The 66,052-nt window shown below is 45.8% G+C and overlaps 1 protein-coding gene across 2 annotated transcripts; it reads right to left on the reverse strand.

Moving 5' to 3' along the window:
- Window positions 1–5,604: 5,604 nt before the first annotated feature.
- On the reverse strand, window positions 5,605–36,164 carry LOC147966281 (uncharacterized). Of its 2 annotated transcripts, XM_087527190.1 has the most exons (9): window positions 35,794–36,164; window positions 35,599–35,656; window positions 35,445–35,523; window positions 34,601–34,713; window positions 34,363–34,441; window positions 34,129–34,215; window positions 33,760–33,822; window positions 33,240–33,382; window positions 5,605–5,652 (listed from the first exon to the last, which is right to left on the reverse strand). In XM_087527190.1, exons 1-5 carry the CDS (start codon window positions 35,960–35,962, stop codon window positions 34,423–34,425), a joined length of 438 nt encoding a protein of 145 aa, XP_087383316.1. In that variant the 5' UTR covers window positions 35,963–36,164; the 3' UTR covers window positions 5,605–5,652; window positions 33,240–33,382; window positions 33,760–33,822; window positions 34,129–34,215; window positions 34,363–34,422. The 2 variants fall into 2 exon arrangements, with proteins under 2 accessions (XP_087383316.1, XP_087383315.1); XM_087527189.1 differs by lacking the exon at window positions 5,605–5,652 and having other exon boundaries at window positions 32,889–33,382.
- Window positions 36,165–66,052: the final 29,888 nt, after the last annotated feature.

The following is a 66,052-nucleotide window of genomic DNA, read 5'->3' on the forward strand; positions in this document are numbered from 1 at the left end:
GCCGCGGTGGCCAGGTTGAGGAGGCGGCGGCGGGGCTCGACGTCAGGCATGATGGAGAGCACCATCCAGTTGCGGGGGCGGAAGCGGCTGTCGAGGAGCCCTGCTGCGCGCGGGTCGGCGGTGAGTCCGCGCCATGGCCTGCACACGGCGCGGAAGCGGAGGTACTCGGCCACGTCGAGGGAGAGCAGCCGGCCGGAGATCTCCTCGACGAGGTCCAGAGGAAGCAGGTTGGCCCAATCCCTCCATTCCTCCGGGCCGAAGTGGACCTGACGACGTGCTTCCGTCGTCTTCCTCGCCAATGGTTCATCTGACGCGCCAAGATCGCCCAATCGCTCGCGCTCGGAAGATTCTTCCAGGAGGCAGAGCCGCCGGCTCCGCGCCCGTGTCATCATCCCGTGAGATCCGTCGACGTCGGATCCCGCAGCCACCGGGGGGACGGCGAGGCTCCGGCGCAGCGACAGTTTTCTCGCCATCGTAGCGTCTTGGTGATCGGGAGGCGGGGCGCAGGTTTGGCGGCGGCGGTGAAGACTGGAGACAGGGAGGAGGGATGCAAATATGCGGGCGGGATTCATGCGTCGTGAGTGGGTGCGGGCGGGATTCGTGCGTCCTGTGAGTGGGTGCGGGCTTCTCGCAGCAAGTATCTCCGCTGCCAGGCCCAAGGATGAGTGGCCAGATGGATAAATTTGACTAGGTATTAAAAAAATTATAGACAAAATTGATGCTTCAGTCACGAGTCTAGAAAAAAATCACGAGGGTTGAAAATGCATATGTGGTTTTTTTAAAACATATTACAGACGCAAGTGCTCATACATACGCGCATACACGCATCCCTATGAACACACACGCACACCCTATCCTTATGAGCACCTTCGAAAAACTGAGCCAGCATATTATATTGAGATTTACGAAGTCACCGTAGGCGCCTCGTCATCGAAGGGAACGTCTCCTCCTACTGAAAGTGCATCGTTGGAAATCCTTAAATAAATCCAGAAATAAGGTAAGCACCAGGACTTGAACCCTGATGGGCTAGGGATACCACTATTCCTCTAACTATCCAGCCACAGGTTGGTTCACAAATGCATGGTCTGACGGTCGTTTTTTTTCTTTAAATCAACATTTATTGGAGGTTTAAATGTTTAATTTAACAAATGATCCAATCGAGAGCTAGGCTTTCATCTCACAACTGCTGCACCCAAAATTTATACAAGAGTGTTGACGTCAGCTTTTGGCATGGATGTAAATGTAATTAAGACGGCCTCAAATGAAAGAGTTTTCAACATAAGAAGTTCCATATCATTGAAGTGAACAACTTTTTTGTTTAGGTCATTCCCATCCGACCTCATCTCAGGGGCCGAAACTAAGCTCAGAATATTGAGATTCAGAGTTCTGGAGTACTGTTCGGCGGATTACTCCTTCAAGATGACCTCAGGTTAATGAGTTCTTTGAATGAAATATCTTCATCTTGTCAAGCCGGTCGATTTTGACGTATAAATCATCTCAATCCAAGGTCATATGCGCCCTGTGGAGCCAAAACAAGATCGGACTGAAAAATCCCGTCGGACAATCCGAGGTCCTAGGCAATCCGAAGTCATATTCGATCCGAGGACCCAGTTCGAGGTTCCAATATGAGGACCTAGGTAATCCGACGACATATGCAATCTAGGTTATATGCAATCTGATGTCCCAATCCGAGGACTCAATGCAAAGATGCCGACATTGTGCTTGTGTCATCATCCATTGAGAATCGTCGCCATCGGATCATGCAGCCATAGGGGGAACGACGAGCCTCCGACGCAACGACAGTTGCCTCGTCATCGTAGCGGCTTGGTGATCGGGAGGCAGAGCGCATGCTTGGCGGCGGCGATGGACACTAGAGACAGGGAGGAGGGAGGAAGTATTCGGGCGGAAGTCGGCGAAATCACTAATTAAGGAGTACTCTTTGCAAAGATCATCCCCATTTCATCTAGTTGCGACAAGTGGCGCACTGCATGCGTGCCACTTGTCGCCACCGGGGAGTTTTCCCTTTTTCGTTTCGTTTATTCAAAATGATTTATCTCCTAAACGGTCCGTCCAAATCTCGAACCGTTTTCACCGTTGGATTCCTCGCATCGAGCTTTTTTCTAAAAAAGATTGAGCCGAATAAAAATAGATCATGATATGATCATGAGACTTCACAAATCGAGATTCATCTATTCTATATATCTAGAATATATATATTAAGCTATAATACAATGAAGAAATACAAATAAAATAATAAAATATAGTATTATCATATGATAATGATAACGGAATCAAATACGCCTTCAAAACTAGATCCCACGTTAATAGGTTTCGACAAACTTATTTTTATGAAAAAACAAAAAAAACCTGAACTGGGAGCACATTTTCCCTTTTCGAAGAGGCACGACTCTGCCCCTCACGGAATCAAATCTGTGTCTCCAAGAGAAGTAATTCCGAGCCTCTCACGGAAGGAAAAGAAAAAGAAAACATATTTTTCTTTTCCTATTCTGAGAGGCATGACTGTGCCTCTCGCAGAAACAAATTCGTGCCTCCACGAGAAGCCAATCAGTGCCTCTCACAAAAGAAAAAAACACATCTTCCCTTTTTAAAATAAAAAAGAGAGAAAATGCATATAGAGAATTTTTAAAAAAAAAATCAAAGGGAGCGCCCGGAGGGTGACGCATGGCAGCGGCTGAGAGCACGCAAAGTGGCACGCTCCCAGCCCACCCAAATTGACCCTTGTGGGGGCGCCCGAAGGAGGACCCTGGCGGTATGCTTAACACATGCAAGTCGAATGGGAAGTAGTGTTTCCAGTGGCGAACGGATGAGTAACGCGTAAGAACCTGTTACTCCTGGGAGTCGGGCGTCGGGAGTGGCTGCAGGCTTCTCGCAACAAGCATCTGCGTTGCCAAGCCCAACGATTAGTGGGCCCTTTGGTATTCTCGTGGATCTACACTGCCAAATCATAATATTGTATATTCATGTGGTCAGATAGACTATAGTATTGACTAGATTAGGATCGCGCCATGGCGCGAGGGTGCCGGTTCCAACGTTTTGATCAAGCGGGTAATACTAAGTTAGAAGTAATTCAAGTTTAGCATATGCTATTAAATTATGATCATTGAAAAGTTTGTTAAATATAAATAAATAATTTTAAGCTGGACCTATCCGTGATCAAACTTTGGTTTCTTTGAGTGCTCCTATAACAAAATCCAATCTACATGAAAATAATTTTAAACTGATTGAATATTATCTCATAAAAGCAAATGGTTAAAGTAATGAAGCTTCAAAATAGGCACTTCTCCAACACATTTTCTATATTCTAATTCTGATAAAGCCAACCGCAAACCTGAACTTACGAAAATATTATCAGTTTGAAAACATCCAGGAATGTAAGTTGACTAAAATATGTCAGTTTAACTCAAAGCTACAAATTGTAGAATTCACAAAAAAAAACTAAGCATACAAAGATATCTAATGCAGAAAATTGCTGAGCCAGATCAATTAACTTCAAATTTTATTTCTGTGACCTAGAACCTGAATATGTCAATGACCTGGACTGCAAGTTATGTCGCGAACTGATCGGAGACCTCGTCAAGCTCCACGAAGCCGGCGACCTGCAAGCCTCACGTCCAAGAGGATAGGCAACAACAACGTTTGGCCATCGGATCCACCGCTGCCACGAGCCCCTTCTCCATGTGCTCTCGCGTCAAAAAGGACAGGCAACGGCGACGGCTGGCCACCAGATCCAGCGCTGCCATGAGCAGTCAGCCTCTGCTTTAGAAGTAAAAGAGAAATCGGCACAGGAAAACTAAATAAACCAATAGGCAACTGCACCTGAAAACAACACTTGTCTACCATTATCAAAAAAGTATCCATTGTCAAAAGAAGTATGTGCCTAACCCTATATCTTAATAGTAATGCTACATCATGAAGGTTCATTAGAGTATTGACCATCATTCTTACTCCACAGTATTCAACACCAACAATGAGTCTGCACATACATCTTCAAGCAATCAAACCTTAGCCCAATGCAACAGAAGCATAGCTCCACAAGCAGATAAAACATTGAAACAATAGGTGCAGAAGAAAAGTAGAAGTAGAAATAAAGAAGGTGCCTCCTCTCCGAGCGCCGCCGTCCCGCTGCCTCTCCCAGTGCCGCCATAGCCATAGCCCCTTCCCCTAGATCCCAAGGGGGTCAGGGTGAGCACCGTCGACCCCATCACTGGTCCTCTGCCCACGCAAGCCTGATCACCTCGGCCTCCCCCTGTGTCGTCGGCGGCACAGCAGAGGTGGTCGAGCCATTGAGGCGAGCAGCAGTGGGCAGATGTATGGTATGTTCTCTAATTTTTCTCTTATTCGTCAACAACGCCTCCACGCTTTCCAGCGTCGCCTCACCAGCCACCACCAACAACAGCATAAGGATCTTGGCTAGTGAACAATGAGTGGATTGCAGAAATAGAGCAGAGGTAACTTGGAATGGAAGAAAAAAAAGTTTATTGGGTGGCAGTGACCTTGTGTGGGGTGGACAACATCGCCGTCAAGGTCCAGTTCAATGTCCTTGTCCATGGAGGGAGGGCACCTACTGCATCCAAAACGAACAAAAATAAATAAGCAAGGGTTGACAAACAAAGCAAGCAATTTTTTTTACAGAGAAATAGAATGCCCAGCTCAGAGCAGAGCAGAGTACAATCTTTTAACTGGAAATATCCACAAATTGATGCAAGTGTATAGAAACTTTGCTGTATATATAGCATCAAGCAATCCTCTAACCGTGCATAGCAGAGCAACAATAACTTGGAAAAAAATTGTTTAGATGCATATAGATTGTTTTCTTACTTAAAACCGAAAGAATTCAGTGTGAAGGCCTAGAGAGGGGCACTGAAGATGGCATTGTGTTGATGAATGCTGAACAGGGACGATCATCAATGGAGATTACGTTTGCTGAATAAAAAGCAGTGATGGAACCCCTTCCCCTGGTATGAGTTTCATACGAGTGATGGCACTTCTTCTTGCATGTTGAGGATCCTCAATGGAGAAGAGAAGGCATCAGCAGCATAAAAACCAAAAAAAACTCTGAAAACTGAAAGGACCATGGTTTCCTACTTACCTGAGGAGCCGTAGAGGTGGAATTGGCCCTTGTGCACGACGTGGTCACTGGGCCAGTTCGGCTGCACCACACTGGCACAAACGACCGCAACCACAGAGAGCGACCAAGGCACCATTCTTCCGCCCAGCTCGACCATGTGCGGGGCGTCGACGCCGCTGTGGAGGTCCCGGTGGTCGTCCTCATCCATGGAGGGTTCCTGCTGCTCTGAGTCAAAGAAACGGGTAAGGGGATCAATCAATCCATGGAGAGAAGGAAGAAGAGGAGACACACACGTACACACACTGCTGCTAGTATATAAAGAAATCAATCAAGCATGCTTTATGTGTGCTTGAGTACGTATGTGGTTGGGCTCCTGGAGTACACGCGCTAGTGTTCCAATAAACTGAAATAGAGCATGCCATAGGAGAGCCAGAGCAACCATAACTTGGAAAAAGTCTCACAACCGAGAGAGAGGGATGGACCTAGTGTGGGGAAGGGGTCGTGGTGGTAGGAGTGGACGAACTCACCCTCAAGGTCCAGGCCCATGTCCTCTTCGTCCATGGCTGCATCCAAATCGAAGAAACAAAAAAAAATCAGATCACGGACTTCTTGGCCACACTGTCTCTCAGCAAACAAATAATAAGAGTTGGACACAGTTGCACAAAAATAGAACTCTGATGATTATTGGAACAAATCACCGAAGTGTGCCGTACCATAAGAGCATCAGTAAGCCATATGTACCATAAGAGCATCTAAATCTACAGTGCGCTAAATGAGAATATGTTGTTAAGTACCATAAAAGCATCAATAAGCCATATATATAATAAATCAGCAGAGATGTAACATTTCTTTGGCTAACATCTTAATACATCTATTATACCGCGTCATCATTTATCAGCCTTAGCAAGTCGAAAAGGCAGTACAAATTATATAACAACAGCAAGTGGAAGTAGTGAAATATGTATTGAAGAGATCTAACAGTAGCATGTGTATCTTGAATATGTCATAAAGTTGGAGTGGTTGGATTATATGAAGGCACTCACTAAATGAAAACAACACATAGCTCTTTACCTTGAGCAATTGTCTCATCGTTTATATCTTTAAAGTGCTTGAAATAGTAAATATTTTGTTGATCAAACGACCGAATAGAAAGAGGCTGCATACGGGGACACTGTATTAAATTTAAAAAAATAAACTTCTTGGGTGCTTGCCTCCTTATTAGTCAAGGATGCAGTGGTACGAGCCTATAGAACATATATTGTTCAAGTAAGCTTCTTGAATAGGTGAAGAATTTACGACATAAAACAAACTGGAACGACCCCTGATTTGGTAGAAGGTGAAAGATTCTCTGGATCGGGGTAGGCTAGATCAATCCGGTAACCTAACTTCTGCCTGTCCAGACGAGCTCGATCCAGCGCCGGCCATGGTGATGTGGTGAAGGTGGCGCTGTGGACAGAGAGTGGATGGCGGCGGTGGTGGAGCTTCCCGTGAGCACCGCGCTAATCCTAGATCGGTAGGGCGTGTAGGTGGGGTTTGTGGCGGCGATGAACTTCGTCAGTCGTGCCCCGGTCCCCACCTCTGTTAATATAGCATGGGTCACAGGGGCCCACCAACCATAATGGGTTGGGCGCCCCCGATCAGGGCGAATTGACCAAGGGCCTGGCAGGCCGTTGGGCCTGCACAGAGGAGATCAACCTAACATTCTCCCTCTTGATCTCAACACTTTTAACCTTATACTTTCCAGTTTATCTGTTTCATCACATATTGGTACATAGAGCATGTTTCATCGTCACAGCTCAATTGCCGATAGAATCATACAGCTACAACATACGTTTTGTTCAGAAACAAATCATGTTCCTTTTGGGCCTACCCATGAATCATAAGGCTTTCCCTTAAACCCATGCCGGCTAAGTGTTCCTTGAACACATTGGGTGGTAAGCCTTTCGTTAGCGGATCCGCAAGCATATCCTTTGTCCTTATATGCTCGAGACTTATAGTTTGATCCCGGATTTTATCTTTCACAACATAATACATTATCTCTGTTGTTTTGGCAGCATTACTCGACTTGTTGTTGTGAGCATAGAATACTGCGGGTTGGTTGTCACAGTACATCTTTAGTGGTTTGTGAATACAATCTACCCGTGGCTTCGAAGCATGCTATAAATTCTGCATACATCGTGGATGATGCAACTATCGATTGTTTGGAGCTTTTTCACGAAATAGCTCCCTCAGCGAGAGTGAAGACGTATCCTGACGTGGATTTTCTATCATCTCTGTCCCCCGCAAAATCTGCGTCTGAATACCCTTTTATCTCTAGGGAATCACTTCTCTTAGCATGTAGTCCTTCGTGCCTTGCGCATAACGCAATGCTTTCTTTATCATCTTCCAGTGCTCTATGCCTGGATTCTCTTGATATCTACCAAGTACCCCGGTGATAAAAGCTAAGTCAGGGCGAGTGCACACTTGTGCATACTGTAAATTGCCAACTGCCGAAGCATATGGTACTGCTTTCATTTGATCGATCTTGTACTGATTCTTGGGACATTGGAATTTCCCAAAACTATCGCCCTTAACTATAGGAGCAGGTGTGGCTTTACTCGCATGCATATTATACTTTTTAAGAACCTTTTCTAAATATGCTTTCTGCGATAGTCCTAAGACTCCATTGTTCCTATCTCGATGAATTTCTATGCCCAAAACATATGATGCTTCACCAAGATCTGATATGTCAAAATTTGAGGATAAGTATTTCTTTGTTTCTTGTAGTAGACTAACATCACTACTAGCAAGCAGGATATCATCCACATACAAGATTAGGAAAATATATTTCCCATTTTAAACTTTGCATAAATGCAATTATCCTCAATATTTTCTTTAAATCCAAAACTTTTAATCGTTTGATTAAACTTTAGATACCACTGCCGAGAGGCTTGTCTTAATCTATAAATGGATTTCTTCAGGCGGCATCCCATATTTTCCTTGCCTTCCATGATAAAACCCTTAGGTTGTTTCATGTAGACATTTTCTTTTAAATCACCATTCAGAAATGCCGTCTTAACATCCATTTGATGTAACTCTAAATCAAAATGAGCAACTAATGCCATTATGATTCTGAAGGAATCCTTACATGAGACTGGAGAAAATGTCTCATTGTAATCTATCCCTTCTCTTTGTGTAAATCCTTTTGCCACGAGTTGTGCTTTATACTTTTCTATATTCCTTTTAGAGTCATACTTAATTTTGTAGACCCATTTACAGCCTACTGTTTTGGCTCCTTTAGGAATTTCCTCTAAGTCCCAAACATCTTTGGAACTCATCGATTTCATCTCGTCTTCCATTACCTTCATCCACTTCGATGAATGAGGGCTTCTCATGGCTTCTTCATATGAGGTGGGATCTTTTTCCATATGAACCATTTCTGTGTTATAAACTTTAAAGTCAGTAGAAATAGCTGACTTTCTAGGTCTTGTAGACCTTCTAAGGGCCTCGGTTTCTGACACATTCTGTGCCTCAACTTCTGGCACTTCTTCTAAAATTTGCTGTTGCACCTCCCTTTCATGCTCAACTACGGGTTCAGTCGGCTCCTGACGGACAGGTTCCGGGTCTACCCCCATAGTTGTCATGGGTGGAGTTGCAACTGGTAGTGAGAAAAATGGCTCATGAATCATCGGATTAGGTGCATGCACCCTCTTCTCCTCAAGATCAATTTTCCGAGCTACCAAGCTCCCCCTCATCATTTCATCCTCAAAGAAGACTGCATGTCTCGTTTCTACAAACTTTGTATATATGTCTGGGCAGTAGAAACGAAAACCTTTTGGTCTGTCTGGATAGCCAATGAAGTGGCAACTTACTGTTTTGGGATCTAACTTTGCAATGTTTGGATTAAACATTTTGGCCTCAGCAGGGCACCCCCACACCCCGAAGTGATGTAGGGAGGGCACTCTTCCTGTCCATAGCTCGTACAGTGTTTTGGGCATCGACTTGCTTGGTACTCTATTGAGAATGTGAATGGCGGTATTAAGCGCCTCCATCCATAATCCCAATGGCAAGTTGGAATAACTCATCATGCTGCGCACCATGTCCATAAGTGTATGGTTGCGCCTTTCAGATACTCCATTCTTCTCTCCCAACGTGGGATACATTAAAAGCACATGAGTTATCATATCTTTCTCTTGCCAGAATTTCTCCCGCCATACGGGATTTTTGACATAATATTATGTCAGCTTTACCCCGTTACGCAGGTATTTTCCTAGACTTTTCCCGCCATGCAGGTTTATCGTAATCATCTTTTCCCACCATGCAGGTAATTCCCTGTAAGGGAACATAAATGCCAGAATTGGCTCTTTTGACTGCTTATTCAATCATCAAATTTAGAAATAAATCCGAATGCTCTTTGACACACATGCTTAATCCAACGTTGGTCAAATTAAACACGCATGTTACTTGTTTCATATCAAATCATGTTAACTGAAAAATCTTTTCATAGAGAGTACATGAAAGACATTCATCAACCAAGACTCTCAATGATCTATCTCTTTTCTTTTGATGCCATTCTTTAGAGAGAACATACTCCCTCATATTATGACATCTTTCGGGTCACAAGTACCCAGCCATTTGCTTTCACGAATGAAAGCGTGGAAAAACTTTTAGTCTGAGAAAACATAGTCAATAATCAACAATAATGGGCATAAAAATAACCCTATGTTGGTCTGGTTAAAAGAAATGCACATTAAACTTTTGAAACTTTCTTGTATATTCTAAATCACTATTGTGGCAGAATTAGAATAACACATCATCCTTCTACATTAATTCCATATCACCGTTGGGCGGAAATGGAAATAATGCGTATAACTCATAAACAATGTGTGATAGTATTTCTATTAAACAACTGTGCTAAGAATTAATCATCATCATCAACTTTATTGCATCGGGAACAAAAAATATACATTTCTCTAGTTCAAGAGCATTTCTTGATCTTTATCCGTTCTCTGAAAATTGATCAATTTGATACAAAATTTATCAGAGATTTAAACTTTGAACATAAGACTCATAGAATTATAGCACTGTTATCATCAACGTTGGTCAGAAAATAACAATACCATATTTTAACTTTAAACAAATATCTTTCTTTTGTCATAGTAGAAACTATCTGCATCTTATTTCACCCATAGGGGAAGAACTTTGCTAAGAACATTTCGTCCAATTAAATTTTCCCGTTGGTTCCAATTTAATTGGATGATAAAACTTTTACTTTGCAACAGAAGCTTTACAATATTCTATTAAAAAACAATTCTCTACTCTTTTACTCTCTAAGAAATTTTAACCGCTTGGTTAAAAATGCATTAGAGAAGCAACAATTTAATCTTTTACTTTAGTTATATTAACTTTTATAAGAGCACTTTATTTTCAATAATAAAACATGATCATGTTATTAACAACGTTGGTCGTAAAAATAACATAATCATTTCATTTCAATAATTACTTTAATATGCTCTTTAAATATAATTCTATCTAAACTTTTATTTTCTTTGTAAAAGAGCACTAATTATTTACGCAGCGGAAAAACATGAATACAAAATTCATGAACTTTTTAATCTTTACAGTAACTTTTCTTTGACCAAAAAAAATCATGAACTTTATTATTTACTTTGTAAAATTCATGAGCATCACTTTTTCTGAAAATCTTCTATTTTCATTTTCAGAAAATTTTTCTATTTTCTAAACAAAAAATTTCGTTGGAAAAATTTTGTATAGAAAAGCTATTGTAAATCTACCCAAAAAACTGGACAGAAATCTATATAAATTTTTTTTTGTAGCTGGCCCGTGGCCTGCTCGCGCGCGCTCTTCTGAGCGTTAGCGCATCGTGCCTGGCCGAAAACGGCCCGGCCTAGCGCCCGCAAGCGGTTGCAGCATGAGCCCAGCCGGCTCCCCCTTTCGGCCCAAAGGCCCAGCCGGACGCTAGGGAATCTTTCTGGGTCATCCGTTGCAATCAGACGGCCGAGCGTCGATTTCGCTCGGTCAAAACGGCTCGTCAGCGAGGCCGACGGGAAAACCCTAAATCATTCCTCCCCTCGTGCGCCGCTCGCCTTCGTGTTTCTGCTCTCCCGAGCTTCGCCGGCAACGGCGTCGAGGGCCACCGCGCCGCGCCTGGCCGCCGGCGACGACGTCTAATGCCACCGCGCCACGCGCGCCTATGTTTCCTTCCCCCACTGCACCTCTCTCGCCCGCAACGCCCGGATCCGCCTCCTCAAGCCACGCCGGCGCAGCGAGCCAGGGCGGAACGGCGAGCTGGGGCGGCGCGGCGAGCTGTGGCCGGTCCCCTGCGAGCCATCCACTTCCCCCTCCCCACCTTGTTTTTGCGAGAGAGAGGAAAACAAAGAGGCTCGGCCGGGCTACCCCTTTCCTTTTCATCGAGAGTAAGAGGAGCGCGGCCAGATCGCGTCGTGGCCATCCTCCTCGCCGGTCGCGCGTTCTCCCTCAGCGGTGAACGCACCGCCGTCGAGGGACTTGGCCGCGGTGTTGGCTTTTTTTTGTCTTTAACTTTCTTTTCCAGCAAGCCGTTGAGCTAGCTCCGGTGGTTCTTCGTCCGACGCCTCGGCTTGCCGAAGCGCGCCCGGATCGAGAGGAACGGCGCGGCCATAACGGCGGCGCAACTTTTTCGGTGAGGTCCGAGGCCCTTCTCCGGTGATTTACTTTGCCCTGTCTAGGGAAGGGATTTTTCTTTCTCTGTAATTCATTGTACCGAAAAATCTTAGCCTAACATGGCTCTGATTCCATTGAAAGATTCTCTGGATCGGGGTAGGCTAGATCAATCCGGTAACCTACCTTCTACCTGTCCAGACGAGCTTGATCCAGCGCCGGCCATGGTGATGTGGTGAAGGTGGCGCTGTGGACAAAGTGTGGATGGAGGTGGTGGTGGAGCTTCCCGTGAGCACCGCGCTAACCCTAGATCGGTAGGGCGTGTAGGTGGGGTTTGTGGCGGCGATGAACTTCGTCAGTCGTGCCCCGGTCCCCACCTCTGTTAATATAGCGCCGGTCATGAAGGAAATATGCCCTGGAGGCAATAATAAAGTTATTATTTATTTCCTTATATCATGATAAATGTTTATTATTCATGCTAGAATTGTATTAACCGGAAACATAATACATGTGTGAATACATAGACAAACTTAGAGTCACTAGTATGCCTCTACTTGACTAGCTCGTTAATCAAAGATGGTTATGTTTCCTAACCATGAACAAAGAGTTGTTATTTGATTAACGAGATCACATCATTAGATGAATGATCTGATTGACATGACCCATTCCATTAGCTTAGCACCCAATCGTTTAGTATGTTGCTATTTCTTTCTTCATGACTTATACATGTTCCTATGACTATGAGATTATGCAACTCCCGTTTACCGGAGGAACACTTTGTGTGCTACCAAACGTCACAACGTAACTGGGTGATTATAAAGTAGCTCTACAGGTGTCTCCAAAGGTAGATGTTGGGTTGGCGTATTTCGAGATTAGGATTTGTCACTCCGATTGTCGGAGAGGTATCTCTGGGCCCTCTCGGTAATGCACATCACATAAAGCCTTGCAAGCATTGCAACTAATGAGTTAGTTACAGGATGATGTATTATGGAACGAGTAAAGAGACTTGCCGGTAACGATATTGAACTAGGTATTGAATACCGACGATCGAATCTCGGGCAAGTAACATACCGATGACAAAGGGAACAACGTATGTTGTTATGCGGTCTGACCAATAAAGATCTTTGTAGAATATGTACGAGCCAATATGGGCATCCAGGTCCCGCTATTGGTTATTGACCGGAGATCTGTCTCAGTCATGTCTACATTGTTCTCGAACCGTAGGGTCCGCACGCTTAACGTTACGGTGACAGTTATTATGAGTTTATGCATTTTGATGTACCGAAGTTAGTTCGGAGTCCCGGATGTGATCACGGACATGACGAGGAGTCTCGAAATGGTCGAGACATAAAGATTGATATATTGGACGGCTATATTCGGACACCGGAAGTGTTCCGGGTGATTTCGGAGAAAACCGGAGAGCCGGAGGGTTACCGGAACCCCCTCGGGAGAAGTAATGGGCCATATGGGCCTTAGTGGAGAGAGAGAGGGGCTGCCAGAGGTGGGCCGCGCGCCACCTCCTCCCTGGTCCGAATTGGACTAGGGGAGGGGGGCGGCGCCCCCCTTTCCTTCTCCCTCTCCACCTCTTTCCCCCTCCTAGTAGGAGTCCTACTCCTACTAGGAGGAGGACTCCTCCTTGGCACGCCACACCTGGCCGGCCGGCCTCCGCCCCTTGCTCCTTTATATACGGGGGCAGGGGGCACCCCTAGACACACAAGTTGATCTACGTGATCGTTCCTTAGCCGTGTGCGGTGCCCCCTGCCACCATATTCCACCTCGATCATATCGTTGTAGTGCTTAGGCGAAGCCCTGCGTCGATAGAACATCATCATCGTCGTCACGCCGTTGTGCTGACGGAACTCATCCCCGAAGCTTTGCTGGATCGGAGCCCGGGGAGCGTCATCGAGCTGTACGTGTGCTAAGAACTTGGAGGTGCCGGAGTAACGGTGCTTGGATCGGTCGGATCGGGAAGACGTACGACTACTTCCTCTACGTTGCGCTTCCGTTGCGGTCCACGAGGGTACGTAGACAATACTCTCCCCTCTCGTTGCTATGCATCACCATGTTCTTGCGTGTGCGTAGAATTTTTTTTGAAATTACTGCGTTCCCCAACAGTGGTATCAGAGCCTAGGTTTTATGGTTTGATGTTATATGCACGAGTAGAACACAAGTGAGTTGTGGGCGATATAAGTCATACTGCCTACCAGCATGTCATACTTTGGTTCGGCGGTATTGTTGGATGAAGCGGCCCGGACCGACATTACGCGTACGCTTACGCGAGACCGGTTTCCCCGACGTGCTTTGCACATAGGTGGCTTGCGAGTGACTGTTTCTCCAACTTTAGTTGAACCAAGTGTGGCTACGCCCGGTCCTTGCGAAGGTTAAAACGGAGTCAAATTGACAAACTATCATTGTGGTTTTGATGCATAGGTGAGATTGGTTCTTGCTTAAGCCCGTAGCAGCCACGTAAAACTTGCGACAACAAAGTAGAGGACGTCTAACTTGTTTTTGCAGGGCATGTTGTGATGTGATATGGTCAAGACATGATGCTGAATTTTATTGTATGAGATGATCATGTTTTGTAACCGAGTTATCGGCAACTGGCAGGAGCCATATGGTTGTCGCTTTATTGTATGCAATGCAATCGCGATGTAATGCTTTACTTTATCACTAAGCGGTAGCGATAGTCGTGGAAGCATGAGATTAGCGAGACGACAACGATGCTACGATAGAGATCAAGGTGTCGCGCCGGTGATGATGGTGATCATAACGGTGCTTCGAAGATGGAGATCACAGGCACAAGATGATGATGGCCATATCATATCACTTATATTGATTGCATGCGATATTTATCTTTTATGCATCTTATCTTGCTTTGATTGACGGTAGCATTATAAGATGATCTCTCACTAATTATCAAGAAGTGTTCTCCCTGAGTATGCACCATTGCGAAAGTTCTTCGTGCTGAGACACCACGTGATGATCGGGTGCGATAGGCTCTACGTTCAAATACAACGGGTGCAAAACAGTTGCACACGCGGAATACTCAGGTTATACTTGACGAGCCAAGCATATACAGATATGGCCTCGGAACACAGAGACCGAAAGGTCGAGCGTGAATCATATAGTAGATATGATCAACATAGCGATGTTCACCAATGAAACTACTCCATCTCACGTGATGATCGGACATGGTTTAGTTGATTTGGATCACGTGATCACTTAGAAGATTAGAGGGATGTCTTTCTAAGTGGGAGCTCTTAAGGAATATGATTAATTGAACTTTAATTTATCATGAACTTAGTCCTGGTAGTATTAGCATATCTATGTTGTAGATCAATAGCTCGCGTTGTTGCTTTCATATGTTTATTTTGATATGTTCCTAGAGAAAATTGTGTTGAAAGATGTTAGTAGCAATGATGCGGATTGGATCCGTGATCTGAGGTTTTTATCCTCATTGCTGCACAGAAGAATTATGTCCTTGATGCACCGCTAGGTGACAGACCTATTGCAGGAGCAGATGCAGACGTTATGAACGTTTGGCTAGCTCAATATGATGACTACTTGATAGTTTAAGTGCACCATGCTTAACGGCTTAGAATCGGGACTTCAAAGACGTTTTGAATGTCATGGACCATATGAGATGTTCAGGAAGTTGAAGTTAATATTTCAAGCAAATACTCGAGTTGAGAGATATGAAGTCTCCAACAAGTTCTATAGCTAAAAGATGGAGGAGAATCGCTCAACTAGTGAGCATGTGCTCAGATTGTCTGGGTACTACAATCGCTTGAATCAAGTGGGAGTTAATCTTCCAGATAAGATACTGATTGACAAAATTCTCTAGTCACCATCACCAAGTTAGTAGAACTTCGTGATGAACTATAATATGCAAGAGATAACGGAAACAACTCCCAAGCTCTTCGTGATGCTGAAATCAACGAAGGTAGAAATCAAGAAAAACATCAAGTGTTGATGGTTGACAAGACCACTAGTTTCAAGAAAAGGACAGAGGGAAGAAGGGGAACTTCAAGAAGAACAGCAAGCAAGTTGCTGCTCAAGTGAAGAAGCCCAAGTCTGGTCCTAAGCCTGAGACTAAGTGCTTCTACTACAAAGGGATTGGTCACTGGAAGCGGAACTACCCCAAGTATTTGGTGGATAAGAAGGATGGCAAAGTGAACAAAAGTATATTTGATATACATGTTATTGATGTGTACTTTACTAGTGTTTATAGCAACCCCTCAGTACTTGATACTGGTTCAGTTGCTAGGAATAGTAACTCGAAATAGGAGTTGCAGAATAAACAGAGACTAGTCAAGGGTGAAGTGACGATGTGTGTTGGAAGTAGTTCCAAGATTGATATGATCATCATCGCACACTCCCCTATACTTTCGGGATTAGTGTTGAACCTAAATAAGTGTTATTTGGTGTTTGCGTTGAGCATGAATATGATTTGATCATGTTTATTGCAATACGGTTATTCATTTAAGTACGAGAATAAATTGTTGTTCTGTTTACATGAATAAAACCTTATATGGTTACATACCCAATGAAAATGGTTCGTTGGATCTCGATCATAGTGATACACATATTCATAATATTGAAACCAAAAGATGCAAAGTTAATAATGATAGTGCAACTTATTTGTGGCACTGCCGTTTAGGTCATATTGGTGTAAAGCGCATGAAGAAACTCCATGCTGATGGGCTTTTGGAATCACTTGATTATGAATCAGTTGATGCTTGCGAACCATGCCTCATGGGCAAGATGACTAAGACTCTGTTCTTCGGAACAATGGAGCGAGCAACTGACTTATTGGAAATAATACATACTGATGTATGCGATCCGATGAGTGTTAAGGCTCGCGGCGGGTATCGTTATTTTCTGACCTTCACAGATGATTTGAGCAGATATGGGTATATCTACTTGATGAAACATAAGTCTGAAACATTTGAAAAGTTCAAAGAAATTCAGAGTGAAGTGGAAAATCATCGTGACAAGAAAATAAGGTTTCTACGATCTGATCGCGGAGACAAATATTTGAGTTACGAGTTTGGTCTTCAATTAAAACAATGTGGAATAGTTTCACAAACTCATGCCACCTGGAACACCACAGCATAATGGTGTGTCCGAACATCATAACCGTACTTTATTACATATGGTGCGATCTATGATGTCTCTTACCGATCTACCACTATCGTTTTGGGGTTATGCATTAGAGACAGCTGCATTCACGTTAAATAGGGCACCATCTAAATCCGTTGAGACGACACCGTATGAACTATGGTTTGGCAAGAAACCTAAGCTGTCGTTTCTTAAAGTTTGAGGTTGCAATGCTTATGTGAAAAAGTTTCAACCTGATAAGCTCAAACCCAAATCGGAGAAGTGCGCCTTCATAGGATACCCAAAAGAAAATGTTGGGTACACCTTCTATCACAGATCCAAAGGCAAGACATTCGTTGCTAAGAATGGATCCTTTCTAGAGAAGGAGTTTCTCTCGAAAGAAGTGAGTGGGAGGAAAGTAGAACTTGATGAGGTAACTGTACCTGCTCCCTTATTGGAAAGTAGTTCATCACAGAAATCTGTTCTTGTGACTACTACACCAATTAGTGAGGAAGCTAATGATGATGATCATGTAACTTCATATCAAGTTACTACCGAATCTCGTAGGTAAACCATAGTGAGATCCGCACCAGAGTGGTACGGTAATCCTGTTCTGGAAATCATGTTACTAGACCATGACAAACTTGCGAACTATGAGGAAGCGATGGTGAGCGCAGATTCCACAAAATGCTTGAAGCCATGAAATCTGAGATGGGATCCATGTATGAGAACAAAGTATGGACTTTGGTTGACTTGCCCGATGATCGGCAAGCAATTGAGAATAAATGGATCTTCAAGAAAAAGACTGACACTGACGGTAATATTACTGTCTACGAAGCTCGACTTGTCGCAAAAGGTTTTCGACAAGTTCAAGGGGTTGACTACGATGAGACCTTCTCACCCGTAGCGATGCTTAAGTCTGTCCGAATCATGTTAGCAAATTGCCACATTTTATGAAATCTGGCAAATGGATGTAAAGACTGCATTCCTGAATGGATTTCTGGAAGAAGAGTTGTATATGATGCAACCTGAAGGTTTTATCGATCCAAAGGATGCTAACAAAGTGTGTAAGCTCCAGCGATCCATCTATGGACTGGTGCAAGCATCTCGGAGTAGGAATATACGCTTTGATAAGTTGATCAAAGCATATAGTTTTATACAGACTTGATGTGAAGCCTGTATTTACAAGAAAGTGAGTGGGAGCACTACAGCATTTCTGATAAGTATATGTGTATGACATGTTGTTGATCGGAAATAATGTAGAATTATTCTGCAAAGCATAAAGGAGTGTTTGAAAGGATTTTTTCAAAGAAAACCTCGGTGAAGCTGCTTACATATTGAGCATCAAGATCTATAGAGATAGATCAAGACGCTTGATAAATTTTTTCAATGAGTACATAGCTTGACAAGATTTTGAAGTAGTTCAAAATGGAACGGTCAAAGAAAAAGTTTCTTGCCTGTCTTACAAGGTGTGAAGTTGAGTAAGACTCAAAGCCCGACCACGGCAGAAGATAGAAAGAGAATGAAAGTCATTCCCTATGCCTCAATCATAGGTTCTATAAAGTATGCCATGCTGTGTACCAGATCTATTGTATACCATACACTGTGTTAATAGAGGGAGTACAATAGTGATCTAGGAATAGATCAATGGACAGCGGTCAAAATTATCCTTACTGGAATAAGGATATGTTTCTCGATTACGGCGGTGACAAAAGGTTCGTTGTAAAGGATTACGTCGATGCAAGTTTTGACACTGATCCAGATGACTCTAAGTCTCAATCTGGATACATATTGAAAGTGGGAGCAATTAGCTAGAGTAGCTCCATGCAGAGCATTGTTGACATAGAAATTTGCAAAATACATGCGGATCTGAATGTGGCAGACCCGTTGACTAAACTTCTCTCACAAGCAAAACATGATCACTTTTTGGGTCTTAATCACATAGCGATGTGAACTAGATTATTGAATCTAGTAAACCCTCTGGGTGTTAGTCACATGGAGATGTGAACCAATCACATAAAGATGTGAACTATTGATGTTAAATCACATGGCGATGTGATCTAGATTATTGACTCTAGTGCAAGTGGGAGACTGAAGGAAATATGCCCTAGAGGCAATAATAAAGTTATTATTTATTTCCTTATATCATGATAAATGTTTATTATTCATGCTAGAATTGTATTAACCGGAAACATAATACATGTGTGAATACATAGACAAACTTAGAGTCACTAGTATGCCTCTACTTGACTAGCTCGTTAATCAAAGATGGTTATGTTTCCTAACCATGAACAAAGAGTTGTTATTTGATTAACGAGATCACATCATTAGATGAATGATCTGATTGACATGACCCATTCCATTAGCTTAGCACCCGATCATTTAGTATGTTGCTATTGCTTTCTTCATGACTTATACATGTTCCTATGACTATGAGATTATGCAACTCCCGTTTACCGGAGGAACACTTTGTGTGCTACCAAACGTCACAACGTAACTGGGTGATTATAAAGTAGCTCTACAGGTGTCTCCAAAGGTAGATGTTGGGTTGGCGTATCTCGAGATTAGGATTTGTCACTCCGATTGTCGGAGAGGTATCTCTGGGCCCTCTCGGTAATGCACATCACATAAAGCCTTGCAAGCATTGCAACTAATGAGTTAGTTACATGATGATGTATTACGGAACGAGTAAAGAGACTTGCCGGTAACGATATTGAACTAGGTATTGGATACCGACGATCGAATCTCGGGCAAGTAACATACCGATGACAAAGGGAACAACGTATGTTGTTATGCGGTCTGACCGATAAAGATCTTCATAGAATATGTAGGAGCCAATATGGGCATCCAGGTCCCGCTATTGGTTATTGACCGGAGATCTGTCTCAGTCATGTCTACATTGTTCTCGAACCGTAGGGTCCGCACGCTTAAAGTTACGATGACAGTTATTATGAGTTTATGCATTTTGATGTACCGAAGTTAGTTCGGAGTCCCGGATGTGATCACGGACATGACGAGGAGTCTCGAAATGGTCGAGACATAAAGATTGATATATTGGACGGCTATATTCGGACACCGGAAGTGTTCCGGGTGATTTCGGAGAAAACCGGAGAGCCGGAGGGTTACCGGAACCCCCCCGAGAGAAGTAATGGGCCATATGGGCCTTAGTGGAGAGAGAGAGGGGCTGCCAGAGGTGGGCCGCGCGCCACCTCCTCCCTGGTCCGAATTGGACTAGGGGAGGGGGGCGACGCCCCCCCTTTCCTTCTCCCTCTCCACCTCTTTCCCCCTCCTAGTAGGAGTCCTACTCCTACTAGGAGGAGGACTCCTCCTTGGCGCGCCACACCTGGCCGGCCGGCCTCCTCCCCTTGCTCCTTTATATACGGGGGCAGGGGGCACCCCTAGACACACAAGTTGATCTACGTGATCGTTCCTTAGCCGTGTGCGGTGCCCCCTGCCACCATATTCCACCTCGATCATATTGTTGTAGTGCTTAGGCGAAGCCCTGCGTCGGTAGAACATCATCATCGTCACCACGCCGTTGTGCTGATGGAACTCATCCCCAAAGCTTTGCTGGATCGGAGCCCGGGGAGCGTCATCGAGCTATACGTGTGCTAAGAACTCGGAGGTGCCGGAGTAACGGTGCTTGGATCGGTCGGATCGGGAAGACGTACGACTACTTCCTCTACGTTGCGCTTCCGTTGCGGTCTACGAGGGTACATAGACAATACTCTCCCATCTCGTTGCTATGCATCACCATGTTCTTGCGTGTGCGTAGGAAATTTTTTGAAATTACTGCGTTCCCCAACAGGTCACAGGGGCCCACCAACCATAATGGGTTGGGCGCCCCCGATCAGGGCGAATTGACCAAGGGCCTGGCAGGCCGTTGGGCCTGCACAGAGGAGATCAACCTAACAGAAGGAAACCCCAAAAAGAATTGATCAAAGAATACCGCAGAAGATCAATGCCAACCAATCTGGGCGCTCACAACAGGACAGACAGGCGGAGATGAAAAGCATCAGACACCTCCAATAATATTCAATCTTTATCTTCTGCATGTGAAGTATCCATGGAACGGATAAGCAAGGAAGTATACACCATATACTCTGCACTCTCACTAGTAGAAAACAGGGCTTTGGTCCAGGTCGGGTCAGCCCATTAGTCCCGATTCAGTCTAGAACCGGGACCAATGTGGGCATTGGTCCCGGTTCGTGAGCCCAGGGGCCGGTCGGGCCACGTGGGCCATTGGTCCCGGTTCATTTGGACCTTTTGGTCCCGGTTGGTGGGATGAACCGGGACCAATGGGCCTTGCTCCTGGCCCACCACCATTGGTCCCGGTTGGTGGCTTGAACCGGGACCAAAGGCTCCCCTTTAGTCCCGGCTCATGTCACCAACCGGGACCAATGAGGTGCCTATATATACCCCTCGCTCGCGAGCAGAGCACCCTAGTGCTCTGTTTTTCTCTGGCCGAGGGGGAGAGGGCTTTGTGGTGCTCTAGCTCACCTCCTATGCACATGAGGTGTTCGATGGAATGCCCGAGCCACACTACTTAAGCTTTCTCCTCTCGAAGCTCGACCTCCAAGCTCCATTTTCCTCGAGATTTGTCTAGATTTAGCGGTCCGTCACGCCCCGCCCCCATCTTCACCGCCGTCGATCACCCGCGCCGATCTCATCACCGACACCACCATGGTGAGCCTCTTGTTCTTATCTTCTTTCTGAAAGGAAAAATATTCTTACTTGTATGTTTAGATAGATACTTGTATCATTTTCTTACATTTATTATTGCATCTTATATAGTGCGATGGTTTTGGTATCCGCCCCCGTCGGCCCTCGTCCTGTCTATGATTCGGATGTGGTATGTATATTATCTTTATAACTATTGGTTCATTTATTGTTTATGAAAATTATGCCGACCAACGTGACATAGATTTTATTTATCTAGGATGTATGTGAATCGGAAATGCCAACCGACACTGTTGTCGAGAGGTTAAATTTAGTTGAAGAAGAAAAAACAATTTGTTGAAGGAAAAAATAAAAAAAAATTGAGGAGGAGAAGATGATATTGGAGTTGCATGTTGCGGATGTCGTCGATGATCACAAGATCAAGATGGATGCAATGCGCTTGAAGATTAGAAAGATTAGAAAATATGCCATTCATACCGAGGCTTGGTATCATTATGCCGTTGGATCAATTGTTACCCTGGTTGCGATTATGATCGCATTTGTTTTCACATTGAAATGTTTTACATAGTTTCAATGTATGGTTTAATTAATTAGATGCTCTGGAGAGCTATATGTTGTTAGATGAGAACTATGTATGCACTTTGGTTTTAATGTGATGATGAACTTCTATTAATTTGGACACTTAATTATATATAATGCGCGCAGATGAACCGGCAATGGATGTACGGTGACAGACACACCCACGAGTATATTAAGGGTGTGCATGAGTTTCTTGATGCGGCTGAGGCAAACAAGCAGAACGGTTTTATGTGTTGTCCATGCACTGAATGTGGGAATACGAGGTCTTACTCTAACCGGAAAATCCTTCACTCCCACCTGCTTTACAAGGGTTTCATGCCACACTATAATGTTTGGACGAGGCATGGAGAAATAGGGGTTATGATGGAAGACGGCAAAGAAGAAGACTACGATGACAACTATGTGCCCCCTGAATACGGTGATGCTGCAACGGGGGGAGCTGATGAAGATCAAGAGGAACCAGACGATGTGCCCAATGATGCTGCAACGGGTGAAGTTGCTGAAGATCAAGAGGAACCAGACGATGTGCCCGATGATGATGATCTCCGCCGGGTCATTGTCGATGCAAGGACGCAATGCATTAGTCAAAAGGAGAAGCTGAAGTTCAATCGCATGTTAGAGGATCACAAAAAAGGGTTATACCCCAATTGCGAAGATGGCAACACAAAGCTCGGTACCATACTGGAATTGCTGCAGTGGAAGGCAGAGAATGCTGTGGCTGACAAAGGATTTGAGAAGCTACTGAAAATATTGAAGAAGAAGCTTCCAAAGGATAACGAATTGCCCGACAGTACATACGCAGCAAAGCAGGTCGTATGCCCTCTAGGATTGGAGGTGGAGAAGATACATGCATGCCCTAATGACTGCATCCTCTGCCGCGGTGCATACAAGGATCTGAACGCATGCCTTGTATGCGGTGCATTGTGGTATAAGATTAGACGAGATGACCCTGGTGATGTTGACGGCGAGCCCCCCAGGAAGAGGGTTCCTGCGAAGGTGATGTGGTATGCTCAATACCATGGTTGAAACGTCTGTTCAAAAACGAAGAGCATGCCAAGTTGATGCGATGGCACAGTGAGAACCGAAAGAAAGATGGGAAGTTGAGAGCACCCGCTGACGGGTCGCAGTGGAGAAAAATCAAGAGAAAGTACTGGGATGAGTTTGCAAAGGACCCAAGGAATGTATGGTTTGCTTTAAGCGCGGATGGCATTAATCCTTTCGGGGAGCAGAGCAGCAATCATAGCACCTGGCCCATGACTCTATGTATGTATAACCTTCCTCCTTGGATGTGCATGAAGCGGAAGTTCATTATGATGCCAGTTCTCATCCAAGGCCCTAAGCAACCCGGCAACGAAATTGATGTGTACCTAAGGCCATTAGTTGAAGAACTTTTACAACTGTGGAATGAAAACGGTGTACGTACGTGGGATGAGCACAGACAGGAGGAATTTAACCTTAAGGCGTTGCTGTTCGTGACCATCAACGATTGGCCCGCTCTCAGTAACCTTTTAGGACAGACAAACAAAGGATACCACGCATGCACGCACTGTTTAGATGACACTGAAAGTATATACCTGGACAAATGCAGGAAGAATGTGTACCTGGGCCATCGTCGATTTCTTCCAACCAACCATCAATGTCGAAAGAAAGGAAAGCATTTCAAAGGCGAGGCAGATCACCGGAAGAAGCCCTCCATGCGCACCGGTGATCACGTGCTTGCTATGGTCAATGATTTACACTACGTAATCTTTGGAAAGGGTCTCGGTGGACTAGCTGTTCCGAATGACGCTGAGGGACACGCACCCATGTGAAAGAAGAAATCTATATTTTGGGACCTACCCTACTGGAAAGACCTAGAGGTCCGCTCCTCAATCGACGTGATGCACATGACGAAGAACCTTTACGTGAACCTGCTAGGCTTCTTGGGCGTGTATGGGAAGACAAAAGATACACCTGAGGCATGGGAGGACCTGCAACGTTTGCACAAAAAAGACGGCATGCCTCCGAAGCAGTATAAAGGTCCTGCCAGTTACGCTCTTACGAAAGAAGAGAAAGAAATCTTCTTTGAATGCCTGCTCAGTATGAAGGTCACGACTGGCTTCTCATCGAATATAAAGGGAATAATAAATATGCCAGAGAAAAGGTTTCAGAACCTAAAGTCTCATGACGGCCACGTGATTATGACGCAACTGCTTCCGGTTGCATTAAGGGGGCTTCTACCGGAAAACGTCCAATTAGCCATTGTGAAGCTATGTGCATTCCTCAATGCAATCTCTCAGAAGGTGATCGATCCAGAAATCGTACCAAGGCTAAGGAGTGATATGGCGCAATGTCTTGTCAGTTTCGAGCTAGTGTTCCCACCATCCTTCTTCAATATCATGACGCACGTCCTAGTTCATCTAGTCGACGATATTGTCATCCTGGGGCCCGTATTTCTACACAATATGTTCCCCTTTGAGAGGTTCATGGGAGTCCTAAAGAAATATGTCCGTAATCGCGCTAGGCCAGAAGAAAGCATCTCCATGGGCCATCAAACAGATGATGTTATTGGGTTTTGTGTTGACTTCATTCCTGGCCTTAACAAGATAGGTCTCCCTAAATCGCGGTATGAGGGGAGACTGACTGGAAAAGGCACTCTTGGAAGAGACTCAATAATATGCAGGGACGGATATTCTTGGTCTCAAGCACACTACACAGTTCTACAGAACTCTACCTTGGTGACCCCGTATGTCGATGAACACAAGAACAGTTTGCGCTCCAAACACCCGGAGCAGTGCGACGACTGTATTACATGTGAACACATCAGGACTTTCAGCAGTTGGTTGGAAACACGTCTCAGAGGTGACAACACTATTTGTGATGAGTTGTACTTGTAGTCCAGGGGACCATCTTTGACTGTATTGACTTACAAAGGATACGGGATAAATGGAAATACATTTTACACGATCGCCCAAGATCAAAAGAGCACCAACCAAAACAGCGGTGTCCGCTTTGATGCAGCAACCGGGAGCGGAAAGGATACATATTATGGTTACATAGTGGACATATGGGAACTTGACTACGGACCTGATTTTAAGGTCCCTTTGTTTAAGTGCAAATGGGTCAATCTGTTAGGCGGTGGGGTACAGGTAGACCCACAGTATGGAATGACAACAGTGGATCTGAAAAATCTTGGGTACACTGACGAACCGTTCGTCCTAGTGCTTTCAAATTTGAAAACTAATGGCACTAACAGAAAGTTTATAATTTTTCTAAAACTAATGGCACTAACACAAAGTTTATAATTTTGCTAACCTAAAAGCAAACATAATTAAAAATTAAAGCAAAAAACAAAAGAAAATAAATAATGCAAAAAACAAATAAAAAAACAGGAAAAAACTATTTTTATAGTAAAGTTAATCACAAAATAAAATAAATAAAGCAACAAAGAAAACAAAAAAAACTAAAAAAGTGTTTTCAAATTTGAAAACTAATGGCACTAATAGAAAGTTTATAATTTTTCTTAAACTAATGGCACTAACAAAAAGTTTATAATTTTGCTAACCTAAAAGCAAACAGAATTGAAAATTAAAGCAAAAAACAAAAGAAAATAAATAATGCAAAAAACAAATAAAAAAACAGGAAAAAACTATTTTTATAGTAAAGTTAATCACAAAATAAAATTTGAAAACTAATGGCATTAACAAAAAGTTTATAATTTTTCTAAAACTAAAAGCATAAATAATTAAAAATAAAGCAAAAAACAAAAGAAAATAAATAAAGCAACAAAAAAACAAAAAAATGCCACCTACTGGGCCACCACGGCCTGAATACGACTAGAAACCCTACCATGGGCCAGGATTCAGGCCCGCAGTAGGCCCAGTAGGCCCACAGGCATTGCAGTGACAGATTAGGCCCGAAAGCCTGCAGTTGAGAGGAGCTCGGGAGGGTGGGCGCAGCAGCGCTTATAAACCACTCCCGAGCCCTCTCAACTAGCGAGGTGGGACTAAACTTTTGGGCGCGGGGCAGCACAAGGCCATTGGTCCCGGTTGGTGGCACCAACCGGGACTAAAGGGGGGCATTGGTCACGGTTGGTGCCACGAACCGTGACCAATGCCCCCTTTAGTCCCGGTTGGTGCCACCAACCGAGACCAAAGGCCGCCGCTTCCCGCCCTTTGGGCTGCTGAAAAGAGGTCTTTGGTCCCGGTTGGTGGCACCAACCGGGACTAAAGGGGGGCATTGGTCCCGGTTGAAGCCACGAACCGGGACCAAAGCCTTTTCTATATAACCAAACACTTAAGAAATTTCCCCCACCCGCCATTCTTCTCTCCAACGCCGCCAGGCTGCTGCAGTGCTCCTTGACGCCGGCCCCTGCCCCGACGTCGCCGTCGCCTCCCCTAGCCGCCCGAGGTCGCCGTTGCCGCCCGCTCGCCGTCGCCCGTGCCCTCGCCCGACGCCGTCGCCGATCGCCGCCCTGCCCCAACGCGCGTCGCGCGCCCCGGCCCGCGCGCCCCCGTCATCGCCGTCGCCCTGCCCCGCCCCATTCCTCGCCGCCGAACGCGCGCTCCCTGCCCCGTCACCGTCCTCGCCGCCGAACCCGCACCCCTGCCCCTCCCTTGGTCCGGCCGGCGCCGCCCCTCCCCTGTTCCTTTTTTTCATATATTATATGCTTTTTTTCAGATTATATATATATATATGTATATATGTGAGTATATGTATTGTGTATGCTGCTTCTTTTCAGATTTTTTTTCATACATATGATGATTTGTATCTTGCTTTTTTATAAAAATGTATATATGTTTGTATGTTCTCTGTGTATATATGTTCATATATGCAAAAAAGTTAGATTTATATATTTAGAAAAGGATTATCTATATATGTTCTCTGATTTAGTACATTTTAGGTTAGTTTCATTTTTAGAAAAGTTTTATATATTTAGGAGAGGAAAAGGAAAATAAGAAGAGGAAAAAGGAGAAGAAGAGGAGAGGAAGAAAAGGAAGAGGAGAAGAAGAAAGGAATAGAGGAGAAGAAGAAAAAATAGAAAAATTTCTATTTTTTCTTCTTCTCCTCTATTCCTTTCTTCTTCTCCTCTTTTTTTTCTTCTTTTTTTTCTTCATCTTCTCCTCTATTCCTTTCTATATGCAAAAATTACAATTTTAGAAAAGTTTTATATATGCAAAAGTTACAATTTTAGAAAAAGAAGGATAGGAAAGAAGAAAATAAGAAGAGGAAAGAAAGAAGAAGAGGAGAGGAAAATAAGAGGAGAAATAAATAATTAAGAAGAAGAAAAAAGAAGAAAAAGAAGAGGAGAAGAAGAAAGGAATAGTGGAGAGGAAGAGAAAATATAATATTCTATTTTCTCTTCCTCTCCACTATTCCTTTCTTCTTCTCCTTTTTTTTCTATTTTCTCTTCTTCTCCACTATTCCTTTCTTCTTTTCCTCTTTTTTTTCTTCTTTTTTTCTTCGATCTTCTCCTCTAGCTATTCCTTTCTTCTTCTCCTCTTTTTTCTTCTTCTTCTTCTTCTTCTTCTTCTTCTTCTTCTTCTTAATTTTTATGGGGAGCGAGGGTGTCGAGGATCGCCGAGGGGTCGAGGGTCGGGAACTAGGGTAGAGGGTCGAGGGTCGTTAAGGGGTCAAGGGTCGAGGGTTTCTTCGAGGGTTCGAGGGTTCTATAGGGTCTAGGGATCGAGGGTCGAGGGTTCCAGGGTCGTCTAGGGGTCGAGGGTTCCAGGGTCGTCGAGGGTTCGAGGGGTCGAGGATCGCCGAGGGCTCGAGAGAGGTTTCCTAGTGTCAAAGTATTAAAGAAATCCATGGCTTCATCATTAGCCGGAAGTAACCAGGGCATGCCGAAGTCCTCCAAAGTTATTTTGGAATGGTGTCCCGGATAGGATAATTTGCCTTTTTGTATGATATTTGGAAGGTGTTGCTGAACTTTGTACCAAAAAGCGAATTATCTTATCTGGGACTCCGTTCCAAAATAACTTTGGAGAGCTTCGTACCATCATGCACATGTTACTTTCGCCTAATGATGAAGACATGGTTTTGTTGAATCCTTTGACACTAGGCAACCTTCCGACCCCTGGACGATCCTCTCGAACATGAGAGGAAGAACAGGATAAAAAAGAAGAGGAAGATCCTCTTTTTTTATCGGGAACGAGGGTCATCGAGGGACATATAGATGTAGTGTCGTCGTTGTCGATATATACCCCCTCCCGATAGCTTCAACACGTGGGGGGGGGGGGTCGAGGCCACTAATTAATATATATGATTCCTTACTATGATTAGGTAGCTAGTTCTACGTTTGGCACTAATATATCCATCTGTCATGTTTGAATAATAATTGCCATGTTGTAAATATTTGTAGAAACTATGGACACCGCCCTAGACGAAGCAAAAGAAGCGTTGTTGAGGGACATAATCACAGAAGGAAGTGATGCCGTCTCGTTGTTTCTCAACGACACCGATGGTCTGGAAGGAGAGGGTGAACAAGCTGGCTACGGTGACCTAATGCCGGTGCAAGAAGAAGAACATGAGGACGGCTCCGGTGACCCAATGCCGGTGCAAGAAGGAGACCGTGATGACGGCTCCGGTGACCGAACCGAGTCCGGCCAGGTATATATATTAGTTAAGCCTGTGCTGACTAGCTGATTGATGCATTCATTGTTTTGGTATGTACACATATTAATTAAGTCTTTGTTCTTTTTTCTAGCCCTCCGGATCGAGCACAACTTCGGTAAAGAGACGAGGCCCGAAGAAAAAGTTGAGCTCGGATGAAAAGTTTGAGATCATAGCAATCGCGCCCGACGGCCAACCGATTGAACCCCTCCGGACAAAGAGCGCATTTGTTGCTCAGTGCGGGGTTCTGGTTAGGGACAAGATCCCGATAAGCATCCAGCAATGGTTTAAGCCGGCTACAGAAGACCCTGAGGTGTCTTATGTCAATGATATGCAGAAAAATGATCTTTGGACTGAGCTGAAGTCAAATTTCACCCTACCGTCAGAGGATAATCCAGAGAACCCAGTTAAAGAGCAATTAATCAAGTCTTTTGCTCTTAAGAGGATGGCAGAACTATTTAGGAGGTGGAAGAAAGAGCTGAATAAGTTTGTCGAAAATAATGAGACACCATAATTCAAGGGCAGATATGAGAAGATCAGATATCACTGGCCCGCATTTGTGGCCCACAAGACATCGGAAAAGAGTAAGAAGATGTCGGCGACAAACAAGCAAAATGTTGCGATGAAGATGCTTCACCATCGCACGGGGTCAGGTGGCTACCTCGTAGCCCGGCCTAAGTGGGCCAAGACTGAGAATGATCTGGTTGATAAAGGGATCAAACCAGAGACAATTAGCTGGCCAGACCGTTGCCGGGCTTGGTTCTTCGGGGCTGGCGGAACCTTGGACCCTGTAACAGGGAAGTGCATTTGGACGAACGATCAAATGGACATACCAGTCAGGAAGCTTAAGCAGTATATCGAAGCAGCGCAGCAAGGGAAGTTCTTTCCAGATAGAGAGAACGACGAGCTCACAATGGCCCTCGGGAATCCTGAGCACCCTGGACGGACACGAGGCACGCCAGGCTCCATTCCGTGGAAGGTTGGGTTTCCGGACGCAGGCGGTTACAAATCCCATGAGAGGAGGAAAAAAGTGCAGTAGACCCAAATGCAGGCGCTGCAAGCAAGGGTAGACGCGATAGAGGAACGAGAAGCAAATCGCAGCAAACGTACTGCCGAAGCCTCCCCCGAAGCTACCCCTCCATCTCAGCGCAGAAGCAGCGTGGCTTCCACCGAGCTGCTTCAGCCGGAGCATGCCTTGATGGCTCCTGCCAGCTATCCCGTGGATGCTATCATGGAGTCTCAAAATTGCCACCTTATGACGCAATGGATGAATTTGAAGGTCAATGCGGCTGTTGGCTCTGTTTATCCTACTGAACCCGGCGCAACTTTCACTGCCGGTCGATTCCAGAAGGATATGCTAGGGTGATGGTGGATGAAATAACGGAGGGATTTGAGGACCTCCAGCTTGACCACCCTACCGGTGAAGGGGAGACTCGGCTGGGGTCTGCTCTGAAGACTCCATGCCTATGGCGGAAGGAGCTCATCAACCTTCCGAACTGGACGCCTCCGCCTCCTCCTACTCCTTCGGCGAGTCAGGGCACTCCGCCTCCTCCACCGCCTCCTCCTCCGGTGAGTGACGATCAGGGCCCTCGGCCGGCTCCTTCTCCAGCGCGTGGCGGCACTCCGCCTCCTTCTCCGCCTGCGCCGACGCGCCCGAGCAGCCAGCCTCCTCCTTCTCCGCCTCGTCGGCAAGGGCGGAAGAGACCTGCCGCCGCTCCAGCTGCTCCGGCGCATCGTAGTCCTTCTCCTCCGCCTTGTAAGCAAGTAAAGAAGACAACCGCTCCATCTGCTCGGTCGGCGTCTAGCAGTACAACCAGAGGCGGGAGGACATACAGATTCGGTCCTTCTCTGAAGACTCCAGAGAAGTTACCATATGAGAGGACCCCGGAGGAGAACGCCGAGATCGCGCGAACCGAAGTGGATGACTGGTTTCAAGGGTTGAGAGCAAAGAGACATCCACCTCCGAAGGAGAAGATAGATCCGGTGAAAGTGAAGCGCACTCTGGCTGCCCTGGCAAAACCACCCAAGTCTCCGCCGAAAGGCAACTATGAGCGCATTATTGCAAAGACATGGGCTGAAGCGGAGCGGTCGAGAAGTACAGTCAGTGATCAAAGGCTGAAAGAACGACGAGCAGCTGGGAAAAAAATTGCCCAGCTCAGCGAACAAGCGAAGCAATCGTGCCCCCCCCCTCAAGGTGCCTAGCGACATCGTCGATCCGAGGATGGTGCCCGGTTATGGCAATGTTGACGATTACCTGCCCGACAATGTATATTATGATCCCATGGAGGTGCAGATACACAGATACGAGTATGGGAAGCCTCTCGTCAAAGATGAAAAATCTTTAACAACGATGATGCGAAGATTACATGATTGGTACTTGAAAATCTGCAGAGAGTCTGGGGGGAGGAGTACTTTGTATGCGAGAGTTAAACCGGAGCATGACCTCGTTGGAATTGAACTGTTGCCTATTCCATTTGAGGAGTTTTATCAGTTTTTCAATCAATTGGCCCTCGATAAAACAACGATCACCTGCTACTGTCTGTAAGTACTACTATTTCTGTCATTAAGTCTCTCTATATAGCTCATCTCTTTCATTGCATGTATTTATAATTATCCTCACTATATTATGCAGAATGAAGATCGCCGAATTAAAGAAAAGACAAATCGGTGATATTGGGTTCATTAACACATATCTCATAGATGCAACTGAGGTTCAACATCGTCCCGGAGATACCGAGGCCAACTTGCTACGATCATTCAAAAAAAATGAAAACAAAGATATACTACTCTTTCCTTACAACTTCAAGTGAGTGTTGCTGTCTTGTGCATATTCGGTTTCCCTTATATATTAGTCCATGTTATAGTAATGTAATTGATGAGTTATGCATGCGTGTGCAGTTTCCACTATATTCTCCTAAAGATTAGGCTTGAGCAGGGAGTAGTAACCGTCTTGGACTCTAAATGAAAAGATCCCCAGGAGTATGCGGACATGACTGAAATCCTCAAGAAGTAAGTTAAATCGATCATTATCCACCATATCAGCAACTTTGTTCATTTCCTGATATCAAGTAATTGTTTTCTTTGTCCGGCAGGGTTTGGAGAAAATTCACCAGAACAGTTCCGGGACTGCCGAAGAAGCTGGAATTTAGACACCCGAAAGTAAGTACTATAGTAGCATGTTCCGCGCATCTCCTAGTGATTCAAGCGCTAGTTTCATCAATACCATTTAGCATTCTTGCTTATCAGTTTGATTGACCTCTATTTCTTGTAAAGTGGTTGTGGCAGGAAAAAGGGAATGATTTATGTGGATACTACGTCTGCGAGTCCATCCGCCACACGACCTGTGAGCGGGGCGGGTGCTCTGACGAACAATATGAAGTACGTAAATAACAACATTCACAATTTTATTTTATTACCATCATTTGTATTGAGTTTCATTCATTCATATATATATATGTATTGACCCCCTTCTTCAAATTAGATGTTTCGGAAGCGGGATGAACTCCTAGCACCAGCTCGCATGCGAGCAATTCAAGAGGAATTGGCGGCATTCTTTCTTGACCAAGTGATTGCTGAAGACGGAGAATACTATGTGGACCATGAGTCCGTATGATTATATTTGTAAGAGATAATTATTGTATATATGTAGCCGGTAGTGTCGGATAGATATACGAGAACTTGTTGTTCGACCAATCTCTCGGAGAAGGAGAGGTGGTCGATATCACTTCTCTCTGTATGCATATATGTTCATGACGATCTTCTGTTTCCTTCGTTTGCTTACTAGCTAACTAGCGTGTCTAGTCCTCTCTATACGTATGTATAGTACGTAGCGTCGACCAAGCACGGACATAAGAGAGGACACTTCTCTCTATTAATTATAGCTAGCTAACACAATATATGAAACACCTAAATTAACCCCCCAAAACCCCCAAACCCCCCTTAAAAAAAAAACAAAAACCCCAGCCACAGAAATGCTGACGCGTGGATGCCTATTGGTCCCGGTTGGTGGCCCGGTTGGTGCCACCAACCGGGACCAAAGGGTCTCCTGCCTGGGCTCCGCGCACTGTCCACGTGAAGGGCCTTTAGTCCCGGTTCTGGATTGAACCGGGACTAAAGGGACAGGGCATTAGTACTGACACTTTAGTCCCGGTTCAGGAACCGGGACTAAAAGTCCTTACGAACCGGGACAACAGGCCCTTTTTCTACCAGTGTCTAACATGCCTGGGGCAAATACATCACTACATATTTATGACCTAAAAGAATCAGACTTAACCAAGAGTGCCCTGTTCAAAGAGTTTCACTGGGTAAATAAAAACAGAGGATAGAAGCATTCCTTATCTAAAAAAGGACTGAATTAGCTTCCTTTATATGTCAAAAAGGACTGAATTATCTCCCTTTCCTGAATTACACAACTACATCAAGGTGATACAGATATAATCAGTCCCGTCAACCTAAGCTATGCATGCCTGACAAACACTAACCTTCACAGCTCAGACAATTCTACTAATTTGCAATCAAATTGGCTAGATAAGATAGATGTGCAGGGGGTGGAGCTCACCACGTCAAAGGGGTAGGAGGAGGGAGGAGCCATGAGGGCTCGTGCCTCGACCACTTGCAGCGGCAGCAGCAGCTGCTGCTTGTCCAGATCGGAGCAACTGACCTTGTCCATGGGGACGACGTCGTCTCCCTAATTCGATTAACCTAGATACACAATAAACAATCAAAGAAGTCAGAACGCATCAATTGCTGACTTCAACTCATAAATCAAAGCGGCGCAAAAAGTAAACTGCTAGGCATGCGAGCTAAAACACAAGAACGCAAACACCATCTTAGAGAACAGAAAGACACAGATCAGATAACAATAAGTTTCAAAAATGAAGTACCCAGTGTAAATTAAGAGAAAGAGAATAATCAAGATACGGTAAAATAAAAAAACAGAGTAAGCAACATGTAAGGAAGATAACTTCGATACTATTACCTCCATTTGGAAATAAGCAATGAAATAAAACAGCATCACTTGTTTCCAAACGGGGAAGTCTACAGTTGCAACTTAGGAAGCTTAGAGGACAAATTATTACCTCTCCTGGGTGAATGATAGTCTTGTATTTCTTTAAAAAAAGTGACCGCGCTTCCTCATTGAACTACAGTACAAACAGACGTCTGGTCAGCTCTATCCTGAACCAATTAATCACCAATATGAAAAATTCCTAGTTTATGCACTCTCAAACCTGTTATTGTAAGTATACTCCAGAATACATAAAAATCCAAAGAACCGCCATAATTATACAATTATGCACAGGCATATGAAACACAGAGAGAAGGTTAACTAAGAACTGAATGCAGGACCTAAGAGGACAGATCTATATATTTATATGCATCTGAGAAATCACGCTATTCTGCACTAACAAACCGAAAGTGTAATGGAAAGCCAATGATCACTGAATAACCTCTGATATGTGTTCCGCAGCTACAACCCGTGGCTTGACAACTTCACAGTTTGCAATGACCAGGGTATTGGGGACACTCCCATCTATCTGAAAGCATCTCAGGATACAAAAATACTATAGTTAGATCTGAATAAGGGAATATAAATACTCATTACGTAACAAAACTAATAATCAGTCGCAGATGCTAAAAAACTATTTGTGGAAGCATTCAAACTGAGGACTTTTGAAGGTCACCTGCTCTAATAGGTAAAGACGCTGACAATTCTTATAGGTAGCCTGCTCAAGTTGAGGACCCTACCCGTTCCGAATCAAACTAACAGACAAATAAATAATTAGTTGCAGAACCACTATTGAAATCAACCACTATTGAAGTCAAACTGAACCACTATTGAAGTCAAAACTGCTGCAAAACCAAACCAGCATGCTTTCAACAGAATGCCACCAATCTGGGACATTATTAGCTTCAAAGTACCTGGTGGTGAGTAAGAATGCACCACAGAGCCAATGCTCACAAAGGAATATCATTATGACGTTCCCTTTTTTGTATTTTCTGCCGAGGTATATATCTTGTGTCACCTTGCTAATCTACAAAAAAAATCCCCTTTTGTCAGACTAAAAGAAGGACATTCTGAAACTACATCACCAGAATTCAGGAACACCACAAATGCAGTAATTGTAAAATTAATCATAGACCAGGACATGCATTAGCCTATATAATTATGAATAGGCAAAACACACTCTCCATAAAATCAATTATTGAGCTTAAGAAAATCTACTCAAGATGGATAGAACCAACATTCTTCAACTACACGTAGATTGATGCAAGATGAATAGCTACCTAGGCCAGGCATTGAAGCAAAGTCATTGATTTATTGAGTAGTGCAGAAAGTAAGAAACTGAATAGGTGGCCATCTCCAAGATCACGAAGAAAATATGAAACCTAAAATTTATCTAACATGAGGCCAACAACAGAAAAAATTCCTTCCTAATTAAGCGAAGCCCCAAATACTCTTATCCATGCACAAAAGAACAAAAACACCAACATTGCATGCACAAAGGAACAACAATAGTTGGCCCTACGAGGAAGGGACAAAAGGCATGGATCTACACTCCACTAAAAATAAAATAAGGAAGCATGGCAACAACAACAAAACCATTGCACAAAGTGTTTGATACTTTTGGCTGTACCAGAAACAAGACAAGAAACAGAAGGCTCTTATTCGCCAGCCTGCACAAGAAGCATATCGCCATACAACCGTGTACCTAGCTCATGGAAAATAAAAGGAGCGTAAAGGAGGAGGAGAAGAAGGGTTGACCTGCAGATCAGTGAACGGAGACGAGCAAGCATAGATCGAAGGAGGCACCGACCAGGGGATCAAGCAACAGAGGACCAATCTGTAGTTATAAAAAAGGGAAAATTAGAGATGAGCAGCATCCAATCACCAAGAAAGGGAGAAAGTAGACACATACCTAGAGATTAACGAGTGCATCAGCAGATCCGACGGAGAGACTGGAAGAAAGAGAGGACCTGCAACCAAACGAGATTCCAAATCAATGAAAGACAGGTAAACAAAGGGAACCATGTCCTTCGCTGCCTCCTCCTCATCTTCCTGGCTCTCACAGATGGCGGCGTAAAAGCAAGAAAAGGTGAGGGGGTGGGCTGACCTAATATCCTCTCATCCATCCCTATAGCGGCGCGCCTCTGCAGCTCGAGCTTGGTGACGAGAAGTGTGAGAGGAGATGGGGGCGGGGGCAGCAGGGGAACGAGCGGCCACCATGGCACCTTGGCGAGCCCCGGACCAGCTCCGGGTGCCTCTCCCCCATGCGATGGCATCTCACCTCAGCACGAGATCCTGGTTACTCTCCTCCCGGGGATGGCGAGAGGCGAACTCGATGGGGACTGCAGTGGCGGCGGCGAGCTTGGCGACGGAAGAGGAACAGGGAGGAGGAGGGGCGGAAGCGCGGGGGCGACGGCTGTGCGATGGGGAGTGGGTTGGCGCGAGTGCGGGAGGAAGAGGAGGGGCGAGTGCGGGAGGAGCAGGCGGCCGCTAGGTTTCCACGGGAGATGCTGTAATATATACCTGCATGTGAAATGACGAAAATGCCCTCGACAGGGCAAGCTATTTACGTCCGGCGGCACGGTTGAGGTGAAACTATTCATTCCTACAGGAGCGCCTCTTCGATCCGACGAGCGAGGTCGTTTCAGGGTCGATCCGACGGCCGAGATCCAATCAAGCAACCAGATCCGACGGCCAAGGATCCAAATGGCAGAGGAGCCGGGAGGATGACTGTCATTCTTATTTCTCGATTAGTACTCTATCAATTGAGCTACATCCCAAGTATATTCTTCTAAAAATAATAAACTATAGCAATTGTCTAAATAAAAAGATAGACTATAGTATTAGTTTTGGAAAAAAGATAGACTATATATAGGCCTTGTTCGGAACTTGGCCACTCCCCGGAGTTGGGGAGCTGGCTTTTAGCAGCTCCATCAAATTAAGCTAAAGTATTGTCCACTTCCGGAGTAGAGTTAAAGGAGTAGAGAGAAACCGAACGCAGCCATAGTACAGTATTTGCCTAAAAATAGATAGATACTAGCTAGTATGCTAAACGAAAAAAACTATAGCCAAATGCTGATCCTTTAATCATAAGGGTTGAAAATGCACCCGGTGGTTGGTTTTCTTTTAAATAAACACTGGTTGGAGGCTTAAATGTTCTTTTCAACAAATGGTCCGATCGAGGGCTAGGTTTTCGTCTCACTATGATTGACCAAAACTTATCTAAGTGTACACGTTAACATTTTTCAGAAGGTTCATGAGAATTATGGAACTGCTTGCAGCCTTGCAGCACTGTCTATTGAAACAATTTGTAGAAGGAAAAAAATTAATTTCATCTTTCTTAAAAATTATATGGTCATTTCATCTGTGAGAAAAAAACACAAATCCTACTATAATGCTTACTGATACTTGTAGATGTTCTACACAATGAAGACGCTCCTGGTTTTTTTCTTTTGAGATAAACGAAAACTTCGTTCATCAGAGATAAAAAGTACATCGTTTGTGAGAATCATTACAATTTCATTTAAAGGTTCCTCAAACCAATCAGAAATCAATAAAATTCTAGCTAAACTCGCAAGCTCATGAACTACTTTATTTGCTTCTCTGTTACAGTGTTCGAATCTAGTAGCAACGGAGTCACAATGAAGACGCGTCCTGATAATTTAGCGATTGGGTGTAATCGGTATGATCATTGCGGACCTGGTAAATTAATCGCTTCCATCATATCCGAGTCTTCAATTTACAAGCAGAAGTGTCCTTATATATTATGCACTACCGCAAAATATTATTAGGACCACAAGACTACTGTGATGTATAAATTATTCAGATTGTCAAAGACTATTTCATTGGTCCCTTTCAAGGTTCTACGGTGAACTTCAGAGGCATTATCAGGTTAGTTTACTACAGTGATTGTAGTCGTCGCTAGGAGGTTTTCTCGCAAGAAAAAGTTTACTACAGTGAACTTCAGTGTCGTTAGCAAGTTAGTTTATGTAGTTTATAGAGGACTTGAGCTGGGTTGTGGACACTACACATAAATGTCACGGCTAAATGTCTCCATAGTTAGCAGGTCATGAACAGTATTGTTGTTTCAATAGAGCGTGTCCTTCTCTTTAGTTCTCTCTGCTATGCTGCTTTATGGAACAAATTTTTTAGTTGCATGTCTGCTCTTTTCATGCATATATTTTGGTTGTTTCTGATTTTCAACATGTTGTATTTTGTTTCACAGTGACGTGATAGGGTTCATGGATATGTCTCACCGTTGGTGAAACAAGAATGATTGTATAGATATCAACTTAAGAGATCGTTACATTATTAACACTCAAAGTGGTTAATAGAGACACGCAAAGTAGGATCATTCATGAACTTGCGATGCATAAACATTTACAGTCAAGAGTGAGATGAAGCACCAGCAGCCACCAAGAAACTTGTAGGAGGAATTCAAACTACAATGGACATGTGGGGGTATCTTCACGATATTAATATATTTCCTTTCTTAAATAATATAAATTATTGATCTAATCACCAGTGTCAAAGCTACCAGCCGGTGAGGAAATATAAGGACGTGGATAAGTGAGTTGGATGAGAGGCTGATTTCTGGGGAGGGGGCACTGAAAACCTGAAGTGGTCTGCTCTGGGTGATCCGAGTGCAAACATGGAGAAAATTGTACTGTCTGGCTAGGCTTCTGTCGAGTGTTATGTCGAAATTAGTGTCCATTTAGGCACCTTCATACCATGCATTAATCAAGAGCATTAAGCGCATCAGATGGTCTACTGAACAAAAGAGTTGATCTTCAATTTCTTTTTTTTTTGAATTTGCTACTAAACATAGTCTTATGTTCTTTTTCCCATCACAATATGTGTAGTGTCACACTGTCACTTTTGGAAATGGCAAGGAGGAACACATATTTTATAGCCTATTTATTGTCGCTGGATAACATGTAGGGTTTCATAACAAGGAAATGGTGAAAGCAAATTAGGTTCGTATGATTGTTGTTGCCCGTAGCATATCCCACGGACATGTACCTAGTGCATTAACAGATCCAAACTCCTCACCACCCCCCACCTCCAAAGATAGGGGCGAGCTTCTCCCTGACTACAAGCAAAGCAGCACCACGAGCAGACACCTACACGTACAAAGAGACATCGCCGCCGGCTGCCATCGCCAATTCCGATAACTCTTTGTGTTTCGACCAACTGCCACTGTGAGTAGGAAGATGAGAATAACTCATGCGGATGAAGAAGTGCCGGACTGTGGCCCCATGAAGAAAGGGCGGTTTTTTTATTACGGGAATAGAGGGAGTTATTTTTTTTATTTTTTTAGAAAAGACTATCATGGCTAATTTTATTAAAAATTAAACAAGAATTACATCGTCCACAAGGTTTGGAACTAGGCAGCCCGAAGGCTCGATAGGGGAAGTAATTGGCTGCCCTGGCAACAGAAACAATCAAACGGAGGGTCTCTTCTAGAATCCGCGATGCTATTTTTCTTTTCTTTTTAGGGCAGCAAAGCAGCACGGCGGTGTGTTGCGTGCTTTATGGCGGAGCGAACTTTCAACGCAACGGCAAAGCCCTCCTTGATGGGCCGGACAAGAGCGGGGTTGGGAAGGAGCTGAAAAGAGCAGCCCATGTACGGAGACGCCCGTCTCGAATCGGAACAGTTCACCTTCGGTGATTAACAGTGCGAACAATTAATTAAACTAGTACTCCCTCCATTCCGTTTTATAGTGCGTCTAAGATTTTTGTGAAAATTCCGGAATGTAGTGCGTGTTTGCTACTTTGCCCCATTCTTGACGAAAATATCCCTTATCCTATTCCTGTAGCGCACCTCCTCCCTCGGCTATCCCCTGCTCCCGCAAGCATCGTCTTCGTGTCCCCGTGTCCATGGCCGGCGGCGCAGAGCGCAGAGCAGGTTCCGCATCCTGAGAGGGAATCGACTGGTGGCGGCAGGATTTGACTAGCGGCAAGGAAGGTGCCGTCGGGCGGAGCGGCTCAGTCAAGAAGGCGACATAGGGGTTGTTGGCGGTGGACGCGGGCAGCGGGATCTGGCTGTCAGCTTGGCCGTCAAGCGGACCTTCCTAGCGCCATGGTGCTCGCCGAGGAGATGGGGCGGCTGCACAAGGCATGCAGGTGTGCGCGGGACCCTGGCCGCCAGCTTCATGAGGGTGGACGTCGAGGTCGTCATGGGCGCCGCCGCGGGTGTGGACGCCAATGTCGATGAAGGGCACTCCTGGACTGTGGGATCCACCGCCGTGGGCCGCCACATCGTCGTCTCCCATTCCCCTTCCTCTGCTCGCGTGCCTGCTATGGGATCCACCGCCGTGGTGGCCGTCACGGGGCGCCGGTCAGATCGCACCATCGTTCGCCTGCGAGTGAGCCACTCCAAGGACGCCGCCGTTCACCATGCAGCTCCTACAGGTGCCAACCAACTTCCTCATCTGCTTCACCCCTGTGACGAGGATGGGAGTTCTTGCACATGGTGGCAGCACGCCGGCGTCGGCTTCTTGTGCGGCAGCGGCAGCGGCTCACAGGAGCAAGAAGCACCATTCGTGTCCAGCGTCCATGGCAGGCATCGCCGCGTCCTTGGCCAGCATTCCGCTTCCCTGGCCGGTTGCTTGCTGGCCATAGATGCTCGCTGGGACAGACGGAAGCCAGCATATACCAGCGAACTAGTACTCTCGGACAAACCAAGGGCTTTCTCGTCCAAAAATAAACGCCAGCACACACATTGGTATCTGGGCTGGAATCTATGCGCACTAAATTGAGGAACGGAGGGAGTATCATATACTTGAGACTCGCAAACATGCTTACGTGGTAGGAAATTAAAAAAGAAAGAGAGGGTCATAGTAACATAGGTAGATACCATAACATAATAAATATTATGCTACTATGTGTCATGCATGGTAATAAATAAGACCACCTATGATACTACTATATGGTACTATGCACTATGGATGTAGTATCATACACTAGTATCATATGCATGATACTAGTATATGTTACTCCCCACTATGACCAATTTTATAGGATTTAGTTAATTGTAAGACAAGTAATAAATGGGGATGTAGCTCAATTGGTAGAGTGCTAGTCAATGCGGAATAGAGGCATGTTTGATTCCTCGCATCTCCAATTTTTTGTTTTTTCAATCGGCTTTCAGTCCGTCTTCCATTCCCACAATTTGGTGCTCAGACTCCACTTTTGACGACGAGCTTGCCATGCATGAATCCATGCGTGACTAGCTACAACGAACATGTACGGCACCAATAGCAGATCACACGCAGTACAATTTTTGCCGGCGCCTCTAGACGTAGTACACGATAGGAGAAGAAATTTGCTATTCCACCATCTTCTTTATCCAATAGTACAATGTTTCTTCTTCAAATACTTTAACAATGTTTGTGCATCTTTGGATTATAGGTACTTCTTGTGCTCACTTTTTATGTAGTTGTTGCTATCCATATCCAAGAATGGTACATTTTCCGCATCTCCATACCATTGCTCATAGAAATTGTATATCTCAAATGGCTGTATTCCAGATGTGTGCATTTGCTTAATTATGTGACGATCAACGTCTAATAATTTACACTGCGGCCTAAGCATATGCGGCTTATCAGGAGTTACAGGATGATGATTTTGACTAAGCTCGACTTTCTGAATATTCCAAATGCCTTCCCTATTGATGTTGAATTGAACACCGTCTGTGCATTTTACCCGTGATGTAGCTTGTTCTTTAACATCTCATGAGTTGGATGTTTAGAGGCTGTTTGGATGGGAGCCATCGGCTGCCCTGCCAATATATTGACATCGACTAACGAGGTTGTATACCATTTGGATTGAGACCAAAATTTTGGCATGCCACCTCGCCCCAGCGTTTCCTTTTCACTTCTGCGCGAAAGCGATGGCAAAACGGGGATGGCCGAATTGGCCGCCAATTTTTTGGCGCGGCCATGAAGCCCGTGATTTGGCATGGCAGTCCCGGGAAGGAACCTTAGCCTTCATACCTTCCTTGCTACAAACAACATATTTTGAAGATAAAGTCCGATCTGCTCTTACTTTTTTGTGACACTTTCTGATGCTGAATCCTTTGCCTTTAGCATATGAATTATTGAATGTGTATGCTTCTTCTGATTGAAAACACATTCCAACTTTTGGCACCTACCACACGAAAACAGTATAGCACATGTTAAGTAATGGTCAAATGGTGGATACACTTCATATACAATAACGGGGGCCACATCAATCAACAAGTACCTTATCATCCTTGAGCCCCACTAACTCGGGATCATACAGTAATGTGCTACTTGCGCCGACAACCTTCATCAGTGTAACAGGTTCACGACTAGCATTGCCTCCCGTTGTACTGTGTTAAAAAAATCATGATTAAAGAATCATATTTTTATCCACTAGCATATTTCCAATGTACGTTAATATTATGAAGGGAATTAATTACATGTTGATATTAGGTAAGATATCGGTTATGTGTTAATTATGTGATTAACACAGATGTTGATAATTTGGTACGATATTAATTACACACTAAACATGTTGAGCACTCACCATTGAAGTAATCTAGGTCATTTGATTGACATGGTTTGATGGGCAAAATTAATTGTATCGGTCTCTTTGAATATAATAGAATATAATATAGATAAACAAATAAAGAATCAGATTTTTTTTGAACCCTTTGAATATTTTGTAACAAAAAATGAAAATAAATGTATGTACACATTTCACGCTCTGTATATTACAGAAAAAGAACTTGTACACAACGTCACACTAGCCTCCTTCCTTCCTATCGGACGGGGGCTTGAAAATGGTTATACACTTGTATTAATACAACGTCTGTGCTGCCTCAGTTTCCCCTCAGCAAGACAATGTGCATGACCAGAACATGGGATGTTTTCACCTTCACTGCGCCACTACCTTGCTTCTACGTACCTTGCTTCTAAGATGCGGGAGCGTTGGGAGAAGCATTACGTGGTGAAACATCAGCTCAATGGAATGGCAAATCGCTTCTGCTAATATTCCGGGCCATTCTGCAACCATCTTTACTGTAGGAGATAACACATGGTAGATCGTCTGACCATGACTTGGTACTGATCAGACTGAAGTAAGCATGCAGAGTCGTACTGTCAAATTTCACACTACAAGTATCCATGGATGTTGTAGAAGCACGCAGAGTTGTAATCAACCGTGACACAAGGAGGAGTCGCCATGATATTCCTAGGACACAAGCTCTTTAGTTAGCCAAAGTGCAGCGAACTACTAAACAAAAGGGTGACAGTTATACTCACAAAGAGAATGCAGAATCCTGATCTCTCTCATTCCCAAAAGGCTAGATGGCCATCATTTGGATCATAATGCTTTCAAGCTAACAACTGACTCTGGAATATGTCTCTGCTATCCACTATAGACTATAGTCTTTCACTCATATATGTTTGACTCCCTTCTCATGGCTATGTGGATGCTCATGGGACTACCAATTTGTAGGCAATTGGTGGTGACTCATGAACATTCAAAGCTTGTCTTTTTTTATTATTTGTACCAACATTCGGTAGTCACTCTCTCAGTCTCATCAAACTAGTTGGTACCGTATATGTCGTTGATCACAAATCCAATTCATTTATAGAATTTAAGACTTTGGAACAACCTCTCTTTGAATGCCATTCATGTAAATTTCCAGAGGTGTTGTTCACTTATATGTCCAACTGACAAAACACACAACCACCATATATATGCGTGCACCATACAACCTAACATATACTTGTGTCAATCCTGGAACTGAAACCTGGTGAGAGAAGCGGAAGAACCAAGCTCCCAACGCTAGGCCACATATCTCTCTCTCAAAAAAAAACGCTAGGCCACATACTCATATTTATTCAAGAGTCCAATTACTAATACCAATGTATATGCTACCAACCAAGCTCTTTTGTTTAATGTTGTGTGTGAAAATTGGAATGTGTCGAAGCGTATTCCAAACTAGCCAGAGAGAAAATTATGTCATTATCGTGCCATCGACCATATTATATTTTAATTAAAGTAAATGTAAATAAATTTAGGGAGTTTCTAATGAGCATCTGAGTGTTTTTTTTTTTTGGAATGAAGACGTCTAGCGTCCGGCTTTAAATTAATAAAGCCAACACGGCAGCGTTCACAAAGTCTGAAAACAGGTACCACGGCAGTCTAGCTTAAGCATTATAGAACCAGCCAAAATAAAACGAGGTCCACCAACATCAGCACGCAGGCTGGAATAGCATAAGTCATCGACAAGCATACGTAAGGAGATGAGATGCAAAATGATATCAATCTTGAGTAGCTACTTGGCGCGCTTCCATCTGAATGTTGCGAATCCTCTCCATTGTCTCGATCATGTACTGCACTCCTCATCACGCGGTTTCTCCAACGGTGTCCAGGTCTACAAGAATAAGTGACATTTGAACAGGACATCAGCTAGGTGAGAAGGGAATTTCTTCTCAATGGTCATCTTATTACGCACAGTCTATAAAGACCAAAGCAGCGCCCCTACACGACATCTGAGTGTTTTTACTTAGGAATCTCTCAGTAAAACTGAATGTTGACAGCGGACTTTGGAACTCCTTCTCATGAACAGCCTTTTGCTTTGCCTATACCATATAGCCCACATGATAACCAGGACCTTGACGACTACCACCGATGGGAGATTATCAATCAAGTCAAAGAGCCACAACTTGGGACCCGGCTGCTTGCTCGCCGCAATATAATCCACAATGTCTTCCCCCTTGGCCAAGTTGCAGTCAAAAAGAAATGACGCCATGAATCAAGAGCCGAGCTACACAGTTGACACACATCTGAATCTGCCATATTTCTATTCGCCCTCACGTCCGCTGTTGGCAGCGAGACTTTAGCTAGCCGCCAAACAAATACTCCCTCCGGTCCTTTTTACTCTGCACATTGGATTTGCCAAAAGTCAAACTTTGCTAAGTTTGACCAAATTTATATTAAAAATTATTAGCATCTATAATATCTAATAAATATAATATGAAAATATATTTCAAGATAAATCTAATGATATTGGTGTTGTTATGTGAATGTCTATAATTTTTTATATAAACTTGGTCAAAGTAGGATGAGATTGACTTCGGACAAACCTAATATGTAGAGTAAAAAGGACCGAAGGGAGTACCTTCACCTTGGAGGGTACATCAATGTTCCACAGTTTGGACCAACTTTTATGCCTACGCTGTTCATCGGAGCACCCTTGTCGTTGCTCAAGCCAGTCCCCGCGCTGTTTTTTCATGTCAACAAGCAGCCTATAGGCAGACCTGACTGTGAATCTCCCAAGACTTTTCATCATGCCAAGCCCACGAATCCTCCTGCCTAACTGTGCTCAAGGGAATGTTTAGCACCGCCTGTGTTTTGATTTTCGGTTTGAGATTATTTTTTCATCCTAGGCTGAGATGGCCGAATTTTGCCATTTTTTTTCAACAATTGGCCGATATTTGACTAAAATTCGACCAATTTCGGCCGAAAGATAGATTTCACCCCAGACCAAGATGGCCGAAATTCGGCTGAAATCTTTTTTTTTTCGGCCAAAAATTAAAACACACCACCACCTTGACATCCATGGAAAGAAGATGAGCTCGAACTACCTGATGGTTCCATGAGCAGCTAGCAGAATCCATCAGATCACTGACCCTTTGCGGTGGATTAGTTAATAAAGCACATACATGCCGCAACCCGAAATCCCTAGCTAGGGATCCAATTGTCTCCAAGAAAACTAGTATCAACCCCGTTACCGATCCATCGAATAATCCCAGGTTTCAGAGCATCACGTCCCTCGCACTGAAGGGCGAGGTCCAAACTCTGCATGCAATGCTGAATCTTGAAGGAAATACACTGCCTTGAGAATCCTTGCGCTGAGAGACACTACAACACGGCAGATATTACGAGGCATTCTAAAATGCCTCTAGATGACACAGAAATGCCTTTACATGTTTTTGGAGGCGTTCCTCCAGAACGCTAGAAATAACCCCGAAGACTAACAATCAGCGGCGTTTTTCAAAGTGCCTCCGAAGCTCCCACGTTCGACGGCGTTTTTGAAAGTGCCTCCAAAGCTCCCACGTTTCGGAGGCGTTTTTGGTAGACGCTGCTAATCAGTTCGAGAGAAAAATTATTTAAATCCAATATCCAGTCAAGTCACCCACCCCCACCAACGTTAGTACTTTCAATGTTCCTCAGCCGAGGCTACAACACAACTCTACATATATTAAGCATTATAAGCCCACCAAGTTTTTTTAAGACGCACCCACGGCCCACCAAGTGAAAGTGAATTCTAAATCAACCAGCCTGCATGGAAGGCCCACCTGTAGCTGTCATCCTTGAAACTCGCGTGCAAGAAAAAGGAACAAGTCAAGAGTCATACGCAGGATACGAGCACAACATCAATTGGAATACTCCTTTATTGCACGCCTACCTGTTGGGGAACGTACTAATTTAAAAAAAATTCTTACGCACACGCAAGATCATGGTGATGCATAGCAACGAGAGGGATAGTGTTGTCTACGTACCCTCATAGACCGAAGCGGAAGCGTTGACGCAACGTAGAGGAAGTAGTCGTACGTCTTCCCGGTCCAACCGATCCAAGCACCGTTACTCCGGCACCTCCGAGTTCTTGACACACGTACAGCTCGATGACGCACCCCGGGCTCCGATCCAGCAAAGTTTCGGGGAGGAGTTTCGTCAGCACGACGGCGTGGTGACGATCTTGATGTTTAACCGTCGCAGGGCTTCGCCTGAGCACCGCTACAATATGATCGAGGTGTAATATCATGGAGGGGGGCACCGCACACGGCTAAGGAACGATTACGAAGATCAACTTGTGTGTCCTAGGGTGCCCCCTGCCCCCGTACATAAAGGAGCCAAGGGGAGGGGGCGGCCGGCCAAGGAGGGGCGCGCCAGGGGGAGTCCTACTCCCACCGGGAGTAGGACTCCCTTCTTTCCTAGTTGGAGAAGGAGAAGGGGGGAAAGAGGAGGAAGAGAGGAAGGAAAGGGGGGGCGCCGCCCCCTTCCCTTGTCCTATTCGGACTAGGAAGGGGAGGGGCGCGCGGCCACCTCCTGCCTCCTTCTCTCTTCTCCCTCAAGGCCCATGTAGGCCCAATAACCCCCCGGGGGGTTCCGGTAACCCCCGGTACTCCGGTAAAATGCCGATTTCACCCGGAACGATTCCGATATCCAAATATAGGCTTCCAATATATCGATCTTTATGTCTCGACCATTTCGAGACTCCTCATCATGTCCGTGATCACATACGGGACTCCGAACAACCTTCGGTACATCAAAATATATAAACTCATAATGAAACTGTCATCGTAACTTTAAGCGTGCGGACCCTACGGTTCGAGAACAATGTAGACATGACCGAGACACGTCTCCGGTCAATAACCAATAGCGGGACCTGGATGCCCATATTGGCTCCTACATATTCTACGAAGATCTTTATCGGTCAGACCACATAACTACATACGTTGTTCCCTTTGTCATCGGTATGTTACTTGCCCGAGATTCGATCGTCGGTATCCAATACCTAGTTCAATCTCGTTACCGGCAAGTCTCTTTACTCGTTCCGTAATACATCATCTCACAACTAACACATTAGTTGCAATGCTTGCAAGGCTTATGTGATGTGTATTATCGAGAGGGCCCAGAGATACCTCTCCATCAAACGGAGTGACAAATCCTAATCTCGAAATACGCCAACCCAACATGTACCTTTGGAGACACCTGTAGAGCTCCTTTATAATCACCCAGTTACGTTGTGACGTTTGGTAGCACACAAAGTGTTCCTCCGATAAACGGGAGTTGCATAATCTCATAGTCATAGGAACATGTATAAGTCATGAAGAAAGCAATAGCAACATACTAAACGATCGGGTGCTAAGCTAATGGAATGGGTCATGTCAATCAGATCATTCAACTAATGATGTGATCCCGTTAATCAAATAACAATTCTTTGTCTATGGTTAGGAAACACAACCATCTTTGATTAATGAGCTAGTCAAGTAGAGGCATATTAGTGACATTTTGTTTGTCTATGTATTCACACATGTATTATGTTTCCGGTTAATACAATTCTAGCATGAATAATAAACATTTATCATGATATAAGGAAATAAATAATAACTTTATTCAATAATAAAGTGACTTGCCGGAAACATAATACATGTGTGAATACATAGACAAACAAAATGTCACTAGTATGCCTCTACTTGACTAGCTCGTTAATCAAAGATGGTTGTGTTTCCTAACCATAGACAAAGAGTTGTTATTTGATTAACGGGATCACATCATTAGTTGAATGATCTGATTGACATGACCCATTCCATTAGCTTAGCACCCGATCGTTTAGTATGTTGCTATTGCTTTCTTCATGACTTATACATGTTCCTATGACTATGAGATTATGCAACTCCCGTTTACTGGAGGAACACTTTGTGTGCTACCAAACGTCACAACGTAACTGGGTGATTATAAAGGAGCTCTACAGGTGTCTCCAAAGGTACATGTTGGGTTGGCGTATTTCGAGATTAGGATTTGTCACTCCGTTTGACGGAGAGGTATCTCTGGGCCCTCTCGATAATACACATCACATAAGCCTTGCAAGCATTGCAACTAATGTGTTAGTTGTGAGATGATGTATTACGGAACGAGTAAAGAGACTTGCCGGTAACGAGATTGAACTAGGTATTGGATACCGATGATCGAATCTCGGGCAAGTAACATACCGATGACAAAGGGAACAACGTATGTAGTTATGCGGTCTGACCGATAAAGATCTTCGTAGAATATGTAGGAGCCAATATGGGCATCCAGGTCCCGCTATTGGTTATTGACCGGAGACGTGTCTCGGTCATGTCTACATTGTTCTCGAACCGTAGGGTCCGCACGCTTAAAGTTACGATGACAGTTTCATTATGAGTTTATGTATTTTGATGTACCGAAGGTTGTTCGGAGTCCCGGATGTGATCACGGACATGACGAGGAGTCTCGAAATGGTCGAGACATAAAGATCGATATATTGGAAGCCTATATTTGGACATCGGAATCGTCCCGGGTGAAATCGGCATTTTACCGGAGTACCAGGGGGATTACCGGAACCCCCCGAGGGGTTATTGGGCCTACATGGGCCTTGAGGGAGAAGAGATAAGGAGGCAGGAGGTGGCCGCGCGCCCCTCCCCTTCCTAGTCCGAATAGGACAAGGGAAGGGGGCGGCGCCTGATGAAGCTACGTACCTAGGGTAGGGGCACGGACCTGTCCAAAGAGCCCTACCCAAGGACGTCCCTAGAAGAGGTCACCTTTCAATCGACTTGAAGGTATCCCACTCGACGGATTCAAGACACTCAACCAAGAAGCTAGCCACTCGACTGCCAGGAGATCTGAAGTCGCTCCGCAGGCAAACGGTCGACTATTAAGTAGTCTTTATGGTCGTTGTAGCACTTTATTAGGGGCGTTACCAGTAACGCCCAACCTTAAATGTACCTTAAACCCTGCATTACTGAGGGCAGGAGGGGGCCGGCGAACTCTATATAAGCCACCCCCTCCTCAGTATGAAGGGTTCGCACCCCTGTTATCTTCACACACATAATTCAATCGACCGCCTCCGGGCACCGAGATGTAGGGCTGTTACTTCCTCCGAGAAGGGCCTGAACTCGTAAACCTTGTGTGCTTACAACTTCCCAATAGTTAAGATCTAGCCTCTCCATACACACCCCCCTACATTACTGTCAGACTTAGAACCACGACAGTTGGCGCCCACCGTGGGGCTCGAACCCACGACCACAAGGTTAAGATAACAGAAGCGGAAGGCTGAGCCCGTCGCTCCTGGGGAGGCCCTGGCCGTTGCCCAGGGAAACTTCAAGGGGAAAGCCAAGGGCGTCTGGAAGCCCAAGAAAGTCAAGGATCAAGATGGGAATGATGTTTTGGACCTGCCATGTCACATCCACACCAAGAAAGACGAAGAGGGAAATTTTATTTACCCGAAGGACACCACTCGACAGTGCCGGCTCCTAATCCAGCAGTTCCAGGGCAAGCAGCCCAAAGATAAGGAAAAAGAGCCGGACAGGGTTGAGGACAAGGAAGACAGTGACGATGGATACCCCCAAGTCAATTCCACCCTGATGATTTTTGCCGATGTCGAAAGCAAGAGTCGACTGAAAGTCATTAACCATGAGGTGAACATGGTTGCTCCGGCAACACCCAGTTACCTGAAGTGGTCACAGACTGCCATCACATTCGACCAGTCTGATCACCCGACGCACATTGCCACCCCTGGGAGGCAAGCTTTGGTGGTCGACCCAGTTGTCGAAGGCACTCGACTGACCAAGGTATTGATGGATGGCGGCAGTGGCTTGAACATACTGTACGCTGAAACTTTAAAAGGAATGGGCATTCCGATGTCCAGACTCAGTACTAGTAACATGAGCTTCCACGGAGTCATTCCTGGGAAGAAAGCCGAGTCACTCGGCCAGGTTGCTCTTGATGTGGTTTTTGGTGATTCAAAGAATTACCGCAAGGAAAAGTTGACATTCGAGGTTGTGGACTTCCAGAGTGCTTATCATGCCATTTTGGGCAGGCCAGCTTACGCACGCTTCATGGCTCGACCATGTTACGTGTATCTCAAACTGAAGATGCCTGGCCCCAAAGGTGTGATCACTGTTACGGGCAACCGACAGAAAGCAGAAGAGTGTTTTCAGAAGGGATCAAAGATCGCTGATGCTCAGATGGCAGTGGTCGAGCTGAAAGAGTACCAAAAGACTGTCGATCCGAGTGAATTGCTGCGAGCCAAGAAGCCTGCTTCAGAATCAGCTTTTCAGTCATTTGGAGAAACAAAGACAGTCCACATTCACCCGACCGACCCCGGCGCTGCTCCGACTGACATCTCGACGACGCTCGACTCCAAATAGGAAGAAGCGCTCATCCAGCTCCTCCGTGAGAACTGGGACATCTTCGCATGGAAACCCTCTGACATGCCTGGAGTTCCCAGAGGGCTGACTGAGCACCGTCTATGAGTCGACCCAAAATTCAAGCCTGTGAAGGAACATCTTCGACGGTCCGCCGTCCAAAAGAAGCAAGCCATTGGCGAGGAGGTGGCTCGGCTCTTAGCAGCGGAGTTCATCCGAGAGATTTACCACTCCGAGTGGCTCGCCAATGTCGTCATGGTACCCAAGAAGGACAAGTCACTTCGCATGTGCATTGATTTCAAACATATCAATCGGGCCTGCCCGAAATATCATTTTCCTCTCCCTCGCATCGACCAAATAGTCGACTCGACTGCGGGGTGCGAGAGATTGTCTTTTCTAGATGCCTATTCGGGGTACCATCAGATCCGTCTGTATGGGCCCGACGAGGTCAAAACAGCTTTCATCACTCCATTCGGATGCTTCTGTTACGTCACCATGCCGTTCGGCCTCAAGAACGCCGGAGCCACGTTCATGAGAATGATTCAGAAGTGTTTACTCACTCAAATCAGTTGGAATGTGGAGGCATACATGGATGATATTGTGGTCAAGTCCCGGAAAGGTTCCGACCTACGGGCTGACCTTGCTGAAACCTTTGCCAACCTCAGGAGGTATGATATCAAGCTCAATCCATCAAAGTGCACATTCGGAGTTCCAGGTGGAAAGTTACTCGGTTTTCTCATTTCCAAACGGGGGATCGACGCCAATCCTGAAAAATTGGCACCATACTCCGGATGAAGCGTCCTGTACGCGTGCACGATGTCCAAAAGCTTACAGGCTGCTTGGCCGCTTTAAGTCGATTCATTTCTCGTCTCGGTGAAAAGGCGTTGCCTCTTTACCGACTGATGAAGAAGTCTGACAAGTTCGAGTGGACTCCAGAAGCTGATGCAGCGTTTGCAGAGCTCAAAGCTCTGCTCTCCACCCAACCAGTGCTTGCTGCCCCAATCAGCAAAGAGCCTCTGCTGCTTTACATTGCAGCCACAGGACAAGTTGTCAGCACAGTACTTACGGTCGAGCGGGATGAGGAAGGAAAGGCCTTCAGAGTTCAGCGCCCAGTCTATTACGTGTCTGAAGTTTTGACCCCTTCAAAACAAAGATACCCCCATTACCAGAAGCTTGTATATGGGATTTACATGACCACAAAGAAGGTTGCACATTACTTCTCTGACCACTCCATTACAGTCGTCAGCGACGCCCCACTGTCAGAGATTCTGCACAACAGAGATGCAACTGGTCGAGTGGCCAAGTGGGCGATTGAACTCCTTCCCTTAGATATCAAGTTTGAGGCAAAGAAGGCTATCAAGTCCCAAGCAATCGCAGATTTCATCGCCGAGTGGATTGAACAGCAACTTCCGGCTCAAGTTCACTCGGAGCACTGGACCATGTTCTTCGATGGATCTAAGATGCTTAATGGTTCCGGTGCTGGGGTAGTCCTAGTCTCCCCCCGAGGAGATAAGCTCAGATATGTTCTCCAGATTTACTTCGATTCCTCCAATAATGAAGCAGAATATGAAGCACTTTTGTATGGGTTGCGCATGGCCATTTCACTTGGCGTCCGTCGCCTCATGGTCTATGGCGACTCAGATTTGGTGGTTAATCAAGTGATGAAGGGGTGGGACGTCAGAAGTCCGGCAATGACTGGTTATTGCAATGCAGTGCGAAAGCTGGAAAAGAAATTCGAGGGGTTAGAGCTTCATCACATCCCCCGACTAAAAAATCAGGCAGCTGACGATTTGGCAAAGATAGGCTCCAAGAGAGAAGCCATTCCCAGTGACGTGTTCCTGGAACACATTCACTCGCCGTCAGTCCAAGAGGATCCTTTCACAGAAGAAGCCCCGCAGCCGAAAAGTGCCACAGATCCGACTGAAGTTGAAGCTCTTGCGGTGGTCGACCTAATCATGGAAGTCTTAGCGATCACTCCCGACTGGACGGTACCGTACATCGCGTATATCCTAAGGAAAGAACTCCCAGAGGACGAAGAAGAGGCTCGACAGATCGTCTGCCGATCCAAGGCCTTCACAGTCATAAAGAGACAGTTGTATAGAGAAAGCGCGACTGGAATCGGGCAGAAGTGCATAACTCCAGAAGAGGGTCAGATAATCCTTGATGATATCCACTCGGGGACCTGTGGTCACCATGCGTCCTCTCGGAACATTGTGGCTAAAGCATACCGAGCGGGTTTTTACTGGCCAAGAGCAAATGAGATGGCAAAAGAGATAGTCGACAAGTGTGGAGGGTGCTAGTTCTACTCCAACATGTCACACAAGCCTGCATCAGCCCTGAAGACCATTCCACTCGTCTGGCCCTTTGCTGTCTGGGGTCTGGACATGGTTGGTCCACTAAGGACAGGCAGGAGCGGCTTCACGCATGTGCTTGTGGCAGTCGACAAGTTTACCAAATGGATTGAAGCTAAGCCTATCAAGAATCTTGATGCCTGCACTGCTATCAGTTTCGTCAGAGGGCTAACATTCAGATATGGAGTCCCGCATAGCATCATCACTGACAATGGGTCAAACTTCGATTCGGACAAGTTCAGAGCTTTTTGCGCCTCTCAAGGCACTCGAGTCGACTATGCATCGGTCGCCCATCCCCAGTCGAATGGACAAGCTGAAAGAGCAAATGGTCTGATCCTCAAAGGACTAAAGCCTCGACTGATGCGTGATCTCAAGCACGCGGCAGGTGCTTGGGTCGACGAGCTTCCGTCAGTTCTGTGGGGATTAAGGACCACCCCTAACCGGTCGACTGGAAGAACTCCATTCTTTCTGGTTTATGGAGCCGAAGCAGTTCTGCCAAGTGATCTTCTTCACAACGCGCCCCGAGTCGAGCTTTACACCGAAGATGAAGCAGAACAGGCCCGGCAAGACGTAGTCGACCTCCTAGAAGAAGAGAGGGAGATGGCCATGATCAGATCGACCATTTATCAGCAAGACTTGCATCGATTCCACGCCCGGAATGTGAAGAGTCGAGCCTTCCAAGAAGGAGATTTGGTCCTCCGAGTGGATCAGCAGAAACCACACAAGCTTGCTCCTACCTGGGAAGGTCCCTTCATCGTCACAAAAGTCCTCCACGACGGAGCATATCACCTCTACAATGTTGATCGCCAGATCGATGAATCACGAGCTTGGAACGCGGAATTACTCCGCCCCTTTTACACTTGAGTTCTCCTTTAGTCAAGATGTAATAAGAAAAATTTGTGAAGTTCATTTTTATCAAAAACAAGAGTGTTCCAATAATTACTGTCAATTCTGTTTGCATCCGAAATCCCCCAGCAGGTGACTTAGCTGCGAATCCGTTTCGCCTAAGTTTGAAAAAATCCTACCGAGTGGAGAGCCAGACTCCCACTCGGGGGCTTAGCTGCAGCCCAGTGCTTGCCTAAGTGTTCAAAAATCCTACCGAGTGGAGAGCAGACCTCCCACTCGGGGGCTTAGCTGCAGCCCAGTGCTTGCCTAAGTGTTCAAAAATCCTACCGAGTGGAGAGCAAACCTCCCACTCGGGGGCTTAGCTGCAGTCCAGCACTCACCTAAGTTCTCCCACAAAGAGACTTAGCTGCAGTCAGCACTCGCCTAAGTTTGTAAAAAATCCTACTGAGTGGAGAGCGAACCTCCCACTCGGGGGCTTAGCTGTAGTTCAGCACTCGCCTAAGTTCTCCCACTAAGAGACTTAGCTGCAGTCAGACACTCGCCTAAGTTTGAGAAAATCCTACCGAGTGGAGAGCAAACCTCCCACTCGGGGGCTTAGCTGCAGTTCAGCACTCGCCTAAGTTCTCCCACTAAGAGACTTAGCTGCAGTCAGACACTCGCCTAAGTTTGAGAAAACCCTACCGAGTGGAGAGCAAACTTCCCACTCGGGAGCTTAGCTGCAGCCCAGTGCTTGCCTAAGTGTTCAAAAATCCTACCGAATGGAGAGCAAACCTCCCACTCGGGGGCTTAGCTGCAGCCCAGCGCTCGCCTAAGTGTTTAAAAAAATCCTACCGAGTGGAGAGGAAACCTCCCACTCGGGGGCTTAGCTGCAGTTCAGCACTCGCCTAAGTTCTCCCACTAAGAGACTTAGCTGCAGTCAGACACTCGCCTAAGTTTGAGAAAATCCTACCGAGTGGAGAGCAAACCTCCCACTCGGGGGCTTAGCTGCAGTTCAGCACTCGCCTAAGTTCTCCCACTAAGAGACTTAGTTGCAGTCAGACACTCGCCTAAGTTTGAGAAAATCCTACCGAGTGGAGAGCAAACCTCCCACTCGGGGGCTTAACTACAGCCCAGCGCTCGCCTAAGTGTTTAAAAAATCCTACCGAGTGGAGAGAAAACCTCCCACTCGGAGGCTTAGCTGCAGTCCAGCACTCGCCTAAGCTCTCCCATGAAGAGACTTAGCTGCAGTCAGACACTCGCCTAAGTTTGAAAAATCCTACCAAGTGGAGAGTAGACCTCCCACTCGGGGACTTAGCTGCAAATACGAGGTTATTTCGAGTGAAGATCAAGCTCCACTCGACAGATAAAGCCGTGAAGATATTCAACAAGAAATCAAGTTCAGATAAAGCCTAAAAGGTCCCAGACCTCAGATCAAAGTTTTCGAGCCCTTGGCTCGGCAGAGTTTAACTGTTACACTTCCACTCGGCATTCCGAGGCAAATTTAAGGCGGAGTTTAACGGTTACAAAATACACTCGGCATTCCGAGGCAAATTCAAAGTGAAGCATAAAAAGTTTTTCATTCCTCAGGTGGAGGACTGGAAGGGGCGACGAACTCATCCAAATCGATCCCATCTGCGATACGGGTGGCAGCAGCAATAAATGTCTCCATGAAGTCCTGGAAGTTGTGCTTCCTCGTGTTGGAAACTTGGATGGCGGCCAGCTTCTCCTCCCGCGCCTCCTTGCAATGGATGCGGACCAGAGACAGAGCCACATCAGCACCACACCGAGCAGAAGACTTCTTCCACTCCTGCACTCGGTCAGGGATTCCGTTAAGTCGAGTCATCAGAGACTCGAGATCGTTCTGGAGCATAGACTCTGGCCAAAGTGCCGGGTCGATCCGCGACATGGCAGCCTTCAGTCGAGCCAAGTAATCCACGACGCCGTCAATGCGAGATTCCAGTCGAAGCAGATTCATGGCAGCTTCATCTTTCACCGGAGAGTTGATTGGATCCAAACCTGTTTCGATCCGCCCAGTCTCCTCTTCAAAGTTCTGGCAAAGCTCTGCATACACGATCCAAAGATAAGTCAATTTTCATAAGACTGAGTCGACACAAAAAAAACCCAGTCGGAGCTAAATGCGCACCTTCAAGCTTGATTTACAACTTCTTGGCGAGGCTCCTCAAGTAGCTCTCCAGGTCATCCCTCCTGCGAGTGATGCCTTCCATCTTGTCGTTCAGGGCGAGGTTCTCCTTCTGCAAACGTGTGCACTCCCTGTTGGCTTCATTCAGAGCGGTCTTCAGCTTGGTATTCTCTTCTTCTAATTGGCCTACCGAAGCCAGCTTCTATTCAGCCAGAGCGATCTTGTCGTCAGCCTCCTTGTGGGCAGCAGCCAAGTCCTGATCCTTCTTCGCCAGAGCTTCGCTCAGTGCCTCTGCGAAAGAAATGATGATTGATTCAGAAACAGCAGAAGAGTTCTCAAGCCTAAAAACAAACCAGTCTACAAAGTCGTCCTACCTGCGGCGCCGTCCCTGACCTTCTGCAGCTCTGTTCTGGCCAACTCCAGATCAAGGATCAGTTGAATCTTCTGCTTCTCCAACTCAGTATAACGAGCTACAAGTTCGCAAGATTTCTGTAAAAAGAAAAATCAGTCGACAGACGTCCAAGATAAGTTGCTTCCGAGTAACTAAGAGACAATGGGGACGTTTCTAAGACCACAGCCGAATCAAAAACATTCGACAGTAGTCTCGGGGACTACACCCAGTGGGTGCACTCAGCGTGCCCCCACTGGTTCGACCAAAAAAAAGAAAAAAAAAGAGAGAGCAAAGTCGACTGCCTGCAGTCGACCGGATACAGTACCACTCGACCTGGCCAGACCAAACCGAGTGAAGAAATACAGACACAGCAACACAATGTAAAGACTACAGTCGACTGCCAGCAGTCCACCGTAGTCTCGGGGACTACACCCAGTGGGTGCACTAAGCGTGCCCCCACTCGTCCAAGAATTAGCAGACACACCCAGCGGGTGTACAGATACAGATACAGAAGATCTTCAGGAAAACAAAAGAGAGACTCTTCAAATGATCAACTGTCGAGTCGACTGACCTGGACGTTGCTCTGAAGAGCCAAACTCGCGTCATAGGCTGCTTGGCTGGCCTCCCGAGCCATCTTCACTTGCTCCATCATGACCCCCGCCTGGCGTATAGCCTCCTTTGCAGCAGCCGCTTGGTCCTCAGGGACGGGGTACGCAGCAAAAAGCGAAGGTGGATCCGCAGTCGACGCCGAAGGCTGCACACTCGATCGACAGAGGGTTGGCAAAAGTCACAGAAGCCCGAGTGGTGTTGCCACCATCCCGAGCCATGGCCTCAGACGCCGGAGTAGGTTGGGGGGTCTTGTCAGCCGACGACCTCTTGTTCCTCCTCATCCTCAGCGGTTCGTTGTCGTCGTCATCCGGGAGGTCGATAACATGAGGAGGGGCTGCAAGAGAAACATTCAATCGACCAGAACTGCAATAGCCAGTCGACTCAAAGCAAAACGTCAATAATCGTACCAGGGTTGGAGGTAACAGCATCCTCCATCTCTTGGTCGTCGTCCTTGGTGGAGACCTCAGAAGTAGCAGCGCTGCAAATCTCGAAAGTCAGTCAGTTGGCTCAGTGAATCAACCAAGGATCTGTCCACGGTCGACAAAGGAAAGCAAGTTTTATCATTACCCGGAAATGGTAGGGACGGCTATCTTCATCTTGGGCAGAGCCTTGGGTGGCTTGGACAGCGTCGTGCGTGGGTGCTTGGGAACCTTCCCAGTCGGCGTTGGAGAAGAGGTCCGAGGGCGTTTCGACGACTGCCTGACGGAAGCAGTTGCCTTGCCGCGCTCCTGCGTCGGGTCGTGTGCGAGCTTGGATCGCCTCTCCGGGCAGGGGGGTTCAATCTCCTCCTCCTCCTCTTCGCTTGAGTCAACATCGTCGCCTCCCTCTCCTCCTCCGTCAGACTCCCACTCGGCTTGGTGGTCTCCGCTCTCGCCTCCGCTCGCCTCCCCTTCCTCAGTCGACCCATGTGCCCTGTTGGGCGTCGAGTACATCTCGGTGGTCGCCTGGAAAATAGCAGACAAGACGAAAATCAATCGACTTACTCAAAGAATACCAATGCAGAAGACAAGATATCGGTCAGGAGCACAAAGACATACCTGGTCCACCTCTACGAGTTGTCGAGTGGAATTACCCTCCTGGCTCCTCGGGGGTTGTCTTTGTTCCCCGTGATGCTCGACAGCCACCCCTCCAACATCTCGTCGGTGACCTCGTCCGGGTAGATCCGAGTGGTGTCGTCGAGACCCAAATACAGCCACATCGGGTGGTCGCGGGCCTGGAGCGGTTGGATGCGCCTTTGAAGGAAGACCTCCAGCAGGTCCATACCAGTCACACCCTCACGGACAAGCTCAACCACTCGACCTACCAACACCTTGACTTGGGCTCTTTCCTCCGGCACGACTTTCAGAGAGGCAGGCTTCTCGGCTCGGTCGAGGGAAAAAGAAGGAAGACCAGTCGACTGTCCTGGGGTCGCCTGGTCCCGGCAGTAGAACCAAGTTGCCTGCCAACCACAGACTGACTCCGGGAAAGTGATGGATGGAAAACAGCTCTTTCCCCTCGTTTGGATCGCCAAGCCCCCGCACAACTGGATCACTTGCGTCCTCTCATCACTCGACTTGGCCTTCTTGACCGACTGAGAGCGACAAGTAAAGATGTGCTTGAAAAGCCCCCAATGTGGGCGGCAACCCAAGAACGCCTCACACATGGAAATGAAAGCAGCGAGGTAGACAATGGAATTTGGAGTAAAGTGATGGAGCTGCGCTCCGAAGAAGTTCAAGAAACTCCGGAAGAAAGGATGGGGCGGCAGAGAAAACCCTCGGTCGATGTGAGTGGCTAGGAGCACGCACTCACCATCACGGGGTTGAGGTTCGATCTCTCCCCCCGGAAGACGCGCAGCTTCATGAGGAATGGCTCCCCCCTCGACCATGTCGTCGAGATCCTCTTGCCGGAGCACCGACGGCATCCAGTCGCCCTAGATCCAACCTTTGGGCAGGGCGGTCCTAGAGGAAGATCCGCCCCGTGCAGACCTCTTCCCTTTCCCCGCCGCCGCCTTCTTCACGCGCTCCAAAGCAGTCGTCTTGCCCTTCACCATCATCGCCGGCGAGATCTCACACGGGCTTGCGGCGCTTGGGTGAGAGCGGAGGTAGCGGAAGGACTGGCGAAGGGAGAGAGGAAGAAGAAAGGAGAAGAGAGCGCACGGCTTGGAAACCCCGAGCCGGCAACTTATAAGGGGCCGCTCCCGAGTGGCTGACTGGTAGGCCCAGGCTATCCAGTCAAATCCCGCAGCAGACGCGCGCGCAGTACGTGGCGAAAAAGGCGAGGCGGGGATCGAGGAGCTTCCGCTTTATCACTTCCGATTACTGCGGCTGCTCTCGTTCCGCGCGCTTCCCAAAATCCGAAATCCCACGACATCCGCGGGCTGCAGAACAACTTGGCAAAACAGAAGACCCCGCTCGCGCTGACACTCGGTGTGTCACAAATAAAGAAATTCACTCGACGAAAGACCTGGAATGGATCAAGGCGACTGAAAAAGGTTGACAACGTCATCCGTGACGATTGTCCCAACAAAGCCCTCACGTAGCCCGAAAGGCCGGTCGTAAAGTTCTCCAACTCTTTCCCCACTCAAACCTCGATCCATTCGGGGGCTAATGATGAAGCTACGTACCTAGGGTAGGGGCACGGACCTGTCCAAAGAGCCCTACCCAAGGACGTCCCTAGAAGAGGTCACCTTTCAATCGACTTGAAGGTATCCCACTCGATGGATTCAAGACACTCGACCAAGAAGCTATCACTCGACCAAGAAGCTAGCCACTCGACCGCCAGGAGATCTGAAGTCGCTCCGCAGGCAAACGGTCGGCTATTAAGTAGTCTTTATGGTCGTTGTAGCACTTTATTAGGGGCGTTACCAGTAACGCCCAACCTTAAATGTACCTTAAACCCTGCATTACTGAGGGCAGGAGGGGGCCGGCGAACTCTATATAAGCCACCCCCCTCCTTAGTATGAAGGGTTCGCACCCCTGTTATCTTCACACACATAATTCAATCGACCGCCTCCGGGCACCGAGACGTAGGGCTGTTACTTCCTCCGAGAAGGGCCTGAACTCGTAAACCTTGTGTGCTTACAACTTCCCAATAGCTAAGATCTAGCCTCTCCATACACACCCCCCTACATTACTGTCAGACTTAGAACCACGACAGCGCCCCCCCCCCTTTCCTTCCTCTCTTCCTCCTCTTTCCCCCTTCTCCTTCTCCAACTAGGAAAGAAGGGAGTCCTACTCCCGGTGGGAGTAGGACTCCCCGTGGCGCGCCCCTCCTTGGCCGGCCGCCCCCTCCCCTTGGCTCCTTTATATACGGGAGCAGGGGGGCACCCTAGGACACACAAGTTGATCTTCGTGATCGTTCCTTAGCCGTGTGCGATGCCCCCCTCCACGATATTACAACTCGATCATATTGTAGCGGTGCTTAGGCGAAGCCCTGCGACGGTTAAACATCAAGATCGTCACCACGCCGTCGTGCTGACGAAACTCCTCCCCGAAGCTTTGCTGGATCGGAGCCCGGGGTGCGTCATCGAGTTGTACGTGTGTCAAGAACTCGGAGGTGCCGGAGTAACGGTGCTTGGATCGGTTGGACCGGGAAGACGTATGACTACTTCCTCTACGTTGCGTCAACGCTTCCGCTTCGGTCTACGAGGGTACGTAGACTACACTCTCCCCTCTCGTTGCTATGCATCACCATGATCTTGCGTGTGCGTAGGAATTTTTTTGAAATAACTACGTTCCCCTACAGAGGGAACATCTTTCATTTTCTCTCTATCTTCTGCAGTGGTCGGGCATTGAGTCTGACTCAACTTCACACCTTGTAACACAGGCAAGAACCCTTTCTTTGCTTGATCCATTTTGAACTTCTTCAAAATCTTGTCAAGGTATGTGCTTTGTGAAAGTCCAATTAAGCGTCTTGATCTATCTCTATAGATCTTTATGCCTAATATGTAAGCAGCTTCACCGAGGTCTTTCATTGAAAAACTCTTATTCAAGTATTGTTGGGGAACGTAGCATAAATTCAAAATTTTCCTACGTGTCACCAAGATCTATCTATGGAGTCATCTAGCAACGATGGAGGAGTGGATCTACATACCCTTGTAGATCGCGCGCGGAAGCGTTCAAGAGAACGGGGTTGATGGAGTCGTACTCGTCGTGATCCAAATCACCGATGATCCTAGCGCCGAACGGACGGCACCTCCGCGTTCAACACACTTACGGAGCAGCGACGTCTCCTCCTTCTTGATCCAGCAAGGGGGGAGGAGAGGTTGATGGAGATCCAACAACACGACGGCGTGGTGGTGGAAGTAGCGGGATTCCAACAGGGCTTCGCCAAGCGCTGCGGGAGGAGGGAGATGTGTCATGGGAGGGAGAGGGAGGCGCCAGGGCTTAGGTATGGTTGCCCTCCCTTCCCCCCACTATATATAGGGCCAAGGGAGAGGGGGAGGGCGCAGCCTTGCCCCTTCCTCCAAGGAAGGGTGCGGCCAAGGGGGGAGGAGTCCATCTTCCCCAAGGCACCTCGGAGATGCCTTGCCCCTTTAGGACTCTTCCCTCCTCTTGTCCCTTTGGCGCATGGGCCTCTAGGGGCTGGTGCCCTTGGCCCATGTAGGCCAAGGCGCACCCCCTACAGCCCATGTGGCCCCCCGGGGCAGGTGGCCCCACCCGGTGGACCCCCGGGACCCTTCCGGTGGTCCCGGTACAATACCGGTGACCCCGAAACTTGTCCCGATGGCCGAAATAGCACTTCCTATATATAATTCTTTACCTCCGGACCATTCCGGAACTCCTCGTGACGTCCGGGATCTCATCCGGGACTCCGAACAACTTTCGGGTTACCGCATACTAATATCTCTATAACCCTAGCGTCACCGAACCTTAAGTGTGTAGACCCTACGGGTTCGGGAGACATGCAGACATGACCGAGATGACTCTCCGATCAATAACCAACAGCGGGATCTGGATACCCATGTTGGCTCCCACATGTTCCACGATGATCTCATCGGATGAACCACGATGTCAAGGACTTAATCAATCCCGTATACAATTCCCCTGTCTATCGGTATGATACTTGCCCGAGATTCGATCGTCGGTATCCCGATACCTTGTTCAATCTCGTTACCGGCAAGTCTCTTTACTCGTTCCGTAACACATCATCCCATGATCAACTCCTTGATCACATTGTGCACATTATGATGATGTCCTACCGAGTGGGCCCAGAGATACCTCTCCGTCACACGGAGTGACAAATCCCAGTCTCGATTCGTGCCAACCCAACAGACACTTTTGGAGATACCTGTAGTGTACCTTTATAGCCACCCAGTTACGTTGTGACGTTTGGCACACCCAAAGCATTCCTACGGTATCCGGGAGTTGCACAATCTCATGGTCTAAGGAAATGATACTTGACATTAGAAAAGCTTTAGCATACGAACTACACGATCTAGTGCTATGCTTAGGATTGGGTCTTGTCCATCACATCATTCTCCTAATGATGTGATCCCGTTATCAACGACATCCAATGTCCATGGTCAGGAAACCGTAACCATCTATTGATCAACGAGCTATTCAACTAGAGGCTTACTAGGGACATGGTGTTGTCTATGTATCCACACATGTATCTGAGTTTCCTATCAATACAATTCTAGCATGGATAATAAACGATTATCATGAACAAGGAAATATAATAATAATCAATTTATTATTGCCTCTAGGGCATATTTCCAACAGTCTCCCACTTGCACTAGAGTCAATAATCTAGTTCACATCGCCATGTGATTAACACTCACAGGTCGCATCGCCATGTGACCAACATCCAAGAGTTTTACTAGAGTCAATAATCTAGTTCACATTACCATGTGATTAACACTCGATGAGTTCTGGGTTGATCATGTTATGCATGTGAGAGATGTTATAGTCAACGGGTCTGAATCTTTCAGATCCGTGTGTGCTTTACAAATCTCTATGTCATCTCCTAGATGTAGCTACCACGTTCTATTTGGAGCTATTCCAAATAACTGTTCTACTTGGAGCTATTCTAAATTGTTGCTCCATTATACGTATCCGGCATCTCTACTCAGAGCTATCCGGATAGGTGTTAAGCTTCCATCGACGTAACTCTTTACGTCGAACTCTTTATCACCTCCATAATCGAGAAAATTCCTTAGTCCACTAGTTACTAAGGATAACTTTGACCGCTGTCCTGTGATCCATTCTTGGATCACTCTTGTACCCCTTGACTGACTCATGGCAAGGCACACTTCAGGTGCGGTACACAGCATAGCATACTGTAGAGCCTACGTCTTAAGCATATGGGACGACCTTCGTCCTTTCTCTCTATTCTTCCGTGGTCGAGCTTTAAGTCTTAACTTCATACCTTACAACTCAGGCAAGAACTCCTTCTTTGACTGATCCATCTTGAACACCTTCAAGATCATGTCAAGGTATGTGCTCATTTGAAAGTACCATTAAGCGTTTTGATCTATCCTTATAGATCTTGATGCTCAATGTTCAAGTAGCTTAATCCAGGCTTTCCATTGAAAAACACTTTCCAAATAACCCTATATGCTTTCCAGAAATTCGACGTCATTTCTGATCAACAATATGTCAACATATACTTATCAGAATTTCTATAGTGCTCCCACTCACTTCTTTGGAAATACAAGTTTCTCATAAACTTTGTATACACCCAAAATCTTTGATCATCTCATCAAAGCATACATTCCAACTCCGAGATGCTTACTCCAGTCCTTAGGAGCTTTGCATACTTATTAGCATCTTTCAGGATTAACAAAACCTTCCGGTTGTATCAAATACAACCTTTCCTCAAGAAAATCGTCGAGGAAACAATGTTTTAACATCCTATCTGCAAGATTTCATAAATAATGCAGTAATCGCTAATATAAATCCAACAGACTCTTAGCATCGCTACGAGTGAGAAAGTCTCACCGTAGTCAACTCCTTGAACTTGTCGGGAAACTTCTTAACGACAAGTCGAGCTTTCTTAATGGTGACATTTACCATGATTGTCCGTCTTCCTTTTAAATCCATCTATACTCAACAGCCTTACGACTATCGAGCCATTCCACCAAAGTCTACACTTTGTTTTCATACATGGATCCTCTCTCGGATTTTATGGCCTCGAGCCATTTATCGGAATCCAGGCCCACCATCGCTTCTCCATAGCTCGTAGGTTCATTGTTGTCTAGCAACATGACTTCCAAGACAGGATTACGCACCACTCTGAAGTAGTACACATCCTTGTCATCCCACGAGGTTTGTTAGTGACATGATCTGAAGTTTCATGATCACTATCATAAGCTTCCACTTCAATTGGTGTAGGTGCCACAGGAACAACTTCCTGTGCCCTGCCACACACTAGTTGAAGAGACGGTTCAATAACCTCATCAAGTCTCCACCATCCTCCCACTCAATTCTTTCGAGAGAGACTTTTCCTCGAGAGAAAGGACCCGATTCTAGAAACAATCCCTTATTGCTTTTGGATCTGAGACAGGAGGTATACCCAACTGTTTTGGGTGTCCTATGAAGATGTATTTATCCGCTTTGGGTTCGAGCTTATCGGCCTGAAACTTTTTCACATAAGCGTCGCAGCCCCAAACTTTTAAGAAATGACAGCTTAGGTTTCTCTAAACCATAGTTCATATGGTGTCATCTCATCGGAATTACGTGGTGCCCTATTTAAAGTGAATGTGGTTGTCTCTAATGCCTAACCCATAAACTATCGTGGTAATTCGATAAGAGACATCATGGTATGCATCATATTCAATAGGGTGCAGTTATGATGTTCGGACACACCATCACACTATGGTGTTCCAGGCTGTATTAGTTGTGAAACAATTTCCACAATGTCTTAATTCTGTGCCAAACTCGTAATTCAGATATTCATCTCTATGATCATATCATAGATATTTTATCCTCTTGTCATGACGATCTTTCAACTTCACCCTGAAATTACTTGAACCTTTCAATAATTCAGACTCGTGATTTATCAAGTAAATGTACTCAACATCTACTCAAATCATCTGTGAAGTAAGAACATAACGATATCCACTACACGCCTCAGCACTCATTGGACTGCACACATCAAAATGTATTTCTTCCAACAAGTTGCTTTCTAGTTCCATTTTACTGAAACCGAGGATTTCAGTCATCTTGCCCATGTGGTATGATTTGCATGTCTCAAGTGATTCAAGATCAAGTGAGTTCAAACGGTCCATTTGCATGGAGTTTCTTCATGCATATACACCAATTGACATGGTTCGCATGTCTCAAACTTTTCAAAAATGAGTGAGCCCAAAGATCCATCAACATGGAGCTTCTTCATGCGTTTTATACCGATATGACTTAAGTGGCAGTGCCACAAGTAGGTGGTACTATCATTACTATCTTATATCTTTTGGCATGAACATGTGTATCACTACGATCGAGATTCAATAAATCATTCATTTTAGGTGCAAGACCATTGAAGGTATTATTCAAATGAACAGAGTAACTATTATTCTCTTTAAATGAATAACCATATTGCGATAGACATAATCCAATCATGTCTATGCTCAACGCAAACACCAATCTCGATGGTAGAGGGAGCGTGCGATGCTTGATCATATCAACATTGGAAACACTTCCAACACATATCGTCAGCTCACCTTTAGCTAGTCTCCGTTTATTCCGTAGCCTTTTGTTTCGAGTTACTAACACTTAGCAACCGAACCGGTATCTAATACCCTGGTGCTACTAGGAGTACTAGTAAAGTACACATCAACACAATGTATATCCAATATACTTCTATCGACCTTGCCAGCCTTCTCATCTACCAAGTATCTAGGGTAATTCTGCTCCAGTGGCTGTTCCCCTTATTACAGAAGCACTCAGTCTCGGGTTTGGGTTCAACCTTGGGTTTCTTCACTAGAGCAGCAGCTGAATTGCCGTTTCATGAAGTGTCCCTTTGTTCCCTTGCCCTTCTTGAAACTAGTGGTTTCACCAACCATCAACAATTGATACTCCTTCTTGATTTCTACTTTGGTGTCAAACATCGCGAATATCGCAAGGATCATCATTTATGTCCCTGATATATTATAGTTCATCACGAAGCTCTAGCAGCTTGGTGGTAATGACTTTGGAGAAACA

This window comes from Triticum urartu, chromosome 6A (assembly GCF_056163025.1).
Source record: "Triticum urartu cultivar PI428250 chromosome 6A, HENAU_Tu73, whole genome shotgun sequence".
NCBI classification, from domain to species: Eukaryota; Viridiplantae; Streptophyta; class Magnoliopsida; order Poales; family Poaceae; genus Triticum; species Triticum urartu.

Excerpts from the sequence above, each read along its gene's own strand:
- LOC147966281 (XM_087527190.1), bottom strand. The coding sequence starts at position 35,962 with ATGCCATCGCATGGGGGAGAGGCACCCGGAGCTGGTCCGGGGCTCGCC. Across the intron at positions 35,657-35,793 it reads GATGGATGAGAGGATATTAG|GTCCTCTCTTTCTTCCAGTC; the intron begins GTCAGCCCACCC and ends GTTTGGTTGCAG. Across the intron at positions 35,524-35,598 it reads ATGCACTCGTTAATCTCTAG|ATTGGTCCTCTGTTGCTTGA; the intron begins GTATGTGTCTAC and ends TTATAACTACAG.